This window comes from Triticum aestivum, chromosome 2B, assembly GCF_018294505.1.
Source record: "Triticum aestivum cultivar Chinese Spring chromosome 2B, IWGSC CS RefSeq v2.1, whole genome shotgun sequence".
NCBI classification, from domain to species: domain Eukaryota; kingdom Viridiplantae; phylum Streptophyta; class Magnoliopsida; order Poales; family Poaceae; genus Triticum; species Triticum aestivum.
In genome coordinates, this window is record NC_057798.1 from 807164593 (window position 1) to 807236681 (window position 72089).

General features: G+C 45.1%; 2 protein-coding genes and 1 long non-coding RNA gene across 3 annotated transcripts; all 3 read right to left on the reverse strand.

Moving 5' to 3' along the window:
- Positions 1 to 8497: 8497 nt before the first annotated feature.
- Positions 8498 to 10042, reverse strand: LOC123042960 (protein NRT1/ PTR FAMILY 5.13-like). The gene has a single exon (XM_044465297.1). The coding sequence runs from the start codon at positions 10038 to 10040 to the stop codon at positions 8775 to 8777; it is 1266 nt and encodes a 421-aa protein (XP_044321232.1). The 5' UTR covers positions 10041 to 10042; the 3' UTR covers positions 8498 to 8774.
- A 6938-nt stretch (positions 10043 to 16980) lies between these two features.
- Positions 16981 to 22029, reverse strand: LOC123047583 (protein NRT1/ PTR FAMILY 5.10). The gene is made up of 3 exons (XM_044471172.1): positions 21761 to 22029; positions 21439 to 21656; positions 16981 to 18450 (listed from the first exon to the last, which is right to left on the reverse strand). Exons 1-3 carry the CDS (start codon positions 22014 to 22016, stop codon positions 17176 to 17178), a joined length of 1749 nt encoding a protein of 582 aa, XP_044327107.1. The 5' UTR covers positions 22017 to 22029; the 3' UTR covers positions 16981 to 17175.
- A 3821-nt stretch (positions 22030 to 25850) lies between these two features.
- Positions 25851 to 28629, reverse strand: LOC123047584 (uncharacterized). The gene is made up of 2 exons (XR_006423029.1): positions 28325 to 28629; positions 25851 to 26300 (listed from the first exon to the last, which is right to left on the reverse strand). It is a non-coding gene; the product is annotated as an uncharacterized lncRNA (long non-coding RNA).
- Between the last annotated feature and the right edge of the window lie 43460 nt (positions 28630 to 72089).

The window sequence follows — 72089 nt, forward strand, 5'->3', positions numbered from 1 at the left end:
ATACATGGGTAAGGTCTTTGCTGAGCTCCTTGCTCTTACATGCCCGGTAAAAGTTGGCCACGAAATGCCTCATGCACCATCTGTGGTGAAGCTTTGGAAATCCTGGAATAACAATGTCCATTGCCTTGAGTATGCCATGATGTCGGTCCGATATGATGCATACCTCCCTAGCCCCAATCACGTTGTGCCTAACATGACCCATGAACCACTCCCAGTTGTCTTGGTGCTCGGAAGGCACCAAAGCAAATGCACACGGCAACACGTTGTCGTTTGATGAGTGCGCCATTGCTACCATTAGTGTGCCCTTATATCTACCGGTCAAGAACGTGCCATCTATAGACAAGACCGGACGACAATGCTGAAACGCCTCCACACATTGTCCATAACTCCAGAAGGCACGGTGGAACACTCCCTCGTGATCCTCGACCACATGAAACATGCCCGGGTTCCTATGTGCAATGGCGGCCAACAACCTTGGGAGCTGGTTGTATGCTTCTTCATAACCACCGTACAACATCCTAATAGCATTTGCCTTTGCCTTCCATGCCTTCCCATACTTGACTTCATAACCAAATTGTTTTTTCACCGTCCGCATGAGAAACCTCACTTTCACAGTGGGATCAAAGGCTATGTCTTTCATCCATTTGTATCCAAGATACTCAGATGTGAGTTGACGGTGTGTCTTTCTAAGTCGTTTCGATGGCGGTTTGCATCTATGAGTGGTATCACAACTTGTTAACACCCATTCTTCGGTTTCTTTAAGCTTTCTTGCACGAACCTTCCATGTGCATTCCTTTTGCTCACACACCACGGTGTAACGCAACTTCATGTCGGAGTGCTCAACATAAATTGGCCTATGGTTTCGAATGGCATAGTCAGCCAACCAAAACTTCAGCATAGGCAAGCTCAGAAACTTCAATCCTTTCTTCAAATAAGCATTCTCGTCCTCATTCTCCACCCTTGGTTCTCCTGGATCCGGGCATGGTGTTGGCTCAATCGCCGTCATTCTCATTCCACCGTCAACAATAGCTTTATGGGCAAGGCTGAGATCTTTAAACAAGTGAGTTCTTTTTTGTAAACCCGTCAGCTCAAAGTGGATTTGGTTCTCCTCCTTTGTGAATCCATCCTCGTCCAACTGTTCAACTAGACCCTCGTCATCCGAGTCATACGCATATTGACGCCTAAAAGGCAAGTCACGATCCATGTCCTTTTGCGCTATGTACACATCCAAGTCACCAACATCATTGCCATGAAACCCTTCCTCTTGCTCTTCGTTGTCATCATAAGCATCTTCATCCTCTTGAATTACTCCGTCACTAGCAATCACCTCAACTTCATTTGCTTGGCTAGTTGGTGGTTGGCTAGAAGCATTGGGGACATACAACTCAACCTCATTTGCTTGGCTAGTTGGTGGTTGGCTAGAAGCATTGGGGGCATACAACTCAACCTCATTTGCTTTGATAGTTGGTACACGGGGACGTGGTGGGGGATAAACATTGGGGGCATCAACCACAACCCTATGCTCAACAAGTGGCACCATTGTCCTCTCGCTCATGTCATCCATTGGGAAAGAGACATGCCGGTTCAAATCAAAGGTAAACCGAGGAGATTCAACCTTGGTGGCAAACAATTCAAGTGACTTGTCTTCCGATTGGGATACTTTTTCCTTGTATACATCCCAATGCAAATCCGAGGTGATAGGCATACTTTTCAAGCGAGATTTGGCTCCAACTCCAACATCATACCTTCCTATTAACTTAACATCAACATTGGTGTCCATCCACTTCAAGACTTGTCTCACTTTTGCAACAACATCCTCATAGCTAGGGCTTCTATCAAAAACCAATGGTTCCTCACCTGTGTCGGCATTGTTACTCAAGAATGCCTCCTTGTCAATGTAATGAACATTAACAAGTCTCTCCATCTAAAAATAACATGAATGCATTTAAGACTTCAATGAGAATTGGTGTTTATCCAAATACATCTTATTATATCCAAATCATATCAACACTAAATTATTGGTGATGTCCACAAAAGTATCACTAATCACTAATTAACACACTAAGCAAAGTTAACCCTAATCACTAACTAACCCTAACCCCCAATCTTTCTACTCAACAAACATATATTCCTACTACACACCATGCATAGCACTATATTATCAAAGTTAACCAAGCCATTCACACTAACATAAGGGGGAGAAAACATGAACTAGGGTTCCACCAACATGTATAAAATGCAACCAAAATAACAAGACTTAACAAAAAATAATTGGATGATTTGAGGGAGATTACCACAAGCAACAAAGTGATGGAAAGATCCACCTAAGGGAAGCACCTTTTGGAGAGGATTTGAGGGGGGAGCTTGAGGAGTGGGAGAGAGTGGGGGGGGGGGCAGAAGCTCTTCTTCAAGCTCGGGCTGGATTGGGGAAAGTGTGTGGGGTGGGACCCACACACTCTCCCGGCCAGGGGCCAGACGCCAGGGATCCTGGCGTCTGCTTCGTAACCCAGACGCCAGGGACCTTGGCGTCACCGAAAAGGTCAGAAACGAAATTTTTTTCGAACCGAGGTCAAATCGGGATTAACTTTGGCTTAAGGGTCAGAACAGTAATTTTGTCCTTGCGGGATTGCGGCGCCTCGTAGCTCCTACTTGGAATAGGGTGAGATTTTTTGTGGTGCTGTCACTGTGATCCGGTCAGACGTGCCCATCCAAGAACAGACAGGATGCGATTTGAAGATGCGGATTGATAAGGCCAACTCCCGCGTAGAACCCCAAACAGACGTCCGGTTTAATCTGTTTTCGTCTGTTTGGAACGACGATGAGTTCATCCATGTCCGCTTGGGGTCGTTGGATTGTCGGTGCGCCCAATGCGCGGCCGCACCCCAAATCATGTTCGGGGTGGATGTGATTAAAAAAACCGAAAACTATAAAATGAAATGCTGAAAAAAATAAAATAAACGCAAACATAAACATAATTAAACATCACGGCCAAAACGGCCCAGTTCCACGGGCCACATAGACATAATTAACATTAAAAAAACGCCGCCCGCGCGCTCGTGTCGTGCCCATTGATGCCGTCGCCGTCGCCGTCTTCTCAGTGGCCACCATTGCCTTCGTCGTCGCTGACGAGGTCGACGTAGTCCGACAGCGTCCAGAGGTGGGACGGCGGTGCCTGGTACACGGTGTCGGGCTGGAAGGCGGGAGGTGCCTGCACCACCTCCTCCCGTGGCGACGCCTCCTGCTCCGGTGACCGTGGCGGCATGGGGCACCAGTTCACGCCCCCACGGCGTCAGCCATCTCCGGAGCCGTGCACGACCAGCTCCACCCCTGGCCCACCAGCCCCGGGTGGAAGGCGGCGATGGGCTGCTCCTCATTGACCTCCTCCTCACCGTCCACCATCTCCATCTCGGGGATGGCGACGTCGCCGGCCGCAGAGAGGGCCATCATCTCCTCGAGGCCCATCGTGTGTCTTCATGGAGTCCATGACACGTTGCATGAGCCGGGCCTCCTCCTCCTCTGTCATGCAAGGAGGTGGTGGTGGCGACGGAGATGGTGAAGGCGACGGCGTGGGCGTGAGGCCGCGCACCCGGGGAGCAGCCGCTCCTCACCCTGGACGTGGCCGTCGCGGCCCCGACGAGGTGCCGACGAAGAAGGAGGCGCGCTGCACGTCGTGCTCGTCCCTTAACCACGTGTCCCAGAGCCCGGAGTCGGAGGCGTACCTGGGGTCGTAGAAGAGGTCGTCGGGAAGGAGGTGGCGGCGGCGCTCAATCTCCTGGCGCCAGGCACGGCCGCTCGTCGGGACCGGCGGGGTCGGCACCCGGTCGGCGGAGAGATGCCAGTTATTGAGGAGGTGTGCGCCGCTCCAGGGGAGCGGCGTCCTCGTTTCCCAATAACGCCGTCATACATCCGCGTTGATGTAGTGCCGGTCGCGCTCGCCGGCGGTCGTGGGTGCGATGGAGAATGCGAGCGGCACATTATTAGAATCTTTTATATCAATATCATATTTTGTTTGCATTATTTGCTTATTGAATATTCTAATCATTATTCAACTAAAGGCAATTGTTAAACAAAAATTGTAAGTTCTGAACAACTGTTTTTTCTACAACAGTACTGAACGATTCCATTAGATGCAAATCACGTGCACGTGATAGAGCCATGAAAAATTGACGCCCACCACTTCCCGTCCTCCCTAATTCTTCGCATCCCCGGGAAAACCGGACTTTCAACTTCCCCGCATGCACGTATTGCTTGTCACTTTAGCTAGTTGCAAGTTGCTTGAATTTTGAATCTGGGTCAGTCAATTTTTTGGCCTTTGATTTTTGCTTGGAGATTTGTGTTGTGTTTTTTTTTCTGGACTGTGTTATATGTTGTGTTGGGCTTGTATTTTTTGACTGACCCCATAGTTGTTAGGTCAGTCGACTTGCTACTGGCCCCAAGCCCATTAACTGCGACGAAGCCATCCTCTCTCTCTCTCTGTTTGTTTCTTTAATGTTTATTTTATTTTCTGTTTTTATGCGTTTTTGTTTTTCTTTGTTAGTTGGTTTTTATTTTTATTTTCTGGGTATTTTTAGGATGTTGTGTTAGTGTAAGCGTATTCACATATATATTATGCAATATGTGTGAAAACACTATTAATGATTATTGTTTGCATACTACAAAAAGTGCAAGTGCAGAATGAAGTTGTGTGCAAGTTTTTTTTAACTTTTTCATTATCTTTCTTCTTTAAAGGGAAATACTATTACTACTAGTTCATTATTCCTTATTTTTATTTTTTTATTTCATTTTTTCTTCAAGCGTAAAATCAACGCCACTAATTCGTTCCTTTCAGGAATTATTTTTGTGAAAATTTCACAACTATATGTTTATTCTTACATATTTTGACAAGCATATTTTTTGTGAATATTGTGTGCAAATTTTGCCGCTGTTTTTTATTTTTCTTTCTTCTTAAGGGTAATACCAATTCCATTAATTTATTCTTCCTTAGAAAACTTATTTACTTTATTTTTAATTTTTATTACATTTTATTTCTTCTTTAAGGCATACCAACGCCATTAATTCATTCCTTCTTAGGAATCCTTTTATTTGAATGAAGTTTCACTATTATATGATTATTCTTGCATATCATAAAATACGCAATTTATGTGCAAATCCTGTGCAAATTTTACCATTTTTTGCTTTTTTTTCTTCTTCTTAAAGCCCCCTTAGTAGTTTTATTTTCAATTTTTATCTTGAAGGGTGATTGCAATGATACTGATTATTCCTTCCTAGGAAAATTCTTTTTCCAAAAATTCCACAATTATATGCTTATTCTTTCATACTATAAAAACCACAATTTTTTCATATTTGTGCATTAATATTTTTCATTACTTATTTACTTTAAAGGATAATTCCATTACTAGAAATTCATTATTTCTTAGAAACTTCATTATTTTGATTTGGATAAGTAGAGATTCCATGGATCAAATGCCAATGCTACTAATGCATTATTTCTTCACAAAACTTTGTTTTTTATAAAAAAAAACATACTATATATTTATTTTTGCATGTTATAACAAAGCGCAATTCCTATGTAAATTGTGAGCAATTTTTGGCGTTTTTTTACTTTTAATTTCAAATTCTATCTATTGTAAGAGTAATATCGATGCCACTAATTCAAACTTCTTTTAAAACATTAACTATTTAAAAAATTATATTTTTTTCACTATGTTTCTTATGGAAAGGTAACATAATTGACACTAATTTATTCTTCTTAGAAAACTTCATTGCCATGATTTAGTTTTTGTTTTTAAATTTTCTTTCTTTTAGAAGGGTAATATCAATGCCACAAATTCATTTTTGCTTGGAAAATTTAATTATTTTCATTTTATTTTAGTTTAGGTTTCATTTTCTTTCTTCTGAAAAGGGTAATACGAATTCCACTAATTCATTATATCTTAGAAAAATCCATTATTTAGATTTTATTTTAATTTTTATTTTATTTCTTTCTTAAGGGTAATATCAATGCCCGCAACTCATTATTTCTTTGAAGTGTTTTTTTGTGAAAACTCCATCATTATATGCTTATTCTTGCATATTATAAACTGTTTAGCCAATTTACTAATTACTTTTTTGCATTGGGGTCCTAACAATGTAGATGATGTGTACCTATTCAATGGAACAGAATGCATCACCTTGATTAAGCATTTGGTTTTGGAAACCGTAAATATTTGCTAAATGATTAAATAAGTGTAAATTGATGAAGAACTAGTCGTCATTTTGTAAACTTTTATGTTTCTCTCTTTAAACCATATGATGAGTCTACTGTTGATAATTACCTATCGTACATGAGAGTGTATTGTGTTGTGTTATCTAATGACACAAAATTTTCTATTGCACTTAATAGTTTTGATTTGTTGATATTACAACTGAATATTTAAATCAAGTAATATTTTTATACAATATTAGCAGTAGTCATCGAAGATGCATTTCAAATAATTTCACATCATTTGCAACAGAAGTTACATTAATTATTCTATATGATGCCTTGTTTCCTCGGTATCCTTTTATTCATTCAAATATATTGAGATCCAAGAGAGAGAAAAATGAAATATCATGTACATCAACATATTAATTTGTGGTACCAAAAAAATTCATTGAGTATATACTGCATTTTGGTATTCTTAAAGACCTTGGCAGAGAGATCTTAGCATATTTTCTAATAAATGAATTAGCAGTGGTTTACAGAGCGTATGTTTGTCTATCTTAAATTGTAATGGTAAGTAGAAATTTCTAGAGCATTTGCTTGTCTTTCCTATCGGCAAGAAAAATACAGTATTTTAGAATCTAAGAGTTGTCACCAAAGATTTTGTTTCTTATTAATATAACACTACTTGTTTATTGGTTATTTTTTGTTTAAATATGCCTTTCATATTCCGAGGTTTTTACAACCAACTGATAATGCATGTGTGCTTTGTACTTGCTAAGAAAGTGGAATCAGTTGTGATAGGAACACATGAGAACTTATAACAAAAAACTCAAACGTCAACTAAACTTTAGGGCTCTGGGAACGCTTCTTCGACCTCTGTTGTTCCGTGGTTTGACAACACTTCATCTTCAAATGGTGTACAATAATTTTGTAGGATTTTTGTAGTAGTCCATCTATTAAATAGATGACATCATATGTACCAAAGGTGGAGGGTCATACAGCCACCTCCACCATGCTCATGAAGATGCGAGTTATGGTGATGAGGAGTGTTTGTTGTCTTTCCCCGCGTATTTAGGCCCTAGGACATTACAAAGGTTGTGTTTCTCGTCCTACTCTACAGCTTAGCGATATGATTTATGCGTTGGCATGTCTTTTAATATGCATTGGCTTGCCATCAAACACACAGGTGGACGATCACATTGACATCAACCTCAGCTTGTCATGCCACCCTGCGACAATGGTTATCACAAGGATGACGGTGAGGATTTCTATTTCTGATCTTCCACCGTGAGGTGATACATTCATCTATGTGTTGCCTTTGCCATTTGGCCATCCATGACGACGGCATGGAGGTTTGTTAGTTTTTTTGGATGCCATGGTTGTACCAACCAAAACTCTAGCCTTTTATTCGATGCTGGCAGAAAATGTTGAGCATAAAGAAGGGTCACAACTACGCTTTTCTCTTTTGAAAAAAAGCTGAAGCTTGTAATTCTGATAAAAAAATTGAAAAAGGAGAGGCGGGTGTCCCGATCAGTACAACACACAATTAACATATAGCTAACCACTATGAGGAAAATAATTCCTTGCACCTTCCATCAAACCATTCCATTTTCATTGTGTAGAACTGTGTGCGTGTGCAATTTTTGGACGATGTGTCCTCGAAGAAACAACTGCATTTCAGCTCTTTATTACCCCCTCTGTTTCTTTTCACTCTATGTTTTAGATTTGTCTGAAATCATACTCTCTAAAGTTGACCAACTTTATTATACAAAAGATATTAACATTCACAATAGAACATCAATATCATTAGATCTATGATGGAATATATTTTCATATCATCTTTATTTGGTGTTATAAATGTTGATATTTTACAATATAAATTTGGTCAAACCTTATAAAGCTTGACTTTGGGCAAATATAATACGAGTAGTAAAAATAAAAGGAGGAAGTATTATCAATATAGAAGCAGAGTCAGAACAATGGCCCCTATATTACATGCATTGTCGTAATAGCTGGTCTTATTTTCCCTTTGTTTCAGAGGAAAACAGTAATGCTGATTTGCTTGTCTTTGGATGTCCCTGTTGAACTACTTCGTTGAAACAGAACACAAACAGAGTGCAGTATACTCAATCATGAGGTCGTTGGACACCACAGGAGTTGTGACAACATTGTTTTACCAAACCCGCGAAAACAAACATTATTTTACCAAGTTGAGCAATCTCGATAAAGAACACATGATTGATTTGTCGTATCACTACAGTACACACCAATTCAGAGGAGCCCTTGATAATAAAGAATTATAATACCGTCACAGCACCTGTCGACCAGAGTACATCAATTTCCAATCGGCTCGCCCTTCATTTTAACATTCGCAATTACAAATGCCATCCGCTTAATACTACTAGCAGATTTCTTGTTTCCTACTCCCTCTGTTCGGAATTACTTGTCATAGAAATGGATGTATCTAGACATTTTTTTAGTTCTAGATACATCAATTTCTGCGGCAAGTAATTCGGAACGGAGGGAGTACCTCCTACTGAACAATGTGGACCATTTTTTTTACACAACCGGGAATTGTCCCAGTGATCACTCAGTGCTGAATCCTCTTGTGGCTCTTGTTATAGGCGTAGGAGCTGGCGAGCCAAAGGAAGAGCACGAGCTCAGCGGCCGAGAGTCCGGCGAGCAGCCAGTAGAAGTAGTCGAGGTGGGCGCGGTTGAGGTTGTCGGCAAACCAACCATCACCGCTGCCACTTCTAGTAACACGGTCGATGAAGGAGATGAGGGCGCTGCTGATGAAGCCACCGATGCCCATGACGCTAAAGTAGAGAGCCAGTCCGAGGCTGCGCAGCTCGCGGGGCATCTGGTCGTAGAAGAACTCCTGCATGCCCACCACCGCCAGCACGTATGCCACACCCATCATCACGTATTGCGGCACCAGCCATGCCCAGCTCATCGGCACCGTCGCCCTGGCGTCGTCCACCAGCCCGTGCTCCCGTGCTGTATCTAGTCGTTGGCCCTCCACCAGCGTCGCTGCGATGATCGCTCCCATTGACACCGCCATGCCCGTGCCCATGCGCTGCAGCAGCGTCAGCCCCGATGGCTTGCCAGTAAGACGCCCCAGTGCCGGCACCAGCAAACGATCATAGATGGGGACGAACAACAGGATGCTCGCTGGCCCCAGTGTCTGAAGAGCGGCCGGCGGTAGCTCAAGGCCTCCGAAGACGCGACGGTCCAGGGTGCCACCCTGCTTGTTGAATAGCGTCATGATTTGCGCGTACGCAACCCCATACGCCAGGCATGCCGCCCAGATCGGCAACACACGGAGCATGCTGCGCGCCTCCTCAGATTTGGCCACAACATCATCGTCTTGGTGTCCATTTGTACTGAAGGGGAAGCTTGAGCTCTTGATGAGTGTGCCAAGGCTACGACCGAGGCGGGCGAAAGGACTCTCAACATCGGTGGTGGGAACGCAGAAGCGATAGGTGGGGGTGCCAGAGAGGAATACGATGAAGGTACAAACCATGATGGCGCAAAGCATGCCGAAGCCGATTCCCCAACCGACGTTCTCCTGGATGTAGCTGACGACGGCGACGGAGATGGAGATGCCGACAGCCATCGAGAAGAACCACCAGTTAAAGAGGGAGCTACGGGATGCACGCTCTTTGGGGTGCTCGGGATCAAATTGCTCGGCTGCGAAAGCCAAGGCGCACGGCTTGTCGGCGCCCTGCGCCAGGGCGATTAGGTAGAGCGAGGCATAGAAGAAGGCCACCTGTAGCGACGAAGGGCCGGAAGAGGTATGGATGTCGCGAGCCGGCAAGGAGCTTTGCTCCAGTAGAGTGGACGCTAGAGTGACCATGATGTATCTCTGCATGGATGCACACAATTTTAACTTGCTTAGTATTGGCTTAATTTTTAATAATCACGAAAAGGAGAAATTTTCTAGGCCCTAGAAATTGTTGACAACCATCTGTTTTTTTTTGGGGGCTCTCTTAATGCCGAGAGACAAGCTAAAAGAAAATCCTATGCAATTGAACTTGATTCACATCACGATCAATAACATGTTGAATAACCTGAAGTTAGGTTCAACATGGGATTTGTAACAAATAGAGGGTTTCCATCGCGATTTACTCTAATATGAAAGCAAATCAAAATAGTGAGTTTTATATTTGCAGAAAAGACCAAAGGTCATATACATATTATATACAAACAGTCTTGACAAGAACTTCCATACAATAAAAAAAATTATAGGTGAGTCCTTCAAAGAAAAACATGAGTTACGATGGTATGGATCGCAGTGTTTTCGCGAGAGAATTACTATGCCTTCAATCCATATTGATTGTCGCAGATTTAGTAAGAATTAAATCCATTTTCCTCGACACGTCGCCCAGTATATCACTTGTCGGTCACTAGTTGCGGGATTGCGGCGCCTCGTAGCTCCTGCTTGGAATAGAGTGAGATATTTTTTGGTGCTGTCACTGTGATCCAAGAACAAACATGATGCGATTTGATAAGGCCACTCCAGCGTAGGACCCCAAACGAACGTCCGATTTGACATGTTTTCGTCTGTTTGGGACGGTAATGGATTCGCCCATGTCTGCTTGGGACCATTGGGTTGTTGGTGCGCCCAATGCGCGGCTGCAACCCAATCATGTCCGGGGTGGACGTGATTAAAAAAACGAAAATTATAAAATGAAATGCTGAAAAAAAAACGCAAACATAAAACATAATTAAACATCACGGCCACAAAACGGTCAAATTCCACGGTCCACATAGATATAATTAACATAAAAAAACAAAAAAAATCCACCGCCTGTGCGCTCTTGCCGTACCCGTCGATGCGGTGGCCGTCGCCGTCTTCTCAGTGGCCACCGTTGTCTTCATCATCGCTGACGAGGTCGACATAGTCCGGCAGCGTCCAGAGGTAGGACGGCGGTGCCTAGTACACGGGGCCGGGCTAGAAGGCGAGAGGTGCCTGCACCACCTCCTCCCGCGGCGACGCCTCGTCGCCATCGTCCACGGCGGGCTGCAGGAAGGGCGTCTCGTCGTCCACCATCGCTCCTCTGCTCTCGGCTGATTTTTTTCCTCTAGGCCGGCTCAGTCTGTCAACGCGTAAAAGAAGCCGGCATATGTGCACTCGTGTGGGCCGGCGACAGGTCGGCTTTAGATTTCTGCCTCCATTTCCTCCACACGTCTCCCACCGTCACCTGTCAGTCACTAGTTGCGGGATTGCGGCGCCTCGTTGCTCCGTGCTTGAAATAGAGTGAGATATTTTCTCGTGCTGTCATTATGATCCGGTCAGACGTGTTCATCAAAAGAAAAGAAAAAAAGACGGATGCGATTCGAAGATGCGGATTGATAACAACGGGTGGTGCGGCAAATTCACGTTTGATATGCGTTTTTTTCAGACAACGTCGCGAAGCTTTATTAATTCGTCACAATGTTTACAGAGACAGATGGTAGATTCTCGGGGTGTCCTAACCAAACATGGCGGCCACCACCGAGAGATAGAGCATGCTTCGCTAAGTTGTGAGCTTCATAATTAGAGCTCCTAAACTCATGACTAAAATTGCAAAACCCAAAATCAGAAGTGTGTTCTATAATTTCATGTATAATTGCACCGTAACTAGCCGAGTTATCCTTCTGTATATCTTGTATCACCACTTTGCAGTCCGACACAGCTTGAATTCGTCTCAGATATAGATTGCCAAAGCAAGAGCTTCTCTAATGGCTAGAGCTTCGAGGGTTGGAGGGTCCACGATGTTCATGAAGCAAAGAGACGAGGCTCCCATGAAAGTACCATCTTGATCCCTGCAGATCACACCAACTGACCCATACTCTTGCCTGGAAATAGCAGCATCAACGTTCATCTTGGCATTGCCTGTCAACAGGGCCACCCGTCTCGATGATCAGCGTACAGTTGTAGCCGCCTCCACTGGTGTTCTGGTGTTAATAACCTACAGCTCACTCAAATAGCTGGATATGAAAGTGTTAACCGAGTATGGAGATTGAAAGATATTCTCGTGAATGGCCTTTCGCCGGCTTTTACGCATCGTTTAAAAAAAATCAGATCCATTATAAAAATTCACAGGAGGTACAAAGCATCTTAAACATAATGGAACATCCCAATTTTTCCAATTTGAATGTTATTAGAATCTTCCATATCAATATCATATTTTGTTTGCATTATTTGCTTATTGAATATTCTAATCATTATACAACTAAAGGCAATTGTTAAACAAAAATTGTAATTTCTAAATAACTGTTTTTTCTACAATAGTACTGAACGATTCCATAGCCATTATATGCAAATCACATGCACGTGATAGAGCACATGAAAAACTGACGCCCACCACTTCCCGTCCTCCCCAATTCTTCGCATCCCCCGGGAAAAACGGACTTTCAACTTCCCCGCATGCACGTATTGCTCGTCACTTTAGCTACTTGCAAGTTGCTTGAATTTTGAATCTGGGTCAGTCAATTTTTTGGCCTTTGATTTTTGCTTGGAGATTCGTGTTGTGTTTTTTTATGGACTGTGCTATATGTTGTGTTGGGCTTGTATTTTTTGACTAACCCCACAGTTAGGTCAGTCGACTTACTACTGGGCCAAAGCCCATTAACTGAGATGCAGCCATCCTCTCTCTCAGTTGGTTTCTTTAATGTTTATTTTTTTCTTTTTTTATGTGTTTTTGTTTTTCTTTGTTAGTTGGTTTTTATTTTTATTTTCTGGGTATTTTTAGGATGTTGTGTTAGTGTAAGCGTATTCACATATATACTACTCCCTCCGTTCCTAAATATTTGTCTTTCTAGATATTTCAACAAGTGACTACATATGGAGCAAAAAGAGTGAATCTACACTCTAAAATATGTCTATATACATCCGTATGTGGTAGTCCATTTAAAATCTCTAAAAATACAAATATTTAGGAACAGAGGGAGTATGCAATATGTGTGAAAACACTATTAATGATTATTGTTTGCATACTACAAAAAGTGCAAGTCCAGAATAAAGTTGTGTGCAAGTTTTTTTAAAACTTTTTCATTATCTTTCTTCTTTAAAAAGAAATACTATTACTACTAGTTCATTGTTCCTTATTTTTATTTTTTTATTTCATTTTTTTCTTCAAGGGTAAAATCAATACCACTAATTCGTTCCTTTTAGGAATTATTTTGTGAAATTTCACAACTATATGTTTATTCTTACATATTTTGAGAAGCACATTTTTTTGTGTGAATATTGTGTGCAAATTTTGCTGTTTTTTATTTTTATTTCTTCTTAAGGGTAATACCAATTCCATTAATTTATTCTTCCTTAGAAAACTTATTTACTTTATTTTTAGTTTTTGTTACATTTTATTTCTTCTTTAAGGCATACCAACGCCATTAATTCATTCCTTCTTAGGAATCCTTTTAGTTGAATGAAGTTTCACTATTATATGATTATTCTTGCATATCATAAAAAAACGCAATTTATGTCCCTATGCAAAATTTTCCATTTTTTGTTTTCTTCTTCTTAAAGCTCCCTTAGTAGTTTTATTTTCAATTTTTATCTTGAAGGGTAATTGCAATGATATTGATTCATTCCTTCCTAGGAAAACTCTTTTTCCAAAAATTCCACAATATATGCTTACTCTTTCATACTATAAAAACAACATTTTTGCATATTTGTCCATTAATATATTTCATTACTTATTTATTTTTTAAAGGATAATTCCATGGCTAGAAATTCTTTATTTCTAAGAAACTTCATTATTTTCATTTGGATAAGTAGAGATTCCATGGATCAAATGTCAATGCCACTAATTCATTCTTTCTTCACAAAACTTTGTTTTTTTTACAAAAAAACATACTATATATTTATTCCGGAATATTATAACAAAGTGCAATTCCTTTGTAAATTGTGTGCAATTTGGCATTTTCTTTATTTTTAATTTCAGATTATATCTATTGTAAGAGTAATACCGATGCCACTAATTCAATTTTTTTTAAACATTAACTATTTAAAAAAATTATGTTTTTTTCATTTTGTTTCTTATAGGAGGTTAATATAATTGACACTAATTTATTCTTCTTAGAAAACTTCATTGCCATGATTTAGTTTTAGTTTTTAAATTTTCTTTCTTCTAGAAGGGTAATATCAATGCCACTAATTCATTTTTGCTTGGAAAATTTAATTATTTTCATTTTATTTTAGTTTAGGTTTCATTTTCTTTCTTTTGAAAAGGGTAATAGGAATTCCACTAATTAATTATTTCTTAGAAAAATACATTATTTGGATTTTAGTTTATTTTTCCTTATATTTGTTTAAGGGTAATATCAATGCCCACAATTTGTTATTTTTCTTAGAAGTGTTTTTTGTGAAAATTCCATCATTATATGCTTATTCTTGCATATTATAAACCGTTTAGCCAATTAGTTAATTACTTTTTTGCATCGTGATCCTAACAATGTAGATGCTGTGTACCTATTCAATTGAACAGAATGCATCACCTTGATTAAGCATTTGGCCTTGGAAAGCGTAAATATTCGCTAAACGATTAAATAAGTATACATTGATGAAGAACTAGTCGTCATTTTGTAAACTTTTATGTTTCTCTCTTTAAACCATATGATAATTCTAGTGTTGCGAGTGTATTGTGTTGTGTTATGTAATGACATAAAGTTGTCTATTGCACTTAATAATTTTGATATGTTCATATTATAACTGAATATTTAAGTCAAATAATATTTTTATACAATATTAGAAGTAGTCATCGAAGATGCATTTCAAATAATTTCACATCATTTGCAACAGAAGTTACATTAATTATTCTATTTGATGCCTTGTTTCCTCGGTATCCTTTTATTAATTCAAATATATTGAGATCCAAGAGAGAGAGAGAGAGAGAGAGAGAGAACTGAAATATCACGTACATCAACATATTAATTTGTGGTAACAAAAAAAATTCATTGAGTACATACTGCATATTGGTATTCTTAAATACCTTGGTAGAGAGCTCTAAGCATATTTTCTAATAAATGACTTAGCAGTGGTTTACAGAGCATATGTTTGTCTATCTTACATTGTAATGGTAAGTAGAAAGTTCTAGAGCATTTGCTTGTCTTTCCTATGGGCAAGAAAAATACAGTATTTTAGAATCTAAGAGTTGTCAAGAAAGATTTTGTTTCTTATTAATATAACACTGCTTGTTTATTGGTTATTTTTTGTTTAAATATGCCTTTCATATTCCGTGGTTTTTACAACCAACTGATAATGCCTGTGTGCTTTGTAATTGGTATGAAAGTGGAATCGGTTGTGATAGGAACACATGAGAACTTATAACAAAAAACTCAAACGTCAACTGATCTTTAGGGTTGTGGGAATGCTTCTTCGACCTCTTTTGTTCCGTGGTTTGAAAACACTTCATCTTCAAATGGTGTACAACAATTTTTGTAGGATTTTTGTAGTAGTCCATCTATTAAATAGAGGACATCATATGTACCAAAGGTGGAGGGTCATATAGCCACCTCCACCATGCTCATGAAGATGCGAGTTATGGTGATGAGGAGTGTTTGTTGTCTTTCTCCGCGTATTTAGGCCTTAGGACATTACAAAGGTTGTGTTTCTCGTCCTACTCTACAGCTTAGCGATATGATTTACACTTTGGCATGTCTTTTAATATGCATTGGCTTGCCATCAAACACACAGGTGGACGATCACATTGACATCAACCTCAGCTTGTCATGCCACCCTTCGACAATGGTTATCACAAGGATGACGGTGAGGATTTATATTTCTAATCTTTCACCGTGATGATACATTCATTTATGTGTTGCCTTTGCCATTTGGCCATCCATGACAATGGCATGGAGGTTTGTTAGTTTTTTTGGATGTCATGGCTGTACCAACCAAAACTCTAGCCTTTTATTCGATGCTGGCAGAAAATGTTGAGCATAAAGAAGGGTCACAACTACACTTTTCTCTTTTGAAAAAAAAGGAGGGGCAGTGTCCCGGTCAGTACAACACACAACTAACATATAGCTAACCACTATGAGGAAAATAATTCCTTGCACCTTCCATCAAACCATTCCTTTTTCATTGTGCAGAATTGTGTACGTGTGCAATTTTTGGACGATGTGTCCTCGAAGAAATAACTGTATTTCGGCTCTTTATTAGCCCCTCTGTTTCTTTTCACTCTATGTATTAGATTTGTCTGAAATCATACTCTCTAAAGTCTGGCCAGCTTTATTATACAAAAAATATTAACATTCACAATACAACATCAATATCATTAGATCTATGATGGAATATATTTTCATATCATCTTTATTTGGTGTTATAAATGTTGATATTTTACAATATGAATTTGGTCAAACCTTATAAAGCTTGACTTTGGGCAAATATACTACGAGGAGTAAAAATAAAAGGAGGGAATATTAGCAATATAGAAGCAGAGTCAGAACAATGGCCCCTATGTTACATGCATTGTCGTAATAGCTGGTCTTATTTTCCCTTTGTTTCAGAGGAAAACAGTAATCTTGATTTGCTTGCCTTGGGATGTCCCTGTTGAACTACTTCGTTGAAACAGAACACAAACAGAGTGCAGTATACTCAATCATGAGGTCGTTGGACACCACAGGAGTTGTGACAACATTGTTTTACCAAACCCGCGAAAACAAACATTATTTTACCAAGTTGAGCAATCTCGATAAAGAACGCAGGATTGATTTGTCGTATCACTACAGAACACACCAATTCAGAGGAGCCCTTGATAATAAAGAATTGTAGTACCGTCACAGCACCTGTCTACGATTGCAAGTTGCAACACCTCAGATCAGATGAGATGCATTGAACTGAACACTCAGATTTCCAATGGGCTCGCCCTTCACTTTAACATTTGCAATTACAAATGCCATCCGCTTAATACTAGCAGATTTCTTGTTTCCTACCTACTATTGAACAATGTGGACCATTTTTTTTACACAACCGGGAATTGTCCCGTGACGGTGATCACTCATTTCTGAAGCCTCTTGTGGTTGTTGTTGTTGTAGGTGTAGGAGCTGGCGAGCCACACGAAGAGCACGAGCTCAGCTGCCGAGAGCGCTGCGAGCAACCAGTAAAAGTAGTCGAGGTGGGCGCGGTTCAGGTTGTCAGCAAACCAGCCGTCCCCGCCGCCGCTCCTGGTGACACGGTCGATGAAGGAGATGAGGGCACTGCTGATGAACCCGCCGATGCCCATGACGCTGAAGTAGAGCGCCAGGCCGAGGCTGCGCAGCTCGCGGGGCATCTGGTCGTAGAAGAACTCTTGCAGGCCCACCACCGTCAGCACGTCCGCCACGCCCATCATCGCGTACTGCGGCACCAGCCACGCCCAGCTCATCGGCACCGTCGCGCCGGCGTCGTCCACCAGCCCGTGCTCACGCGCCGTCTCCAGCCGCCGGCCCTCCACCAGTGCTGCCACGATCACCGCGCCCATCGACACCACCATGCCCACGCCCACGCGCTGCAGAAGAGTCAGCCCCGACGGCTTGCCCGTCGCGCGCCCCAGTGCCGGCACCAGCAGGCGGTCGTAGATGGGGACGAACAACAGGATGCTTGCTGGCCCTAGCGTCTGAAGCGCCGCCGGGGGTAGCTCCAGGCCGCCGAAGACGCGCCGGTCTAGGGTGCGGCCCTGCTTGTTGAAGAGCGTCATGATCTGCGCGTATGCCACACCGTATGCCAGGCACGCCGCCCAGATAGGTAGCAGTCGCAGCACGCCGCGCGCCTCCTCTGACTTGGCCGCGACTTCTTCGTCTTGGCATCCTTTTGTACGAAATAAGCTCGAGCTCTTCATGAGCGCCACGAGGCTGCGACCGAGGCGGGCGAAGGGGCTCTCGGCGCCCGGGGTGGGTGCATAGAGGCGGTAGGTGGGTGTGCCGGAGAGGAAGACAGCGAAGGCGCATAACATGATGGCACATAGCATGCCGAAGCCGATCCCCCAGCCGACGTTCTCCTGGATGTAGCTGACGACAGCGACGGCGACAGAGATGCCGATGGCCATCGAGAAGTACCACCAGTTGAACAGGGAGCTGCGGGACGCACGCTCTTTGGGGTGGTCGGCATCGAACTGGTCAGCGGCGAAGGCTAGGCCGCATGGCTTGTCGGATCCCTGTGCGAGAGGAATGAGGTAGAGCGAGGCGTAGAAGAGGGCCACCTGCATCGACGAAGGGCCGGAAGAGGAATGAGTGTCGCCGGCCGGCGATGACCGCTGCGTCTGGAGCGTGGTGACTAGAGTCATCATGCCATATCCCTGCACGCATACACACATATTTTGAAACTTGGTTAGTGTCTACTTAACGTTTATTGTTCAATGTAAAGGACAAAGCGAAACTATAGGAAGTTTTTAATTTTCTTGCCCAATATTTTTAAAACCATATTTTGAACTTCTTAATGTTGAGGGACAAACTAAACGAAAATCCTAGACTAATTTAACTCAATTCACATCAAGAATTCAGATATAAAATTATGATCTCGTGCAACATGGTGAAAAGAAAAACTAATGTCAGGTTTAACATGAAGTAATTTAACTCTATGTTGCAATTTACTCAAATTACGAGCAATTGAGTTGTCTCTGAAACTTGACCCTGTTTCAGGGAAGTAAAAAAATTTGATTTTGGAGTTTCGTATTAGTGGACCGTTTAAGTAGATGTGAGGCTTTCAGGAATGGCGAAAAACTCACCTTTCACCTCGTAGCACTAATATACAACCCATTTCCAGCACCCTAGGAGTCGATATGCTAAAATAATGATAACATTTGCAAAGTCGTAGTCAAAATAACTATGAGCTGCAAGGAAAATGATAATCTTAGCTAAGACACGACTTCAAGCGACGAACACAATGAATCCATAATTAAACTAAATTGTTTTTTTTTTGAGAGACGGGGAAGAGGGCAAAAGTGGAATGTGAAATTGTCAAATTGGAAATAAGAGATAACCCACAAGCGAAAGAGATATTACATCAAACGAAACTATTCTTCCGCCAAGTAGACAAGTTGACCCTGGTAACTTGTGCATTTTGTTGACCAAATGACTCGGGGTTAAGACAACAACCTTTTTTTTTCTTCAAAAAAATATACTCCAGTACCAATTACACCAGTTGCTCTCAGAAATGTTTATGGCGATGGATACCAGCACGGTGTTCAAATACAACTTTGACAAGTACTTTCTCTGTCTCAAAATAATTATCTCTGACTTAGTACAAAGTTCAAAGGGTGTAATTTCTACACAATATATATTATACATATATATACAGAGAACCAGAAGAAATCAAGTATCAAACATGTGCTGGTCCGCGAGAGCCTTAACTATGGGGGAACTACAACCCGTAGTAGACAAAACACCGGCGAGAGTGGAGCCTTGGCAAGGAAAGTTTTTAGCATCTGGTGGGCGTCTGGTCCTTATAAACGATTGCCTAACGAACATCCCAATGTTTGTTATGGGTTTTTATCTCCTTCAAGACGTAATTCATGCGAAATTAAATAAAGTGCGATCTCGGTTTTTCTGGGCGAAAGAAAACGGGAAGCAGAGGTACCACAGGGTTAGTTGGGAGAATATTTGTGAACCCAAGGTGAGAGGTGGGCTTGGGGTGATCAATACCAAAGTAATGAACTGGTGTCTCATGACTAAGTGGACATGAAAAATTCTAACCGGCCAGGGTGGCTTATGGTTAGATATTTTCAAACAAAAGTATTTGAATGACGGAGGGGTGGAATTAAGAAGGAACACTAAATTGTCGCAATTTGCGAGGGACGTCAAGAAAGTACAGCCTCTTCTCCGGCTAGGGACAAGGTTTATTGTGCATAATGGTGAGGCCATGTGCTTTTGGTTGGTGATGTGGTGTGAGGATGGGAGACTCCGGGACGGCTTCCCGGCAATTTTTGCGATCGCCGAGAACCAGAATGCCAAAGTGGTCGATTGCTGGTGACAGGGGCGATGGACACCACGATTCCGGCGACCCTTAGGGGATGCAGAAAACACCGAGTGGGAAGATTTGCACACTAAATTGAGAGGGTACAACCTTAGTCCTGAGAAGGATGAGGTCGTTTGGCGATTAGACCCGTCCGGCCAATTCTCCACATGATCCTTGTATAAGGAGATTTTCAAGTCCTCGACTCCATGCGACTTGTCTGGGCTGTGGGGAGCACGACTGCCGTCCAAAATCAAGATCTTCTTATGGCAAGTCGCCCGCAATAGAATCACAAGTGGGGACCAGGTGCAAAAATGGCATGGCCCGGGCGATGGCAAATGTGTTTGGTGTGGGGAGAGTGAAGACCGGGATCATATTCTTTTTCGGTGCATTATGGCTCGATTTATGTGGAGTGACGTATGATCGGCAACTGGTTCTGCGTGGAACCCAAGTGGGTTCTCAGAATTTTACTGGCCGGCAGCATCCACTTATGAGAGGGAGAAGAGGATTACATGGCTTGGGTTTGGGGCCCTTGCGTGGTCTCTTTGGACTACCTGAAACAAAGCATTGATAGAAGGAGTATTTATCAGGCATCCAGCTGATATGCTATATAAAATGGTGTCTTTCTTGCAGCTATAGAAGCTTCTGGCAAAGCAACGGGACAAAGGGCTCGTGGAGGAGCTCGTCATAAGGGTGCGGGCAAGGTGCACTAAGCTACGACGATCGACATAGGGACACCGCCGACATAACTATGCATGTCGCCCTCAGCTACCTCGAGAGCACACGATGTTTTACTCGCCTTTGCTAGCGTTGCGCCGCTATGTATCCGCCCCGGGCGTGTTTCAGCCGTTTTCTTATACCTTTTTGCTATGTTTTTCTGTACTTTGGACCTGGTCGTTTGGCGGGCCTGTTGGATCGGTAAGGGTCTCAGTTTAAGGCCGGGCATGCGCCTTTTTCCTAAAAAAAACATGTGCTAGAAAAGTCACTACTGTGTCAAATATAAATAGTTGTGGAGATTTTCAAAATTAAAAATCAGCTCCAGTACTGCATTGTCCAAAGTCAACATCACCGACGATTCTTTGAGGTGGACTCAGTACTCGGTTGGTTGATCCCACACGACTCGAGCACATCTTCAATTCGAGGCTAGCATTACCACGGCGACGACGACGACTAGATCTCATCTTATTTTACAACCGCGTGTTTCATGTGTGATAGCATCTACCATGATGGTGATTGGTGATGGTGCAGCGAACGGAACAGAGAGGGTAAAAATTGAACGGGAAGCAAAAGGAGGAAAATTGAACGGGAAGCAAAAGGAGGACTTTTAGCGTACCAGGACGTAGAGGGTGCAGGCGACGATGATTGAACGGTAGCGGCCGAGCCACGAGTCGGCGACGAAGGCGCCCAGCAGCGGCATGAGGCAGGCCGTCCCCGACCAGGCGTTCACGGCGGCTGCCGCGGCGGCGTTGGAGTGGCCCAGCGGCCCCGTCAGGTACGTGATCAGGTTGGCCGACACGCCGAAGTAGGCGAAGCTGCCCGCGATCTCCACCACTGCAATCAATCCCATGCCGGATCGATTAAGAAGACTGTTACTTGACGGACGAGCAAGCAGGGGAAGAGAGCTTGCGCGCGTAGGTACGACCGAGAGTACGTACCGCAGACGAAGAGGGCGGAGCGCCAGCCGCCGGACCCGGCGCGGCGCACGGGGCGGCCGCGGAAGTCGGAGACGCCGGCGAGCGGCGCCGCCTCGTCGTCTTCAGCGTGCAGCAGGAAGGGAGCCTCCGCGTCCGCCATGGCCGACATCTCTCTGCCCCTCTCCTCTGCTCTCGGATGATTTTTTTTCCTCTCTCGGCTCGCTGGCTGGCAGGCTGTCAACGCGCGCACGGAGAGACAGCCGGCATATGGGCGCATGTGTGTGGGCCGGCGACCGCTTTAGCCTTTTGTTGCTGCCTCGCTCCGTTCTCCTCCACACGTCTCTTTCCCACAGTCACTAGTTGCCTCCCTGCTTCGAATAGAGTGAGATATTTCTTGGTGATCCAGTCAGACGTGTGGATCCGAAACTGCCGATTTTGATAACCGAACGGTCGATCGGCTTCGTCTCGAGTAGTCTCTTTTGGATGGTTCCTGTGGGGGCCTCGTCAATTGAGTCTTTTTTCTTTTGAAGTACCCGGCCTATACATCATAAGATGCACACAATGATTTTATTAAGCGTGGCACATGTTTCAGTCACCGAGTATCACACAAAATTGACAAAAAGAAGATAACAGGACCATAGTCCATCAAACCCAAGATTACATAGGTAATCCACATAATCTTGGCTTGTCAACCAAACTGATTGAACAAACCTTACTTTTATCATTTCGATAATGGCCCGCATATCTACATGTTGTAGTGATAACCACATACACATTCATGCAGTAGCTCCATGGATAACCCGCAAGAAATTAGGACAATAGATGATCTAGTAAAAATGCAATCATTTTGACAATTACATATTGCCGAGAGGATGACACAAACTTCCACATGGATTTGGCCCTTCAACTTATGATAATACCACCCAACTAGTTTCCAAACAAATTTGGAATACTTATTGGCTGTGATGGTTGTATACAAAATTAGTGGCGTGCCAAATCAAGGCAGTAAATGGATATGACAAAAACAAATAATGTATTGTCTCCTCGTGATCACAAAACCACTATTTTCTGTTACATGTCAATTACGCTTAGCAAGGTTTTCTTTTGTAAGAACTACTACCTCCCTTTGCAAAAACCACATAAAACTTTGATTTTGGAAGGAGCCTTTCATTTCCAAATGTGTTTTCTGCGAAAAATAAATTCAAAGTTCATATGCTCCGCATACATAGACGTCAATGCTCTCGGCCGGCTGTTTGTCAATGCGCGCATGCAGGAGCAGCCGGCGCCATGTGGGCACACATGTGTGAGTGGGACGGCGACCACTTTAGCCATGCTTATGTTACTGCCTGGCCCGAGGAATGGCCAAGTATAACCACCAGAGACACCATACTTCTTGTGATTATCAACTCAGTTTTCATCCTTTTGTTCTTTCTTTCCGTTTTATTTTCCCTTTTCTTTTCTCTTTTATTTTCATTTTTCTGTTTCTTTTTTCCTTTTCTTAAATTCGTGAACTTCTTCAATCGTTGAGCTGTTTTTCAAAATCAATGAACTTTTTGACTATTTTTTACCATTTCAGAATGGATGAACAAATTTTTAAATATTTGAACTATTTTTCTAAGTTGATGAATTTTTTTTCATTTTTGTGAACTTTTTTTCGAATTTGATTTTTTTCAAATGATATTTGTTTTTTCAAAATTGATGATCTTTTATCAGTTTTTGATTTTATTCTTAAAATTGATGATCTTTTCTTCAAAATCGATGGTAGGTTTTTTGTCGAAATGGATGAACTTTTTTCTTTACAAATTTTATTTTTTGATTTCACATTTTTTCGCAAGTATTAAAAATCGCCGGTTTTTTCTACCAGGCCAACAGAAAAAAACCAAAAAACAAAGTTGCCCGCGGCCGAGCGAGCAAAAGAAGTGGGCATGCAGGTGGAGCGATCGAGAGGTGGGAGCGAAGCTCATTTCTGGGCCGTGGCCCGCTCTGGCGTTCATGAGCGCTAGTTGGTTCCGGCGCAGAAGGCGCCGCCGTATAGGAGGTCCTGCGGAGTAATCCCTATTTGAGACATATCACATCAAGATGCCGAGGCACAAGGCGTCACTCCATGGTCCTGTCCGATGTATTGATCAGTTCCATCGATTTCCTTTGTTCTGTTCATTTGTATTCCCCCTTTTGTTTCATTTCTTTTAGTTCAATGCTATTGTGTTTTTGGTTTGATCCTATTCTAGGTTGTGTTGGTTCGACATAATTTTCAGAATTAGTACACGTTTTAAAACTCAAGATTTTTAATTTAATGAGAACCTGTTGGAATACACAAACATTTCTATAAATTAGAGAACAATTGTTGAAATTACACAAATATTTGGAAGCATAAAAATTAATTCAAGGATATTCATTTAAGCACAAACAATATTTAGAAGTGTTCGCTCACTTGAGGCGCCCCCTTAAATTGACTTAGCCATTGTGCGATCTTTGTGTCTCAAAAGCACATAAATATTATTTTTATTAATTTTACATACATTTTTAAGTGGAAAAAATGATACTGAAATAAAAAACACCCATTCTGTGAACATAAAATTATTAGTATTGTGAGAATAATAACATTCGAGCAACTCTTACAAATTGTTGATAACATTTAAAAAATATTCATGGCATTTCAAACTGTTCCCGATTTCAATAAAATGTACGTAAAATTTTAAAAAATGGTTATACAACATGAACAAAAGTTGCTGTAATTCAAAAAACAATGCTTCATAACCTTTAACAAATGTGTTTGTGACATTTAAAAATGTTTATACAAGGTAAAACAATTGTTCATGTAGTTGAAAATAATGTTTCATATCATTAAATAAAAAGATCAAAGTGTTTTTGACAAAAAATGTTTAACACATATTTTATTTTATTTTCAAAAACATATATTTGAAATGAAGATAATCACGTGTTTGAAAATTTTAAAATTATATTTAAATAATGTTGCTGATGTATATAAATAATGTAGAATGTGCGATGTATATAAATAAGGAAAAAAGTATACATCAAAAATTTATTTTAGAAAATGATAACATGTATACAAAAGTTTCCTGATACATACGAAAATTTGAGAAAGGGTATATAAAATTTGCGATGTGTATAGAAAAATAGACATGTGTCAAAACATTTAGAGAAAAAATAACACACAAAATAAACCTATATAGAAACACAGACAACTGAAACCCCAAAAAAACAGTTGAAAACCAAACATAAAACTACAGATAGTGAGTAGTAAAAAACTAAAATAAAAAAGAATATGAAACATAGAAGAAACCCTGAAAAACTGATAAAGGAAAACACAAAAAACAGAAAAGAAATTGTCGGAAGGTTTGCAAATCGCAAATCGGCCCAAACCGGTCAGTAGAACCTTGCTGAAAACCATTTTAACAAGTTCGCCTCCTCAAAAGGAACCAGCTCTGCGTCAGAGGCGAGGCTACTGTAGCTCCCTGAGTAGGCAAGAAATAGCCCTGACGATTTTTTCTGGTCTACCAGAGATCGGTCAATAGTTTAAGTACTTACGTACTTTCTGAAAAAAAAGAAGATGTGAAGAGAAGAACGTTCTTGTTCCTTCGTCCTTCATCTTCAGTGACTAAAACGTCTTATACTTTCTTTACACAGGAAGTAAATGACACTGAGTGTAATGCTTACAAATAGTGCATCGAGTAGGTATATGGGGCCGTAGTGTAATGCTTACAAATAGTGCATGTATGTAGGTCCATAGGCACTGAGTGGATCGGCGGTAGTGAAGCAGCTGCTTGCGTCAACCCGCCCACTGATGTTCGAATCGTCAGGTACCGCGACTCTGCTGGGGGTGCTCTCCGCAGTTATTTCGCGGAGAGGTCCCACACTCCCACTTCCACATAACAACGGACAGTTAAGTGAGGGATCCTTCCCCCTTCAGCCCCCTTTTTAAAACATTACCAAGAGTGATCGGAAATTTACATATGTACCTACCTGGTGTTTCTCGCAGCATATAGCGCAGCCAAAATTACATCAAGTAACTCAGCTAAGTTATCCTGACACCTAGTGCGATGATGCCCTTGTGATGCAGGACAGGTGCTACAACCTCCAACGAAATGAGTGAAACAACATTTCATCACAAAGTTACAGTAGAACTGAGAAAATTACAATGCATCTCGAATAAATTGTGTTTTCAACAAGTTAAATCTTGAAACAAGGAATGTTCAGTTCAATACAGAGTAAGCACACCAAGATAAATGAACAAGATAATTCGGAGGCTGGAGAAGCTGGGAGGAAGGGGCAAGCAACCATCTATCACACTGCAAACTCCTGCCCAGCACCAACCCTTATTATAATAGCACATCAAAAACAAGGTGAGATAATGAATTGAATGTTCACCAAGGGTAGATGGAATCAGGTGGCACAAGAAGCGAAGATGCGTCCAGCTAACAATTCATCTCCATCTGTTGTGACTTGTATATATTGGTAGACATCTGCTTGCAGCACTCCATTGTTGTCCTCACAAAGCTAGCCCAATTAATCAATAGGAACTGACATCCACCATCATTCCCTACAAACCAATATCAGGGAGTTCATCAGAACCACTCGTGCTGGTTCATTTCTCACGTTAATCTAACAATAAAAGCAGCCTCAAGAAATTAAAGAATAGCACAAAGATCACAGAACCATGAGGAAAGCTATCTCAAGAATCGAAAGCAAAAGCCATACATCATCACACCATGCATGGAAGAGAAGACCTTAGCAGGGTAGCACATCATACAGTACAAATAAATATAGTAGTAATATTAATTAGCAACAATGAAATCATACTAAAAAATGATGAGGAACACCTATATCCAACTAAAAAATGATGTGGAATACCTACAGCATAATCACTATTGTTCCCAGTGAGAAAGAAAATACCTTTCTTCAAACTGTTTACACACATTTTGTGTTCAAAATTCGACTAGGAATGTGAATCAAATGAAAGCAAACGAAAAAATGACGTGGAATACCTCATTCGAATTCAAAAAACTAACAACTCATTATTGTTCCCCGTGAGCAGGAAAATAATCTCTCTTTGAACTTTTTTTTTTGAGAATCATCTCTCTTCGAACTTTTACACACGTAACATCTTATTTTTCAAAATTCGACCAGGAATGTGAACTTTGTTGGAACTAATCACGATTAGGCATGAGAGTCTGGTCCGGACTAGTAGCCCTGGCCGAGTCGGCTTGTACTAGATAGTTTAGGTACTACTATATAGTATATCTGTACTAGCTCCCCTATAAAACCAACCCAAAACAGATCAAAGAAATAAAGTATTAGGTGCGACACGCACCTATTGCTATCCACCAGCGCTTCGTATTGTTTCGTGTGTGTGCGTGAGTTCCCGGCGTGATCAATCGATCAAGCACGTCTAGCTAGCTTCCATAGATTCGATCCATCTGCCTGAGTGCCTACTTGGTTGCTGCGTAAGTACGTGCACGGCGGAAAGTACTCGTCCGGAGCGACGTCCGACGCAGGCCTGTGGCCAACAAACTTGAGCATACACCTATATTTAGTTTGGTGGAAATCAGGCTACTGCTAAAAGTATTCACTAATGAGTAGTAATAACACAATTAAGGACAGTATAACCGCAGCTAAAGCGAGCCCTCACAGCGATTTGCGGTTTCTGGCCGTTCGTTTTGATGATCTGGATGTTTTTGGCCGTCCGATCTGGTGTCTACAACCATCAGTTCCGCATCTTTCTATTACTGGCCCATCTGTCCTATGGGCTGCTGCTCCAGAGGCTGAAATGAAGCGCTGTGGTAAACTGGGCCGGTTTGCTGGCCGCCAGCCCATTTATCTATCGAACAAGGGTGTTGCGCTCGGAAAAAAGTTGGGGATCCAGCGACACGCACATAGGAGCGGCCGGTCTGTGCCAATCCAGCCCCGATGCGAGGCGAGATTGAGCCAAGGCGAGGCTCGCGCTGAGATTGAATGGAGGCGCGGGATCCGGGTCCAGTCGATATGGTCGCGGGCTCGATGGGATCGAGCGGAGGTGCGGTTTTCGGGTCCCGCCGACGCACCTGAGTGTAGGATGGGGTCGCGCAGAATCACCGGATACGGGTCGCCCGTGGGGATCAAGCCGAGGCGACGTGCACGGGGGATAATGCGGGCAATAATGCGGGATCAGCGGAGGTGCATCATGCGGGCAATAATGGTCGGCGCCTCGTGTGCTAGAAACTGCTCCGCTCACTTTGAAGCAGACAATCATGCATATTCATGACTGATAATGTGGCTATGCCAACTGACACTATACATTGGTTCTCCTTCGCGTGGTTTCCTAATCCTCCGTAGATGTGGAGGTCCAACTAGGTGCAGGTTCTTTGCGTGGTTTCTGAATTCTTTCCTGCGTTGAGTGGTACTATTCATGGCTGAACCCTGACAATCCATCTCTCTTATCTTCTATTTTCTTATCTGCAACAGCGAAGATGATCTGTGACGATGTCAGGTTTCTGGTTGAATCGAGCAGAAAACTGGATGGAACGGAGAGGAGATCATCAACCTGGGGAACAGAGCGTGCGAGAGAGAGAGAGAGAGAATACGAACCGCAGACGAAGAGGGCGGAGCGCCACCCGCCGGACCCGGCGCGGAGCACCGGGCGGCCGCGGAAGTCGGAGACGCCGGCGAGAGGCGCCGCCTCGTCGTCGTCGGCGGGCAGCAGGAAGGGGGCCTCGGCGTCCGCCATGGACATCTCTCTGCCTCTCTCCTCTGCTCCCGGACGATTTTTTCCTCTTCTCTCGGCGGGCTGGCTGGCTGGCAGCCTGTCAACGCGTACGCGCGCACGGAGAGGCAGCCGGCATGTGGGCGCATGTGTGTGTGGGCCGGCGACCGCTTAGCCTTATGCTGCTTCATTATTCTACTCCACACGTCTCCCTCCCACAAATCACAGCGGCGCCTCGTTGCTCCCTTGCCTCGGATAGAGCTAAGATATTTCGTCGTGCTGTCACTGTGATCCAGTCATACGTGTCGATCCGAAACTGCTGATTTTGATAACCGATCGATCGGTTTCACCTCGAGTGGTCTCTTTTGGATGATTGCTGTGGGGCGTTGAGTATATGTGTTATGTGCATGTTGCTATTGGGCTTGTTTTTTAGTTTTTCTATAGTTAAGGTCCGTGGTTCATCTTTATACATCATATATACGCGCCTATGCACGAAGAGCAATATGTCGTGCAATCATACATGATATCAGTTTGTAGGTTCTAAACCCTAGCCTTCCGTTGCCGTCGGCTCCACCGCGCCTCCTCACGCGCCGCTGCCGCCGCCGCCCGTGCGCGCCTCCCGCGCCGGCTGCCGTCGGCCCTCCCTGCGCGCACGCACCTCCTGCCGCCGCCAGCCCTGATCGCCCGCTGTGCTACTCCAGCCAGCTTGCACCCTTCCCTGCGCGCGCGCACCTCCAGCCAGCTTGCACCCTTCCCTGCGCGCGCGCACCTCCAGCCAGCTCGCATCCCTTCCTGCGCGCGCGCACCTCCAGCCAGCTCGCATCGCCGCACGCGCCGCCAGCCCGCTCACCCGCTAGCCAGCCGCTCGCGCCAGCCCCGCCCGATCCCTTCGCACTCGCCTCGCCCACTAGTCCACCGCATCGCCTTGCTAGCCAGCCGCATCGATTGCTTCGCTCGCCCGCTGCTGCCTCGCCCGCTAGCCTCGCCCGACGCCGCTTCGTCATGTCGTCTGTCACTTCCTCCGCATCCACCAACTCCAACCCGTTTGCCGTCGCCAACCCTCCCGACGTGAATGACATCCGCAACCTCAACATCTTCGAGCGGGTGCCGGTTCATCTCTCGCAGGCGGACTCCTCCTAATACAAGTGGAAGACATATTTTTCCCTCGTGTTCCGGGAGTATCATCTCATCGACCACGTGGACGGCACCGTCGACTCCTGCATCGTCCCCGAGTTCCATGACTGGTCCACCATGGACACCACGATCATCCGCTGGTTCTTCCTCACCATCTCGCCGGACATCTTTCAGACGGTCGTGCAGGACGGTGACGATGCCTGTGCATGTGGACCAAGCTGAATGTGCTCTTCACCGACAACCAGCTCCAGCGTCGCATTTTTTTGCAACAAGAGTTCTTTCGGTGTCACCAGGACAACACCTCCGTCGATGACTATTGTCGCCGCCTGAAGACTCTTGCTGACGACCTTCACGATATTGGCGCGAAGATTGATGATGACCTCCTCCTCAGCATGCTCACCGCTGGGCTCAACGAGGACTTCGACAAAATCGCGGCGAACCTCAGCCTCATCCCCAACCCGTCCTTCGCCAAGTTCGTTGCTTACCTCTGCTTGGAGGAGCGGCGGATGGAGCAGGTGAAGGCGCGGGCCATCCACACCACCCTCGCCGCCGACACCACCCGCGGCGGCTCCTCGGTGCCTCCAGTCGCCCCGGCCGCGCCCCCAACGCAGCGCCGTTCCCGGCGCCACCGTCGTACCTGGCCACCCAGCAGTCGGGGCTGCTCCCGCTGCCCTATGGGCCGCCGCCCCTCCCATCGAACGGCGTCGCAGGGCCGGCGCGATGGGGGACGCCGCAGCGGTCATCAGCAGCAGCCTCAGGGCATCGCCCCCCCCCCCCCCGTCAGCAGCAGCTGCTGCAGCAGCACAGTTCCAGATGCCCCTTCCCTGGGCCTCCGACTACAACTCGTGGACCGGTGTTGTGCATGCCTACACCATGACGGTTCCACGGGCTCCTGCACCGACCCTTCCCCGCTGCGCCCGCCGGCGCAACAGGCGTGTTACGCGGCTCCACAGCCATACGAAGGATACCCACCGCCGCAGCTGAGCAGCGCCTACGGTCTCCCTGCGGCCCTGCCGCCGCCCTCGCCGGCCCTGCCGCCGGCGCCTTAGGATCCAGCGCTCCTCGCCGCGCTGCACACCGCGCCTACGCCGAACAACTACACTGGAGGCGGTGATTGATACATGGACACTGGGGCTACGGCTCACATGTTTGCTCATCCTGATAATCTTGCCTCCTTTACTCCTGTCACCACCGACTGCCGCATCATTGTCGGCGACGGTTCCACACTCCCTATCACACATGTCGGGCACACTTCTTTTCCTTCTAATTCCATGCCTATTACTTTGTCTAACATACTTGTGTCACCTCATCTTATTAAGAACCTTGTTTCTGTTCGTTGTTTAACTCGTGAAAATCCTGTTACTGTTGAATTTGACGAGCTTGGTTTTTGTGTCAAGGAGCTCGAACCAGGATGGTACTTCACCGATGTGACAGCTTCGATGAGCTCTATCCGGTGCTTTCTCGTTCTCCTCCACCACCGCACCGTTTGCTTTCTCCGTCGGCGTCGATCTCTGGCATGCTCGTTTGGGTCATCCCAACCCCGTCACACTTCATCATATTCTTAGGAGTTTCAGTTTCAGTTGTAATAAGATAGAGGATCACACCTGTCATGCCTGTCGTGTCGGCAAACATGTTCTCCTCCCGTTTAATAACTCCACCACCATAGCTTCTTTTCCTTTTAAGTTGATTCATAGCGATGTGTGGACCTCTCCGGTTCCTAGTAACTCAGGCTACTTACATTATCTGGTTATTCTTGATGATTATTCTCACTATGCGTGGACGTTCCTTTTACGACGAGAGTCGGATGCACTCTTCACTTTGACGGCTTTTTAATCCTATGTCAGCACGCAGTTTGGGCGTCCCAACCTTGCTCTTCAGACTGATAATGGAAAAGAGTTCGACAACATTGCTTTCCGCACTTTCCTGTCATACCATGACACAGTTTTTCGTCTCACATGCCCATATACTTCACAGCAGAACGGTCGAGCCGAACGCGTCCTTCGCACTCTGAACGACTGCGTTCACACGCTCGTGTTCCATGCTAATGTGCCGCCTAGTTCCTGGCTGGACGCACTCGCTACTGCTTCACTTCTCCTTAACCTTCGCCCCTGTCGTCCACGGTGGAACTGTGCACCTCATCATCTTCTCTTCGGTATGCCCCCATCTTATGATGGCTTGCGTATTTTCGGGTGCCTTTGCTATCCTAGCACTGCCGACTCCGCTCCTCACAAACTCGCACCTCGTTCCGTCGCTTGCATATTCATTGGCTACCCCTCCTTCTAGACCATCGGTGTCGTTGAGAAACATCAACGAGCAGACGGCATCACTTCCTTCTGCGATTATGTCCCTCAACAACACTTCTTGTGCTTCATCTCGGGGGGTGTCCATAGTTTCTACAAATATTTACAACATGGCAATTATTATTCAAACATGAAAGATATGGATATATTAGTGGCAAACGTAGAACTAGCTAGCTAATCACAATAAGGAATCATATTAACTAGTGGCCTCGATGCTGCTTCTCTAGGGTTTTTGGTGGCCTCGACAATGCTTCAAGGGTTAGGGGTGGCCTCGAGAACGCTTCAAGGAGGGGGTAATATCGACCCCCCCCCCCCACGTGTTGAAGCTATCGGGAGGGGGTATATCGACAATGATGACATACGTATATGGGAAAATAATATGCTTGTTTTTTCCTTCTTAAAAATACATGAAGTAGTATTGCTTGTTTTTTTAAATAATGTTCAAATAGAAATTTTAGAAAAAAAGAATGAGACGTCAGCGTCGGTGTTGAACACTAAATCTATGTCCCACAAGTGACGTGGGCATCGACGCCCGCGTCACTTGTGGGACGTGGATGTAGTGTCCGACACCGACGGCCACATGTATCTCACACCGATGATACTTGCTATTTAATTAGGGTTTCCTCTACCGCTCGGCGACCCTCGATGACCCTCGTTCCCGATAAAAAAAAGAGAAAGAAGAAGAAAAAAAAGAGGAGAAGAAAGCTTCTTTTTTTATCCTCTTCTTCCTCTCATGTTCGACGACCCTCGACCCCGATAACATTTTTTTCCCCGATAACATTTTTTTCTCCGAGAGAGTTAGTGTTCCCGAGTTAACCGGAGGGGGACATTGGTCATATCGGATTCGTCATATTTTGTACGAATGTTCTATATACATACATCCATCGATATCATTCCATACATACATAGACATCTACATTATATATGAACAAACATTTGCATGAAGTAGTATTGGTTTCCTCTTCTTCCTCTTCTTATTTCCTTTTTCCTCTCATTCTTTTTCTTCTTCTTCCTTCTTAAAAATACATGAAGTAGTATTGTTTGTTTTTTAAAATAATGTTCAAATAGAAATTTTAGAAAAAAAGTAAAGGTTTTTGCCTAATTCATTGTTCATATGAATATACAAACATTTGCATATTTACAATAATCAATATCACCAAAACAAATCTATGAACAGAAAAAAATACTATTTTTTCTAAAAATCTATCTTTTGCATGTATACATCAACATATATATACACAGAGAACATATATACATTTTTATAAAAATGCAAAAAAAACAAAAAATCTAAAAAAAAGACATATAAACAGATATACACACATACATATACATACAATCAGGAAAAAACAACTATATATTTGCAAAAAAAAACAGGGGGAAGAGGGGGGCGGTGCCGGCCCTGACCAAAGCAAGGCAGAGGCAATGGCGGCGCGAGGCAGCTGGGGCGCGGCGAGGCAGAGGCGACGGCGAGGCAGAGGCGGGGCGGCGATGGCGTCGGGGCGCGACGCGGGGCGGCGACGGCGTCGGGGCGGCGCGGGGAGGTGACCGTGACGGCGAGGGGTGGCGCGCGGAGACAGCGTCGGGGCGGCGCGGGGTGGTGACGGCGCGGGGCGTGGGCGGCGACGGCGTCGGCGGGGTGTGAATCGGGCAGCCTGGCGGCGTCGTCGGCGCGGGCAACTGCAGAGATGAAACGAAAAAGGCTAAGTCTTTGCTTATATAGAAAAGCCATTGGTCTCGGTTCGTGGCACAAACCGGGACCAATGCACCCTTTAGTCCCGGTTGGTGCCACCAACCGGGACCAAAGGCCTCTTTTCAGCAGCCCAAAGGGCGGGAAGCGGCGGCCTTTGGTCCCGGTTGGTGGCACCAACCGGGACTAAAGGCCTTGCGCTGGCGCGGCGGTGGGATTTTTAGTCCCACCTCGCTAGCTGAAGAGCTCCCGCACCTGTTTATAAGCCCTGCTCTGTGTTCCCATTCGAACTCCTCTGAACTGCTCGCTTACGGGCCTAATCAGACACTGCAATGCCTGTGGGCCTACTGGGCCTGCTGCGGGCCTGAATCCTGGCCCATGGTTGGGTTTCTAGTCGTATTCAGGCCCACGGCCCAGTAGGTGGCATTTTTTTCTTTTTTGCTATTTATTTTTTCATTTCTACTTAGAACTAAATACTTATAGTTTTTTAATGATTTCTTTTTTCTTTTAGGTCTCAAAAATTATAAACTTTTTGTTAGTGCCATTAGTTTTCAAATTTGAAAATATTTTCTAGTTTTTTTGTTTTCTTTGTTGCTTTATTTATTTTATTTTGTTTCTACTTACAACAAAATACTTATTGTTGCTATTTTATTTTTTCCCATTTTTTTATTTTTTTTGTATTATTTATTTTCTTCTGTTTTTTACTTTATTTTTTAATTCTTTTTTGCTTTTAGGTCAAATTTATAAACTTTTAATTGTTTTCCAGTTTTTAATTCTTTTGTTTTATTTCTACTTACAACAAAATTATAAACTTTCTGTTACTGCCATTAGTTTTCAAAAAAATGAACATAGATGCACCTATAGAGAAAATTTGACCTAAATTCATAGTTTTAAAATGAACTCTGAAAAAGTTGGCATAACATGTGCATGTATAAAACGGACAATGGTATCATACTCGTCTGTTACAAAGTTGGCATGGTATCATCATAGTAGTTGCGGGAGAAAGTCTTCACTTTTTTGTCGCTCGTGTCATTTGCTTATTGCGCCGTAACCATGGATAATCTTCATCATTTATCAGGATGCTTGGGTCAGCCTTGACTTTGAAGGGAGGAATTTCATGAAACTTTTCATACTCTTCAGACATGTCTGTCTTGCCCTCCACTCCCAGGATGTCCCTTTTTCCTGAAAGAACTATGTGGCGCTTTGGCTCATCGTATGATGTATTCGCTTCCTTATCATTTCTTTTTCTCGGTCTGGTAGACATGTCCTTCACATAGATAACCTGTGCCACATCATTGGCTAGGACGAACGGTTCGTTAGTGTACCCAAGATTTTTCAGATCCACTGTTGTCATTCCGTACTGTGGGTCTACCTGTACCCCGCCTCCTGACAGATTGACCCATTTGCACTTAAACAAAGGGACCTTAAAATCATGTCCGTAGTCAAGTTCCCATATGTCCACTATGTAACCATAATATGTGTCCTTTCCCCTCTCGGTTGCTGCATCAAAGCGGACACCGATGTTTTGGTTGGTGTTTTTTTGATCTTGGTCAATCGTGTAAAATGTATTCCCATTTATCTCGTATCCTTTCCAAATCATTACAGTCGAAGATGGTCCCCTGGACAACAAGTACAGCTCATCACAAACAGTGTTGTCACCTCTGAGACGTGTTTCCAACCAACTGCTGAAAGTCCTGATGTATTCACATGTAATCCAGTCGTCGCACTGCTCCGGGTGTTTGGAGCGCAGACTGTTCTTGTGTTCATCGACATACGGGGTCACCAAGGTAGAGTTCTGTAGAACTGTGTAGTGTGCTTGAGACCAAGAATATCCGTCCCTGCATATTATTGAGTCCCTTCCAAGCGTGCCTTTTCCAGTCAATCTCCCCTCATACCGCGATTTAGGGAGACCTATCTTCTTAAGGCCAGGAATGAAGTCAACACAAAACCCGATGACATCCTCTGTTTGATGGCCCATGGAGATGCTTCCTTCTGGCCTAGCGCGGTTACGGACATATTTCTTTAGGACTCCCATGAACCTCTCAAAGGGGAAAATATTGTGTAGAAATACGGGCCCCAGAATGACAATCTCGTCGACTAGATGAACTAGACGTGTGTCATGATATTGAAGAAGGATGGTGGGAACACCAGCTCGAAACTGACAAGACATTGCGCCACATCACTCCTTAGCGTTGGTACGATTTCCGGATCGATCACCTTCTGAGATATTGCATTGAGGAATGCACATAGCTTCACAATGGCTAATCGAACGTTTTTCGGTAGAAGCCCCCTCAATGCAACCGGAAGCAGTTGCGTCATAATCACGTGGCAGTCATGAGACTTTAGGTTCTGGAACTTTTTCTCTGGCATATTTATTATTCCCTTTATATACGACAAGAAGCCAGTTGGGACCTTCATACTGAGCAGGCATTCAAAGAAGATGTCTTTCTCTTCTTTCGTAAGAGCGTAGCTAGCAAGACCTTCATACTACTTCGGAGGCATGCCCTCTTTTTCGTACAAGCATTGGAGGTCCTCCCGTGCCTCAGGTGTATCTTTTGTCTTCCCATACACGCCCAAGAAGCCTAGCAGGTTCACGCAAAGGTTCTTCGTCACGTGCATCACATCGATCGAAGAGAGGACCTCTAGGTCTTTCCAGTAGGGTAGGTCCCAAAATTTAGATTTCTTCTTCCACATGGGTGCGTGTTTCTCAGCATCATTCGGAACAGCTAGTCCGTCGGGACCCTTTCCAAAGATTACGTGTAAATCATTGACCATAGCAAGTACGTGATCACCAGTACGCATGGCGGGCTTCTTCCGGTGATCTGCCTCACCTTTGAAATGCTTGCCTTTCTTTCGACATTGATGGTTGGTCGGAAGAAATTGACGATGGCCCAGGTACACATTCTTCCTGCAGCTTCCCAGGTATATACTATCGGTGTCAAGTAAATAGTGCGTGCATGCATGGTATCCCTTGTTTGTCTATCCTGAAAGGTTACTAAGAGCAGGCCAATCATTGATGGCCATGAATAGCAACGCCTTTAGGTCAAATTCCTCCTGTTTGTGCTCATCCCACGTACGTACACCGTTTCCATTCCACAACTGTAAAAGTTCTTCAACTAATGGCCTTAGGTACACATCAATGTCGTTGCCGGGTTGCTTGGGGCCTTGGATGAGAACTGGCATCATAATGAACTTCCGCTTCATGCACATCCAAGGAGGAAGGTTATACATACATAGAGTCACGGGCCAGATGCTGTGATTGCTGCTCTGCTCCCCGAAAGGATTAATGCCATCCGCGCTTAAAGCAAACCATACGTTCCTTGGGTCCTTTGCAAACTCATCCCAGTACTTTCTCTCGATTTTTCTCCACTACGAACCGTCAGCGGGTGCTCTCAACTTCCCGTCTTTCTTACGGTCCTCATTGTGCCATCGCATCAACTTGGCATGCTCTCCGTTTCTGAACAGACGTTTCAACCGTGGTATTATAGGAGCATACTACATCACCTTCGCAGGAACCCTCTTCCTGGGAGGCTCGCCGTCAACATCACCAGGGTCATCTCGTCTGATCTTATACCGCAATGCACCGCATACCGGGCATGTGTTCAGATCCTTGTATGCACCGCGGTAGAGGATGCAGTCATTAGGGCATGCATGTATATTCTGCACCTCCAATCCTAGAGGGCATACGACCTTCTTTGCTGCGTATGTACTATCGGGCAATTCGTTATCCTTTGGAAGCTTCTTCTTCAATATTTTCAGTAGCTTCTCAAATCCTTTATCAGGCACAGCATTCTCTGCCTTCCACTGCAGCAATTTCAGTACGGTACCGAGCTTTGTGTTGCCATCTTCGCAACTGGGGTACAACCTTTTTTTGTGATCCTCTAACATGCGATCGAACTTCAGCTTCTCCTTTTAACTTTCGCATTGCATCCTTGCATCGACAATGACCCGGCGGAGATCATCATCATCGGGCACATCGTCTGGTTCCTCTTGATCTTCAGCAGCTTCGCCCGTTGCAGCATCATCGTGCACATCGTCTGGTTCCTCTTGATGTTCAGTAGCATCACCGTATTCAGGGGGCACATAGTTGTCATCGTACTCTTCTTCTTCGCCGTCTTCCATCATAACCCCTATTTCTCCGTGCCTCGTCCAAACATTATAGTGTGGCATGAAACCCTTATAAAGTAGGTGGGTGTGAAGGATTTTCTGGTCAGAGTAAGACTTCGTATTCCCACATATAGGGCATGGACAACACATAAAACCATTCTGCTTGTTTGCCTCAGCCACTTCGAGAAAATCATGCACGCCCTTAATGTACTCGGAGGTGTGTCTGTCACCGTACATCCATTGCCGGTTCATCTACGTGCATTATATATAATTAAGTGTGTCAAAAATCATTACAGAACATCATGAATAGATAATTAAGTGACCAAATTAATAGAAGTTCATCATCAAATAAAAACCAAAGTACATACATAGTTCTCATCTAACAACATAAAGCTCTGCAGAGCATCTAAACTAATTAAACCATACATTGAAACTATGTAAAACATTTCAATGCGAAAACAAATGCGATCATAATCGCAACCAAGGTAACAACTGATCCAACGGCATAATGATACCAAGCCTCGGTATGAATGGCATATTTTCTAATCTTTCTAATCTTCAAGCGCATTGCATCCATCTTGATCTTGTGATCATCGACGACATCCGCAACATGCAACTCCAATATCATCTTCTCCTCCTCAAGTTTTTTTATTTTTCCTTCAAGAAATTGTTTTCTTCTTCAACTAAACTTAACCTCTCGAAAATAGGGTCGGTTGGAATATCCGGTTCAACAAGCTCCTAGATAAATAAAATCTATGTCACGTTGGTCGACATTATTTTCATAAATAATAAATGAACCAATAGTTATGAAAAGATAATATATACCACATCCGAATCATAGACAGGACGAGGGTCGACGGGGGACCATCGCACTATATAAGATGCAATAATAAAAGTAAGAAAATAATACAAGTATCTATCTAAACATACAAGTAAGAATATTTTTCCTTTCAGAAAGAAGATAAGAACAAGAGGCTCACCACGGTGGTGCCGGCGATGAGATCGGCGCGGGTGATCGACGGCGGTGAAGACGGGGATGGGGCGTGACGGACCGCTAAACCTAGACAAATATTAAGGAAAATGGAGCTTGGAGGTCGAGCTTGGAGAGGAGAAAGCTTAAGTAGTGTGGCTCGGGCATTCCATCGAACACCTTGTGTGCATAGGAGGTGAGCTAGAGCACCACCAAGCCCTCTTCCCCTCGGCGGCCAGAAAAAACAGAGCAGTGTGCTCTGCTCTTACGCGAGGGGGTATATATAGGCACCTCATTGGTCCCGGTTGGTGGCATGAACCGGGACTAAAGGGGAGCCTTTGGTCCCGGTTCAAGCCACCAACCGGGACCAATGGTGGTGGGCCAGGAGCAAGGCCCATTGGTCCCGGTTCGTCCCACCAACCGGGACCAAAAGGGCCAGACGAACCGGGACCAATGCCCACGAGGCCCCGGCCGCCCCCCTGGGATCACGAACCGGGACAAATACCTCCATTGGTCCCGGTTCGTGGCAGAACCGGGACTAATGGGCTGACCCGGCCTAGGTCATTGCCCCCTTTTCTACTATTGTCCTATTCATTGTGGTGGCAGAGAGCGGCTATCAAGGGCTCGAATCCGTCGAAGATCAAGTCTCCGCGGATATCGGCAATGTAATTCAAGCTTCCAAACCTGACCTGATGGCCAGGGACGTAGCTGTCGATCTGCTCTAGATGGCCAAGCGAGTTGGCCCGTAGTGCGAAGCCGCCGAATATGAAGATCTGTCCGGGGAGGAAAACCTCACCCTGGACTGTGTTGTTGTAGATGATTGAGGGAGCCATCAAAATTTTTGGCGACGACGCAGCGGAACTCTCAATGAAAGCACCAATGTCAGTGTCAAAACCGGCGGATCTCGGATAGGGGGTCCCGAACTGTGCGTCTAAGGTTGATGGTAACAGGAGGCGGGGGACACGATGTTTACCCAGGTTCGAGCCCTCTCTATGGAGGTAATAACCTACTTCCTGCTTGATTGATCTTGATGAATATGAGTATTACAAGAGTTGATCTACCACGAGATCGTAATGGCTAAACCCTAGAAGTCTAGCCTATATGATTATGATTGCCTCTACGGACTAAGCCCTCCGGTTTATATAGACACCGGAGGGGACTAGGGTAGTACAAAGTCGGTTACAGAGAAAGGAATCTACATATCCGAACGCTAAGCTTGCCATCCATGCAAAGGAGAGTCCCATCCGGACACAGGAAGAAGTCTTCTGTCTTATATATTCATAGCCCAACAGTCCGGCCCATGTTAATAGTTCGGCCGTCCGAGGACCCCTTAATCCAGGACTACCTCACCTAGGGCCACCGAAGCCGATAAATGCTATGCTACTATGTGTCATGCATGGAAATAAATATAATCATCCATGATACTAGTATATGATACGATGCATTAAGGAGCTAGTATAATAGACTAGTTTCATATGCATGATACTAACTTATGATACTACCATTACAAGTAGCCTAAGGAACGTGGTAACAAGCTTAGCAGCCCCCTCTCTCTCCCGATCGCGACCGCGTCGCCCCCGTGGGCGGCCGGCTGTGACCAACCTCCTCATCCGCGCGCCTCCCCTCCCCCTTCCTCCCTGTCGCCTTCGCCGGCGCGCGCCACGGGCCTGGCCCAGACGACGCTGGTGGCGGCGGCCCCCTAGTCTTTCCCCTCTCGGGTGTCCTCCGACGCGGGATGGGGCGATTCCGGGCAGTGTCTCTGGGCGGCGGCGGTCCTGCGCGGCGGCGGGGGTTCCAGGCGCGAGCGAGGGTGGGCTACTGGGCGGCGGCGGCACCATTGGTGGTGGGGCGACGCGGCGGCCCGGTCTGGCGGCGGGGTGGGTCTGCTTCGTGGCTTCTGGGAGGCGGGGGAGAGGCGTTGAGCGGCCGGGTGCTGGCGGCGCCATCACCGGCTTGCTGCAGCATGGCCGGCGGGGCTTAGCGGGCCCATTTCAGGCCTGGCCAGGCCAGGGGTGGCCTGGAATGCCCTGCTGCCGCGTTCGGGCGTCTACCATGACGGTGCTGGAGGCTCTGGTGCCCGCACGAGGGCGATGGAGGTGGTTCCCTCCCGTTCGGCTATGGTGTTGCTTCTCCCTCCGCGGGGCGCTTCTCTCCGGTCCTCTTGGCCTCGTGTTGCTGTTCGCGGTGAGGCGGCGTGGGTGGTGGCGCAACTGCGATGGCGCATGGTGGTGGGCGGCGGTCTAGCTGGTCGGCTCCGGTCCGGTTGGGCGGTGTGGTTGGAGTGCGGGAAATCCTTGCCGGTTCTTCGGCTCCGATGCAATGACACCTGCTGGTGCCACCATTCCTTCCTGGAGGGTGTCAGTGATATCCATCCCCCACCTCCCTCCGCGTGCCGGGAAAAACCCTAGGACATGTCCGGGTAGCAGCGTCGTCGGCGTCGCATTCCTTCTTGGAGGTGCTGCTTGGTACGCGGCGGTTTGGAGCTTCGGGCTGTGGTGGTTTGTTTCTGAAGGGTGTAGCGATCGCGGGTCATCCGCGTTTTGTCGAGCCGCCATTGTTGGCATTTTTTTTTTCTTTTTCTTTTAAGCTTGATGTGTTGCTCGCCCCAGCAATCTTTGTATCGGTGTTGGTTGATTTGAAATACAAAGTGGGGGCAAACCCTTTTTCTGTAAGCAGCCTAAGAAACCGACCGCGCGTGGATTGATTCCAACAAGATGGATAAACTTGCACCGATGCCATAAGAGGACAAAAGCGCATCCCTCGAATCGATGAATGTCAAATCTTTCTGACATTCGATCGATTATTATTAAATCACAGCCTGCCCAACGTCCGCAACAAATTGAAAAGAAGCCATTTCACAGGTTAGCTAGCTACGTACGCTAGCTAACCATCCAATTGCGCTGATGACAGTTTTAATGACCTAAAATATGACAGATCGAGCGTGACCTTGATTTTTGCCAACTCGCTGTTTGCCCGGAGATGGGATTATAAAAGCGTTAGATCTGCTGTAATACAGCCAATTTGAACATTGTTAACTGATGGTGACGAGTCTTCCTGCCGTTCCACAAAGAAACTGATTAATCTTCTCGGCCGCCGGCCAACCTCCCACGCTGATCTAACATTCATCACTGGTTTCCACGGACCAACGAATCTTTGTAAGCAAGCATGCCTTCTCACATGGAGCTAATTTGAGCGATTAGTACACCACCAACCATGCCGACGTCCTAAACAAATTGAGAAAAGAGTGCAATGCACAAGTATTCACAAGTTAGCTACCGGTACTCTAGTACCATTCCATCCATTTACTTGTGATGCGACCTCGCGTGCCCTCCAGATTATTGCCTTGAGATGGGATTATGTAAGGGGTAGATCAGCTCTTATACTGCAATTTTGGCAGCTTCAAGGTCATTTACAAAAACAATTTAACTGTCGATTTCAGTAGCTTAGCTTACGCTTCTTAGTTGACCGGTTGTGGCCAGGATCAGTGGCGGAGATATTGAAAGGTAATTAAACTAATTAGTGTATGTCAATTACACCCAGCCTTATGGCAATAAAGAAAATATATTAATATCGTGAAGATGTCAATTACACCCAGCCTTCCCATCACCGGTTGTAGCAAGGATCACTGGCGGAGACAAGGGGGGCGAGCAGGGGCCTGACCCCCTTGTTGGAGATAAACCCGTGTCCGTCACGTTTATGTATGCGTGTCCGTGTAGTATACGTGTGCATGTTATAGTCGGTTTGGGTTAGGTGCTCCGGCCTAGTATAAATATACGTGTGATATCCCTTGTACAATTGTACCGATCAGAAGCAATAAAGAAATATACGAGGAACGACACGTTCCTCTGGCCATCAATCAGCGATCTCTGTGCATACGTACGTTTGAGTTCCGGCTGCTGTGTACGTGTGTTTGCTAATCGATCAGGATAGATTGAGCTGGCTTTGGAGGAGCATCGCATCAAGGATTGAAGGCTAGCTTTATACTGCGGTGTGTCTCGGCGTAAAAGTAATTCGTCGAGTTCGTCAGCGAGCTTCGTCTATCATCGTCGTTCGTCGTCGGTCATTGTCGTCGCCGGAAAGTACTCGGTGTCGGGTCAGGGCCAACAATTGGTATCAGAGCAAGGTTGATCTTCTAGTAACGGGAGATCATGTTGGACGACGAGAAGGACAAGACCAAGCAGCTGGTGGAGTACTCCGGTGCAGCTAAAGTAATTGCTGCTCCGGCGAGTTCGTCGTATCCACGGTTTGATCGCGAGAACTTCGGGGTTTGGAAGGCCCTCATGGAGTGTGGTCTCCGCGCCAACGAGCTATGGGACGCGGTGGATCCCGGAGGCGACACATTCAAGAAGGAGGGAGCCGAGCACCGGAAGGATCGGCAGGCGGCGTCAGCGATTTACTCGGTGATGCCGATGGATGTCCTCCAGCACCTAATCGCCAAAGCAACGGCGAAGGAGGTGTGGGATACGCTGAAGCTCATGTTCGAGGGACACAACCGTGTCAAGCAAGCCAATCTCCAAACTCTCCTAAGGAACTACGAGACTTTGGTCATGGGCGATGATGAGTCCGTGGATGCGTTCGCTTCTCGGGTGGCTACTCTCGTCAATCGGATTCGCGCGCTTGGTGAAAACCTCACGGAGACCTCGGTTGTCCGGCGGTTCTTGCGCGCAGCCCCTCCCCGGTACCTACAAATTGTCACGGCGATCGAGCAGTGCGTCGATCTCGCGACTCTCTCCATCGACGATCTTGTCGGACGGTACAAGGCCCATGATGAGCGTATGCGGTACAGTCTTGGGGACGGGAGGAACGACGAGCTTGTGATGCTCACGAAGGCGCAGTGGATCGCCCTAGAAAAGAGAGGCGGATCCATAAGCAGTAGCAAAAAGAAGGGGAAGCAGTGTTCGACGAGAAAGAACTTCGCTGACTCGGACGACGACTCAGACGATGAGGCTGCACCTGCACCACCGAGGAGGAAGTTTGACATCAGGAAAGTGAGGTGTTATAACTGTGGCCTCCTTGGTCACTTCAAGGCTGACTGCGAGGAAGCACCGAAGCAGAAGGCGCTCATGGCCCAGCAAGGTGACGACGGTGACATGATGTTGATGTGTGAACTCGTGGACAAGGAGGATCCAGTTCTTCAAGTGTCGGCTAAAGAAATTGTCGCGCTCCGTGAAGAAAAAGTTTGCTCTCAAGATCATGGTTCGGAAACTCGTGTCGATGCCACAGACGCGGGGGGTGATTCCGAAAGTTATGTCGATGTTACGGGCATAAGTGCTAACTTTGCTGGAGTGGACGCAGCAATTGCCGTGTGTGCTCGGCCGTGGAGAAGCAGCCTTGTTACAGACCCGAGGGGTATTTCCAAAACTCGCGTCGATGCTACGGACGTGGGGAGTAATTCTGAAAATTATGTCGAAGATACAGACATAACGACATACGTGGTGTCAGAAGTCCACGAAAAGAATTGCACCAGTGTCCTGTCGCGGCGCAGGCAAAGTGCGCTGGATAGCTGTGTACCCCGCGCGGGTGCAGGCGATGCGTGCGATTGGCCAGGATGGTCGATGCTACGTAGTCCAGGCTTAGTAAGCAGCAGCGACGACACGCAGGAAAGTGTTCTGGGCAAACGGCCAGGTAGGCCATGTACCACCACATGGAGCAAAGTACGAGCAGGAGACGTGCCAGGAGGGCTGGGGCTAGTACGTGTTGGCTTAGGCCCATCACATGGATCAGTTCCAGAAGTCCAACGCACAGGGGCTGGAGTTGGAGGCAGTAATAGCAGCTCAACTGGCAGCCCAGTTCGGCTAGAACAAAGCCGAAGCCCATGTGGTTGTCCCCAAAGTGCGACTTTAACAGATTCTGCTACTGGAACTGAAGCTTCGCCAAATGCAGTGAGCGAAGCAAACGGAAACGCGTCGCTCCTGAAGGTACAAGGAGCCACGCAAGCAACATCGCCTTCGACAGTACCGGAGGAAAGGACATTATCATCTACATCCGTCTTGCTTCAACCGGTGTTGCACCTCTATTCGGAGAAAACTCTTCGGATGCTTGACCCGGTAAAGGTGAAAAGGAGTGGGTGGCAGTGTCTAACAAGCGCCGAGGAACCGGCGGATTTTGAGGATGCGAACATGAAGGAGTGTTGGCGTCACGCTATGGAAGAGGAGTTGAGGTCGATCCACGACAATAATGCATGGGAGCTTGTGGATCTTCCCAACAATGAAAAAGTCATGGATCTTAAGTGGGAATTTATGATCAACAAAGATGTCGATGGGTCCGTGAAGCACAAAGCGAGGCTAGTAGCCAAAGAGTACGTGCAAGAGGAAGGTGTGGACTTCGAAGAAGTGTTCATTCCCATTGAAAGGATGGAATCGGTGAGACTACTCATCGCTCTCGCGGTTCAGGAATCATGGAAGATACATCACATGGATGTAAAACCCGCGTTTTTGAATGGGGAGTTAGAAGGAGATGTGTATGTGAATCAGTCACCGGGATTCATCAAAGAGGGAGAGGAACACAAGGTACTGAAGCTACACAAAGTCTTGTACGGGCTACGGCAAGGCTCTCGGGCGTGGAACATCAAACTTGATCATACATTGATTTCTCTTGGATTTGAGAAAGCCCCACTAAAGCATGCGATGTACAAGAGAGGTGAAGGAAGGGATCGTCTACTAGTTGGCATCTATGTCGACGACCTATTGATAACTGGAGCAGATGAAGAGGTGATTGCAAAGTTCAAGCTACAGATGAAGGAGCTTTTCAAGATGGATGATCTAGGCTTTTTGAGTTGCAACCTCGGGACAGAGGTACATCAAAAGCCTGAGGGGATCACACTATGCCAGGAGGCATATGCAAGGAAGGTACTGGAAAGCCGTGGCATGAAAGATTGCAATCACATTGTCGCTTCAATGGAACCTCGTCTTGAGCTGAGCAAGAAGGAGATGGTGAAACTACTTGGGTATAGTGGTAGTCACAAGGAAGGGATTGTCGATGACCATAAGAGTACCTCGGACGTGGCATTTTTTCTTGGTGGAAGCATAGTATGCTGGCTATCACAAAGACAAAAAGTGGTGACATCGACTTCAAGTGAAGCGGTGTATCAAGGTGTGTAGCTAGGAAGGCTATACGGTGATCTCATGGATCGAGATCCGGAACCGGTGGTGCTGAACGTTGACAATGAGTTTATAACTTTTCTACGCGAGGATCCAGTGCGGCATGATAGGAGCAAGCACATTGATACGATGTATCGCTATATAAAGGACTGCGTGGAAGAAGGTAAGACGGAGGTCAACAACATTCACACCGATGATCAACTGGCGGAGATGCTAACCAAGGCATTGGATCGAGAGAAGTTCTTGAGGGTGCGAAGAAGGATCGGCGTCGGAGCTGTGACGTGACGATGTCGTGTTTAGGGGGTGATTGTTGGAGATAAACCCGTGTCCGTCACGTTTATGTATGCGTGTCCGTGTAGTATACGTGTGCATGTCATAGTCGGTTTGGGTTAGGTGCTCCGGCCTAGTATAAATATACGTGTGATATCCCTTGTACAATTGTACCGATCAGAAGCAATAAAGAAATATACGAGGAACGACACGTTCCTCTGGCCATCAATCAGCGATCTCTGTGCATACATACGTTTGAGTTCCGGCTGCTGTGTACGTGTGTTTGCTAATCGATCAGGATAGATTGAGCTGGCTTTGGAGGAGCATCGCATCAAGGATTGAAGGCTAGCTTTATACTGCGGTGTGTCTCGGCGTAAAAGTAATTCGTCGAGTTCGTCAGCGAGCTTCGTCTATCATCGTCGTTCGTCATCGGTCATTGTCGTCGCCGGAAAGTACTCGGTGTCGGGTCAGGGCCAACACCCCTAACAATTGACCCCCCCCCCCCCCCTATCTCTCTAACTTCAAGCAGAAAAAAAGGAAAGGCCCGTGAGGAAGCCCACTTATGACCACGTATTTCCGTCTGTTGCTAGTTTTGCGTCAAATGCGGCAGCTCTTCCAATCACCAGTGACAGTTAACGGTTTTCTCACAAGGCTGATTTCGGAACTACAAGCGGTACATACACCGAAGATACAGATGACTACCGCAAGGACTTCCAGGCCCTCTCAGTGGCAGCCGCCAGTGACCAACTGCGCAAAAGTAAATGTAGACGCGGCGGTTTCTCGTCATGGAGGATATGGCGCAGTGGCAGCCATCAGCCGCGATGCAACGGGCAGTTTTTTGGGAGCATCAGTGCTAGCCTTTAGACACCTAGCTGATCCGCAAGTGCTTGAAACATTGGCGGTGCGTGAGGCACTTGCCCTTTCTGATGATCTTTACTTAAGGCGGATTCACGTGGCCTCGGATTGCAAAGGTGTCATCGAAGATATCCAGAAGAAGAATACTCCCAGCTATGGAGCAATCATACGTGAAATACTAGTTCATTCAGCATCTTTTGATATTTGTAATTTCAGTCACGAGTTTAGGAGCTCAAACTTTGAAGCTCACAATCTTGCAAAGCATGCACTCTCTCTTGGTGGTGGCCGCCATGTCTGGTTAGGGCACCCCGGAGATCTTCCATCCGTCCCTGTAAACATTGTGACGATTTAATAAAGCTTTGCAAGGTTGCCTCAAAAAAAAATCGGTGATTGCGGTAGCCCTAAAAAAAATATGCGATTTGTTACACCGCAGCTGCCTCCATCCCACCCTTTCTACCTCCAGCCCACCTGCTAGCAATCAAAAAATATAATCATACACCCGCGCCGCAACAACGATCTGCCAATGCCCTATAGCTGCGCTCGATCTTGCTCTACAGCCACTAATTAGGCAACTAGCCGAGGTTAGCCCTATCTATATACTGTCTACTACTACTAAACATGTCTCAATCTAATCTTGCGTGTCAAAAATACTACTACTAACTTCTCTTAACTTTTATCTTGCGTCTCAAAATATTAAGCTCAAATTTTAATACTCTTGGTTTCTGACATGTGATGCTAATCTGGAGACTTGTAGTTTAGCAGCTTTGAACAGAAAAGAGTCGCCAAACAGCGTAAAGATGAATTTGATTTTAAAGCATGTTACTTTGAGTTATAACTAGCAAGGTGACCCTCGCAAATGTGAGCCTATTTACCCCATATTTTGTTGTTTTTCGCAATGATGTAGGTGAAGATAATGTTGTGAGGAAAATATCGGCTTGCAATAGAAAAGTTTCTTCATAGTTTATATGCTAAGTGTAAAAACCATGTGCCATATCCAGTATGCAATTGCTGTAAATTTGTACTTGTAATAATAAAAACCTGATAACTACAAATTTGTCGGAAGCTTAGAAGCTGGTCCTAATCGTACCTGAGCTCTGAAATTGGAGAAGGCTATGGCTGAACTTGAGTTTGATGTTCAAACCTGATAAGATGGAAAACAGCAGAAGGTGCCTTTGCAGAAATATAATTATTGTTGCAATACAAACTTTGTACCTGCAAGATGACAACATCTGATCAGTGATCTAAATTATGACCAATAATTATCAAAATATATGGACAACAGCTGCGAGAACGTGAATGTTGTGATGAACTTCAAGGCATCAAGTAAAGATATCTGGGACCTCTCATGCATCATACGGCATATTTGTAATCGACATTTTTGTTGCATCTTTGATTCTTCACTTTTGATGCTCCCGAATCCCAGTATCCAGCAGAATAATGATGCCCATGTGAAGTTTGCCACCTTGTTCTTCATCAACTAAAAGTGCAAAGTCTCCAAAAAGATTAACCGTCTTGTGCACGAGAAATTTCTAAGATTAATATATACTCTTCTTGATGTTAAAAAATGTACATGGATATGCCTATGTGGTTAGTCGTCCTACCCATAATATTCTACTTCCAGGCTTCCAGCACTAAAAGTTCAAATTACATTGATGCGACATTGAAGATAAGTGGTCTGCATTGCTGAATATAGGAGATCTAAGGGCCTATATATGTTTTGTCTGTGGACAAAAGTGGTCCACAGATCATGTGTGCAAGTTCACTGTGCAGCTGCATTTTGTTCAAGAGATGATCGAACAGCTACAGGCTAGTTCTCCTGAGGATTCTGAAACTTCTGACAATGAGCATCCGTCATCAACTACATCTTCAGTGCATTCGATCAGACTCTTTGCTGCTGCTATGGGCAGAGAACCTGAGGCCCCTGTTCTGGAATTACAAGTTGTTATCCAGGGAAATGACTTGAACTTCCTAGTGGATTCTGGTAGTACACACTCATTCCTGGACAGCAAGTTTGTGTCACTGTCAGGGGTTACCCCCATTGCCCCAGTCAGTGTTACACTTGCAGGTGGGACTGTTATTACTTGTCAGCACAACATTAGTGATTGCGGTTGGACCAGTAACGGGGTACAATTTACATCCAACCTCAAACTTCACCTCTCAATACTTATGATGGTATCCTCGGTTTAGATTGGTTGGCCCAACACATCCCCATGAAAATTGACTGGGTAGAACAATGGATGTCTTTTAGTCATGATGGAAGAGTGGTTACCTTGCAAGGAATTCATGCAGCTGAATATACCTATGTCTGCGTCTCTATATCAACTATTCAGAATTCAGAGGATGCTCCAGTTCCTGTAGAAATGCAACAACTTATCGATGAGTTTGCAGATGTGTTTGCAACTCCCACAGAATTACCACCCAGGAGGCATAGTGATCATCACATTCCCCTAATTCCAGGAGCAAGGCCTGTCACTTTGAGACCATACAGAATTGTTCCTCAGTTTAAGGATGAACTTGAGAGGCAAATCAATGAGCTGCTTGCAGCTGGCTTGATCAGAGTCAGCAAGAGTCCATTTTCTTCACTAGTGTTGCTTGTTAAAAAAGAGAGGAGAATGGAGATTGGTAGTGGATTACAGAATGTTAAATGCAATCACTGTTACTGGGAAGTTCCTAGTCCTTGTGATCGATAAACTGCTAGATGAGTTGTCTGGTGCTGCATGGTTCACTAAACTTGATTTGAGAGCTGGCAACCATCAAATTAGACTAGCCCCTGGTGAAGAATACAAGACTGCATTCTCTACTCACATTGGTCACTATGAGTTCACTGTGTTGGCCTTTGGACTTAGTGGTGGATTTGGCACCTTTCAGGGTTCTGCAAACACCACCTTGAAACCTGTCAACAGAAAGAACACACTCTGTTTCTTCGATGATATTCTAATCTTCAGCAAAACTTACAAGGAGCACCTTGCTCATGTTAGAACAGTACTAGAATTGCATAGAGCTGATCAGTGGAAGGTTAAGTTTTCCAAGTATGCCTTTGCTCAGTAGCAAATTGGCTATTTGGGCCATACCATTAGTCCTGCAGGTGTATCAACTGATGCTTCAAAAATCTCAACTTTCCAAAACTAGCCTACTCCTACCAATGTCAAGGAAGTGAGAGGATTTCTGGGTCTCAGTGGCTATTACAGGAAATTTATTCAGCATTACGGCATAATCAGTAAGCCATTGTCTGAGCTACTTAAGAAGGGAGTGCCATTTGTATGGTCTCCAGTTACCGAAGAAGCATTTTCTATTCTGAAGAAGAAATTGATTGAGGGTCCTGTATTAGCCCTCCCTTAGTTTGATAATCCTTTTGTCATTGAAACTGATGCTTGTGACAAAGGGATTGGAGCAGTGTTGATGCAGGAAGGTCATCCCTTGGCTTATGTCAGTAAGGCTCTAGGACCCAAAAATAGAGGCTTGTCAGCCTATGAGAAAGAATATATGGCTATTTTGTTAGCAGTAGAGCAGTGGAGGCCTTATTGTTGGGGAACGTTGTAGAAAATTAAAAAAAATTCTATGGTTTCACCAAGATCCATCTATGAGTTCATCTAAGCAACGAGTGAAAGGAGAGATGCATCTACATACCACTTTGTAGATCGCGAGCGGAAGCGTTCAAAAGAACGGGGTTGAGGTAGTCGTTCTCGTCGTGATCCTATCACCGGAGATCCTAGCGCCGAACGGACGGCACCTCCGCGTTCAACACACGTATGGTCAGCGTGACGTCTCCTCCGTCTTGATCCAGCAAGGGGAAAGGAGAGGTTGATGATGATCCAGCAGCACGACGGCGTGGTGGTGGATGCAGCAAAACTCCGGCAGGGTTTCGCCAAGCAACTGTGGGAGGAGGAGGAGGTGTAGCAGGGGGAGGGGGGCGCCAGGACTTCAGGGTGCGGCTGCCCCCTCCCCCTTCCCTTTATATAGGCCCCAGGGGGGGCGCCGGCCCCCTAGAGATCTGATCTCCCAAGGGGGGCGGCGGCCAGGGGGGTGGAGTGCCCCCCAAGGCAAGTGGGGCGCCCCCCCCCCCCACCCTAGGGTTTCAACCCTAGGCGCAAGGGGTGGGCCAAGGGGGACGCACCAGCCCACTATGGGCTGGTTCCCCTCCCCACTTCAGCCCATGGGCCCCTCCGGGATGGGTGTCCCCACCCGATGGACCCCCGGGACCCTTCCGGTGGTCCCGGTACAATACCGGGTGACCCCGGAACTTTCCCGATGGCCGAAACAACACTTCCTATATATAATTCTTTACCTCCGGACCATTCCGGAACTCCTCGTGACGTCCGGGATCTCATCCGGGACTCCGAACAACTTTCGGTTTTCTGCATTCATATATTCATACAACCCTAGCGTCACCGAACCTTAAGTGTGTAGACCCTACGGGTTCGGGAGACACGTAGACATGACCGAGATGGCTCTCGGGCAATAACCAACAACGGGATCTGGATACCCATGTTGACTCCCACATGCTCCTCGATGATCTCATCGGATGAACCACGATGTCGAGGATTCAAACAACCCCGTATACAATTCCCTTTGTCAATCGGTACGTTACTTGCCCGAGACTCGATCGTTGGTATCCCAATACCTCGTTCAGTCTCGTTACCGGCAAGTCACTTTACTCGTACCATAATGCATGATCCCGTAACCAAACACTTGGTCACTTTGAGCTCATTATGATGATGCATTACCGAGTGGGCCCAGAGACACCTCTCCGTCATACGGAGTGACAAATCCCAGTCTCGATCCGTGTCAACCCAACAGACACTTTCGGAGATACCTGTAGTGCACCTTTACAGTCACCCAGTTACATTGTGACGTTTGGTACACCCAAAGCACTCTTACGGTATCCGGGAGTTACACGATCTCATGGTCTAAGGAAAAGATACTTGACATTGGAAAAGCTCTAGCAAACGAACTACACGATCTTTGTGCTATGCTTAGGATTGGGTCTTGTCCATCACATCATTCTCCTAATGATGTGATCCCGTTATCAATGACATCCAATGTCCATAGTCAGGCAACCATGACTATCTATTGATCAACGAGCTAGTCAACTAGAGGCTCACTAGGGACATGTTGTAGTCTATGTATTCACACGTGTATTACGATTTTCGGATAATACAATTATAGCATGAATAAAAGACAATTATCATGAACAAGGAAATATAATAATAATCCTTTTATTATTGCCTCTAGGGCATATTTCCAACAGTCTCCCACTTGCACTAGAGTCAATAATCTAGTTACATTGTGATGAATCGCACACCCATAGAGTTCTGGTGTTGATCATGTTTTGCTCGCGAGACAGGTTTAGTCAACGGATCTGCGACATTCAGATCCGTATGTACTTTGCAAATTTCTATGTCTCCATCTTGAACATTTTCACGAATGGAGTTGAAGCAACTCTTGATGTGCCTGGTCTTCTTGTGAAACCTGGGCTCCTTGGCAAGTGCAATAGCTCCAGTGTTGTCACAGAAGAGTTTGATCGGCCCCGACGCATTGGGTATGACTCCTAGGTCGGTGATGAACTCCTTCACCCAAATTGCTTCATGCGCTGCCTCTGAGGCTGCCATGTACTCCACTTCACATGTAGATCCCGCCACGACGCTCTGCTTGTAGCTGCACCAGCTCACTGCTCCACCATTCAACATAAACATGTATCCGGTTTGTGACTTAGAGTCATCCAGATCTGTGTCAAAGCTAGCGTCGACGTAACCCTTTACGACGAGCTCTTCGTCACCTCCATAAACGAGAAACATGTCCTTAGTCCTTTTCAGGTACTTCAGGATATTTTTGACCGCTGTCCAGTGTTCCTTGCCGGGATTACTTTGGTACCTTCCTACCAAACTTACGGCAAGGTTTACATCAGGTCTGGTACACAGCATGGCATACATAATAGATCCTATGGCTGAAGCATAGGGGATGACACTCATCTCTTCTTTATCTTTTGCCGTGGTCGGGCATTGAGCCGAGCTCAATCTCACACCTTGCAATACAGGCAAGAACCCCTTCTTGGACTGATCCATTTTGAACTTCTTCAAAATCTTATCAAGGTATGTGCTTTGTGAAAGACCTATGAGGCGTCTCGATCTATCCCTATAGATCTTGATGCCTAATATATAAGCAGCTTCTCCAAGGTCCTTCATTGAAAAACTCTTATTCAAGAAGGCCTTAATGCTGTCCAAAAGTTCTATATCATTTCCCATCAAAAGTATGTCATCTACATATAATATGAGAAATGCTACAGAGCTCCCACTCACTTTCTTGTAAACGCAGGCTTCTCCATAAGTCTGCATAAACCCAAACGCTTTGATCATCTCATCAAAGCGAATGTTCCAACTCCGAGATGCTTGCACCAGCCCATAAATGGATCGCTGGAGCTTGCATACCTTGTTAGCATTCTTAGGGTCGACAAAACCTTCCGGCTGCATCATATACAGTTATTCCTTAAGATGTCCGTTAAGGAATGCCGTTTTGACGTCCATCTGCCATATCTCATAATCATAGTATGCGGCAATTGCTAACATGATTCAGACGGACTTCAGCTTTGCTACGGGAGAGAACGTCTCATCGTAGTCAACCCCTTGAACTTGCCGATAACCCTTAGCGACAAGTCAAGCTTTATAGATGGTAACATTACCATCCGCGTCCGTCTTCTTCTTAAAGATCCATTTATTTTCTATTGCTCGCCGATCATCGGGCAAGTCTGTCAAAGTCCACACTTTGTTTTCATACATGGATCCTATCTCGGATTTCATGGCTTCAAGTCATTTGTTGGAATCTGGGCCCGCCATCGCTTCTTCATAGTTCGAAGGTTCACCGTTGTCTAACAACATGATTTCTAAGACAGGGTTGCCGTACCACTCTGGTGCGGAACATGTCCTTGTGGACCTTCGAAGTTCAGTAGGAGCTTGATCTGAAGTATCTTGATCATCATCATTAACCTCCTCTCTTGTCGGTGCAGGCACCACAGGAACATCTTCCTGAGTTGCGCTACTTACTGTTTCAAGAGGTAGTACTTCATCAAGCTCTACTTTCCTCCCACTTAATTCTTTCGAGAGAAACTCTTTCTCCATAAAGGACCCGTTCTTGGCAACAAAGATCTTGCCTTCGGAAATTAAGTAGAAAGTATACCCAATGGTTTCCTTAGGGTATCCTATGAAGATGCATTTTTCCGACTTGGGTTCGAGCTTCTCAGGTTGAAGTTTCTTGACATAAGCATCGCATCCCCAAACTTTTAGAAACGACATCTTAGGTTTCTTCCCAAACCATAATTCATACGGTGTCGTCTCAACGGATTTAGACGGAGCCCTATTTAAAGTGAATGTAGCCGTCTCTAGAGCGTATCCCCAAAATGATAGCGGTAAATCGGTAAGAGACATCATAGACCGCACCATATCCAATAGAGTGCGATTACGACGTTCGGACACACCGTTACGCTGAGGTGTTCCAGGCGGCGTGAGTTGTGAAACGATTCCACATTTCCTTAAGTGTGCACCAAATTCGTGACTTAAATATTCTCCTCCACGATCTGATCGTAAGAACTTTATTTTTCGGTCACGTTGATTCTCTACCTCATTCTGAAATTCCTTGAACTTTTCAAAGGTCTCAGACTTGTGTTTCATTAAGTAGACATACCCATATCTACTTATGTCATCAGTGAGAGTGAGAACATAACAATATCCTCCGCGAGCCTCAACGCTCATTGGACCGCACACATCGGTATGTATGATTTCCAATAAGTTGGTTGCTCGCTCCATTGTTCCGGAGAACGGAGTCTTGGTCATTTTGCCCATGAGGCATGGTTCGCATGTGTCAAATGATTCATAATCGAGAGACTCTAAAAGTCCATCAGCATGGAGCTTCTTCATGCGCTTGACAGCAATGTGACCAAGGCGGCAGTGCCATAAGTATGTGGGACTATCGTTATCAACTTTACATCTTTTGGTATTCACACTATGAATATGTGTAACATTACGTTCGAGATTCATCAAGAATAAACCATTGACCATCGGGGCATGACCATAAAATTTATCTCTCAAATAAATAGAACAACCATTATTCTCGGATTTAAATTAGTAGCCATCTCGTATCAAACGAGATCCAGATACAATGTTCATGCTCAAACTTGGCACTAAATAACAATTATTGAGGTTTAAAACTAATCCCGTAGGTAAATGTAGAGGTAGTGTGCCGACGGCGATCACATCGACCTTGGAACCATTCCCGACGCGCATCATCACCTCGTCCTTCGCCAGTCTCCGCTTATTCCGCAGCTCCTGCTGTGAGTTACAAATATGAGCAACGGCACCGGTATCAAATACCCAGGAGTTACTACGAGTACTGGTAAGGTACACATCAATTACATGTATATCAAATATACCTTTAGTGTTGCCGGCCTTCTTGTCCGCTAAGTATTTGGGGATGTTCCGCTTCCAGTGACCCTTCCCTTTGCAATAAAAGCACTTAGTCTCAGGCTTGGGTCCATTCTTTGACTTCTTCACGGTAACTGGCTTACCGGGCGCGGCAACATCCTTGCCGTCTTTCTTGAAGTTCTTCTTGCCCTTGCCCTTCTTGAACTTAGTGGTTTTATTGACCATCAACACTTGATGTTCCTTCTTGATTTCTACCTCTGCTGACTTCAGCATTGAAAATACTTCAGGAATGGTTTTCACCATCCCTTGCATATTGTAGTTCATCACAAAGCTCTTGTAGCTTGGTGGGAGCGACTGAAGGATTCTGTCAATGACCGCCTCGTCCGGGAGGTTAATGTCCAGCTAGGACAGGAGGTTGTGCAACCCAGACATTTTGAGTATGTGCTCACTGACAGAACTATTTTCCACCATCTTACAACTATAGAACTTGTCGGAGACTTCATATCTCTCGACCCGAGCATGAGCTTGGAAAACTAGTTTCAGCTCCTCGAACATCTCATATGCTCCGTGTTGCTCAAAACGCTTTTGGAGCCCCGGTTCTAAGCTGTAAAGCATGCCGCACTGAACGAGGGAGTAATCATCAGCACGAGACTGCCAAGCATTCATAATGTCTTGGTTCTCTGGAACAGGTGCATCACCTAGCGGTCCTTCTAGGACATATTGTTTCCTGGCAGCTATGAGGATGATCCTCAGGTTCCGGACCCAGTCCGTATAGTTGTTGCCATCATCTTTCAGCTTGGTTTTCTCTAGGAACGCGTTGAAGTTCATGTTGACTTGAGGGTTGGCCATTTGATCTACAAGACATTTTGCAAAGATTTTAGACTAATGTTCATGATAATTAAGTTCATCTAATCAAACTATTTAATGAACTCCCACTCAGATTTGACATCCCTCTAGTCATCTAAGTGTCACATGATCCGAGTCGACTAGGCCGTGTCCGATCATCACGTGAGACGGACTAGTCATCGTCGGTGAACATCTCCATGTTGATCGTATCTTCCATACGACTCATGTTCGACCTTTTGGTCTCTGTGTTCCGAGGCCATGTCTGTACATGCTAGGCTCGTCAAGTTAACTCTAAGTGTTTTTGCATGTGTAAAACTGTCTTACACCCGTTGTATGTGAACGTAAGAATCTATCACACTCGATCATCACGTGGTGCTTCGAGACGAACTTTAGCAACGGCGCACAGTTAGGGGAGAACACTTTCTTGAAATTTTAGTAAGGGATCATCTTATTTACTACCGTCGTTCTAAGTAAACAAGATGCAAAATCATAATAAACATCACATGCAATTATATAGTAGTGACATGATATGGCCAATATCATGTAGCTCCTTTGACCTCCATCTTCGGGGCTCCATGATCATCTTTGTCACCGGCATGACACCATGATCTCCATCATCGTGTCTTCATGAAGTTGTCATGCCAACAACTACTTCTACTTCTATGGCTAACGCGTTTAGCAATAAAGTAAAGTAATTTACATGGCGTTCTTCAATGACACGCAGGTCATACAAAAATAAAGACAACTCCTATGGCTCCTCCCGGTTGTCATACTCATCGACATGCAAGTCGTAATTCCTATTACAAGAACATGATCTCATACATCACATATATATCATTCATCATTCATCACAACTTTTGCCATATCACATCACAAGACACTTGCTGCAAAAACAAGTTAGACGTCCTCTAATCGTTGTTGCAAGTTTTACGTGGCTTCTATAGGTGATCTAGCAAGAACGTTTTCTTACCTACGTTAAAGCCACAACGTGATTTGTCAACTTCTATTTACCCTTCATAAGGACCCTTTTCATCGAATCCGCTCCAACTAAAGTGGGAGAGACAGACACCCGCCAGCCACCTTATGCAACTAGTGCATGTCAGTCGGTGGAACCGGTCTCACGTAAGCGTACGTGTAAGGTTGGTCCGGGCCGCTTCATCCCACAATACCGCTGAAGCAAGATAAGACTAGTAGCGGCAAGCAAGTTGACAAGATCTACGCCCACAACAAAATTGTGTTCTACTCGTGCAATAGAGAACTACGCATAGACCTAGCTCATGATGCCACTATTGGGGAACGTTGCAGAAAATTAAAAAAAATTCTACGGTTTCACCAAGATCCATCTATGAGTTCATCTAAGCAACGAGTGAAAGGAGAGATGCATCTACATACCACTTTGTAGATCACGAGCGGAAGCGTTCAAAAGAACGGGGTTGAGGTAGTCGTTCTCGTCGTGATCCTATCACCGGAGATCCTAGCGCCGAAGGGACGGCACCTCCGCGTTCAACACACGTACGATTAGTGTGAAGTCTCCTCCGTCTTGATCCAGCAAGGGGAAAGGAGAGGTTGATGATGATCCAGCAGCACGACGGCGTGGTGGTGGATGCAGCAGAACTCCGGCAGGGCTTCGCCAAGCAACTGTGGGAGGAGGAGGAGGTGTAGCAGGGGGAGGGAGGCGCCAGGACTTCAGGGTGCGGCTGCCCCCTCCCCCCTTCCCTTTATATAGGCCCCAGGGGGGCGCCGGCCCCTGGAGATATGATCTCCCAGGGGGGGTGGCGGCCAGGGGGTGGAGTGCCCCCCAAGGCAAGTGGGGCGCCCCCCCCCCCCACCCTAGGGTTTCAACCCTAGGCTCAGGGGGTGGGCCAAGGAGGGCGCACCAGCCCACTATGGGCTGTTTCCCCTCCCCACTTCAGCCCATGGGGCCCTCCGGGATGGGTGGCCCCCCCGATGGACCCCCGGGACCCTTTCGGTGGTCCCGGTACAATACCAGGTGACCCCGAAACTTTCCCGATGGCCGAAACAACACTTCCTATATATAATTCTTTACCTCCGGACCATTTCGGAACTCCTCGTGACATCCAGGATCTCATCCGGGACTCCGAACAACTTTTGGTTTGCTGCATTCATATATTCATACAACCCTAGCGTCACCGAACCTTAAGTGTGTAGACCCTACGGGTTCGGCAGACACGTAGACATGACCGAGACGGCTCTCGGGCAATAACCAACAGCGGGATCTGGATACCCATGTTGGCTCCCACATGCTCCTCGATGATCTCATCGGATGAACCACGATGTCGAGGATTCAAACAACCCCGTATACAATTCCCTTTGTCAATCGGTACGTTACTTGCCCGAGACTCGATCGTCGGTATCCCAATACCTCGTTCAGTCTCGTTACCGGCAAGTCACTTTACTCGTACCGTAATGCATGATCCCGTAACCAAACACTTGGTCACTTTGAGCTCATTATGATGATTCATTACCGAGTGGGCCCAGAGACACCTCTCTGTCATACGGAGTGACAAATCCCAGTCTCGATCCGTGTCAACCCAACAGACACTTTCGGAGATACCTGTAGTGCACCTTTATAGTCACCCAGTTACGTTGTGACGTTTGGTACACCCAAAGCACTCTTACGGTATCCGGGAGTTACACGATCTCATGGTCTAAGGAAAAGATACTTGACATTGGAAAAGCTCTAGCAAACAAACTACACGATCTTTGTGCTATGCTTAGGATTGGGTCTTGTCCATCACATCATTCTCCTAATGATGTGATCCCGTTATCAATGACATCCAATGTCCATAGTCAGGAAACCATGACTATCTATTGATCAACGAGCTAGTCAACTAGAGGCTCACTAGGGACATGTTGTAGTCTATGTATTCACACGTGTATTACGATTTCCGGATAATACAATTATAGCATGAATAAAAGACAATTATCATGAACAAGGAAATATAATAATAATCCTTTTATTATTGCCTCTAGGGCATATTTCCAACACTTATTTGCAGATGCATCACTTTGTGATCAGGACTGATCAGAAGAGTCTGATCCATTTACAGAGTCGAAATTTACATACTATTTAGCAACAGAATCACTTACCAAGTTGATGGGGTTAGATTATCAAGTTGTTTATAAAAAGGGGGTTGAGAATTCTGCAGCAAATGCTCTCTCCAGAAGACCACCAGATCAACAACTGTTCTCCATTTCTAAAGTGCAACCTGTCTGGTTGACTGAAGTTATTGACAGCTGCAGTGTTGATAAGACTGCTACTGAACTTCTTCAACAGTTAGCTCTTGATCCTATTCCCAAGCCCAATCATCAGTTACTTCAAGGAATAATCAGATACAAAGGGGCTATATGGATAGGTAATAAGCAAGAATTACATGACAAAAATCTGTGCTGCCTTCCATGACAGTCCAATGGGTGGCCATTCAGGATTTCCGGTCACCTACCACATGATACATTCCCTTAGGTGGTCAGGAATGAAAAATTTCATCAAGGAAAAAGTGCAATGCTGTCTCATTTATCAACAAGCTAAGCCAGAGAGAGTTAGCTACCCAGGATTGCTATCCCCTCTACCAGTTCCTAAGAAGGCTTGGGAGTATGTTACTTTGGATTTCATATCTGGTCTCACTACTGGAATTCACTTCTTTGCCGTCCGCCATGGCGGACGGCAAAGGCACGGATCACGGATGGCAAACTCCTTTGCCGTCCACCAGCAGATGGCAAACCGTCCGTCTGAACACGTCCTAGCAAAGGCCTTCTTTGCCGTCCGCTACCTGGAAATGGACGGCAAAGGATTGTGCCGTCCGCCGTTGGTGGCCAGCAGACGGCAACGATTGTGGACGACAGTGAGGTGGGGTGAGAGCCGTTAGGGGTTAACGGCGTACTTTGCCGTCAGCCAGCAGACGGCAAAGAGGCTAAGGTCTTTGTCGTCCGCTAGCAGATGGCAAAGTGATCAAACATGCCAGTCCCAGAAGTCACATGTATCTGCCATGTGGCATGTTTGCCGTCCGCTAGCTGACGACAATGTTTTTTGCCGTTAGCTAGCGGACGGCAAAGAGCCTGTACAACCCTGTTTTTAATTATATTCATTCAATTCGACAGCAATTCACAGATATACACAGATATACATATATACACAACAAGCATATCCAACACACAAGTTTCATCATATATACATACATAACCAACACATATATAGGTCCATGCATCCTTACATATTACAAAAGTTTCACATTGTTCATCCAACACTGTTATCCATCAATCCATATATAACAAGTTCCAAACATGCAAGTTCATTGATACAAAATAAAAGCACAAATGAAAAAGAAGCACTCCACCATGCAAGCTTTCGTGAATTAAATCAAATCTGCAAAATGATAAACAAGATGTTAGAAGAAGAAGAAGACTATAGGAAGTAAGCATACTTAAGTAAAATGGAGCTAACCTAGAAGAAAATGAAGAAGAAGAAGAAGAAGACTAGAAGAAGAAGAAGAAGAAGAAGAAGACTATAGGAAGTAAGCATACTTAAGTAAGCATTTTAGTCTTCTTCTTCTTCTTCTTCTTCTCTCTCTCTCTCTCTCTCTCTCTCTCTCTCTCTCTCTCTCTCATCTTGGAGCTCGCGGCCTCCAGCCACCTCTGTGTCGCCCTCGTGCTCCTCCGTCTCGACCTGCCTGCCCCACCGCTGGGTCCACGTCGGTGCAGCCGGTTCCGCCGCCCAGACCACCAAGCGTCACCTCCTGCCTGGCATGCCGTCAGGAGGAGCTCTGTCAACTCTCTCCTCCTCCAGGCCATAGACGATGAATGGTGTTCGAGCTGGGCACCTATCCCATCCTTTTTTGATTGTTGTCTTGGTTTTTTGATTCTTGCAAGTGAATGTATATCATTTGATAGGATTTCATTTAAAGGAACAAGGTGAGACTAGTAATTACATGCATAAGGAGGGACGTGAAATTTTGGGACATGCGGCCACGCGATGCCGAAATCTGAGATGTCCGGTTGTGCATCAGGATTTCTACTTATTATAGCATTTATGCTATACGATCATTTCTATTCGCAATAGCATGTGAATACGTGAGCTATATTGAGCAGGGTGTGGGGTTATCTTCTTCAGCAAAGCTTGATTGTCTTTGAGAAATTGAAAGGTAAACGATGTAGACAGTTGAGTGCGATATGAGGTGACCCCATCTGGCGCTGAAGAACTATATGTAGTTATTCTCCCACTTCCAGAACCTGCACCCCTCTTCCTGCAACGGGTTTTTCAGCGTTCGTGGGTGCACGTAATGGATTGAAAGATCGAATATGAACTCACAACATGGCGATCACACTTGTAGAGATTCCCCCCGGGGTTGATAACAGTGCTAGAAACGAACCAGAGCATGTTCCTAGTGTGGCACTCGAGGCAACGATGAAGGGAGAGGTGTGATCTGATTGGACATGACGTGAGATGAACGTGGTGGAGAGCTAGCCCGTGACATGGATGAACGCATGGTTATGGAAGGGGTCAATTCCATGCTAGAAAGTGTGTTTGTGTAGAGTAGAAGAAAGTTGGGCAGTGAAAGAAGAAGAAGGCCAGAGTGAGGAGAAAACGTGGAGCAAGTGAGAGGAGCCCTCTCTAATGGGTAAGTAATTATTTGCCTCTCGGGCTGTCCCATGCAACTGACGTGTGGGACTTGTAGATGTCCCCTCTGATTTAATACAAAGACTATACGATGCTTATATGTGCCAGAGATATTTTTATACAAGTTGTTTGTATAATAAGTGCACGAATCACGTGGGAGTGGACATAGTTGATTTCCTCCTCGCGTGGCTGCATGTCCACTCATAATTTATCGGCATAAGGAGCAACTTTTTACCAGCCCATAACCGAAATTTGAATTTTGGCCCATGTGATGTAGGAAACTAGACGCCAGCGAAACTGGACAGAAAACGGACGAAATTAGGTATATAATCTAGAACTATAGGACTGCAGGTTGATTGTCTAAAACCGTAGGGCGGTTTCTGCAAATTTAGTGTTGACGGGAGAAGCACCATGATTTTATTATTATAGCAAAAGGGCCGTGTGTTGTAACAGGTAAAAAAAATCTCCAATTCCCATGAGCACATTTTGCTGCATCACCGAGATAAAATATCACTCTTAATTTTGTGAAATCATGAACATTTTTTAAACCTGTGAACACTTTTCAAATCATGAATATTTGTTAAATTCGTGAATACTTTTATAAATTTCCGAACATTTTCTAAATCAAGAACATTTTTTGAATTCATGAACATTTTTATAATATTTGCAAACCTTTTCTAAACAATTTCTAGAATCAGCGAACGATTGTTTTTTTTTTGGAAATTGGTGGAACAATTTTTGAAATTCACGAATATTTTTTTGAAATGCATGATCATTTTTAGAACCGGCGAACATTTTATGAATGAACAAACTATTCTGTAAGTGACGATTTTTTTTTGAAATTTTAGGATATTTTTCCATTCATGAACATTTTTTGAATTAGTGAAATATTGTTCTATTACAACATTTTTAACACATTAACTTTTCTAAAAAAACCGAACAATTGTTAATTCCCCGAACATTTATTTTCAAAATTTCCAACATTTTTTGAATAAGGAAACTTTTTTTGCAAAATCGTGAACATTTTTTTAATCCACAAACATTTAATAATTCGTTAAACATTTTATTTCAAAATTCTCATTTTTTTAATTTGTGAAACTTTTTTGATGTTCCAAATTATTGAAAGTGGGAAAAGGAAAAGGAAAAATAAAAAACAAAGTTTTAAAAACCAGCCGCCGAGACATTGGCCGGCCGAAACAGACACGTCGTATCTTTTCCCAATGCATAGAGCGCAATATAGGCGGTTCGTACTACATGGGGTCCAGTAAGGGGATTCCGCTTTGTAATAAGTTTTTTGTTACTTATAGATGACATTGGTGGGTAATATTTTGTAACTTGGGGCCAATTCCCGTGACATACCGCCAGAAGCAACAACTTCTTTATTATTAGGTATAGATATATTTTTTTGGACAAGTGTGCACAAAAATTAAAACCACCACGGATAAAATAATCAAAACTAACGTGGGTGAACGGATTATTAATTTCTATAGCGGTAGAGAGCAGTACTGTACCACTGCAATTGATATATTTTTATACTAAAGCATGAAGGCGCGCGCTTTGCCATGCCCGCCCTCAACAACAAATAATTGAACTATTTAGAAAAAAAAAACTCAAAGAATACAATCATCTGAGAAAAATTGAACAATGAGTCCATGCATATATATGGGAGACAAGTTTCCAAGATAGCAATTCTGAGTTTTAACTTTTCCAAATGATAAGTGCCGCCCGTGTGGCGAGGAGAAGTTCGGCCGACACGTTTCTGCTTCTCTTTCACACATGCACTCATACAATGACGAAACTGATGATGCCAGCAGGAATCTTTTTATATTTTCAATCTTTAAAATAACTTATCTTTTAAATGAAAACATGATTAAAATTTCGTGTTCACCATTAAACTCGTCATGATGCGATCTTTAAAACTAACTAGATCCCATATTGAAATGTTTCGATGATTTTTTTTGTTCAAAAGTTACCATGTCTATAGTACATAAATTACCATGGTGTTTAAGCTGAAGTTACCATGATATGTTTCAACTACTTTCTTCTTTTATGTTTAAATCTACCGTTGTATTTCCCCGACCATTGTATTTCAACTACTTTTCACTCATCGGGCGAGGGTCCTGGTGAGCTTCGACGGCGGCCCATGGACCCCGAGCAGATATCCGCGCGCGCATCAGGTGGGGAGGGGGGGGGGGGGGGGGGGGGGGGCTGAGGGTGATGTGCGGCATGATGGGCTCCTAAGACACGGATGCATCGAGTTGTGCTATGCCTACGCGGCTCTTTTTTTCCTGTCCATGGCAAATATACTATATAGACCACGACACATTTTTTCTATCTACCCATGGGAAACTATTTTCCTTTTCTATGTCCATGAAAAATCTATTTTTCCCCATATCAATTTAAGATGTGTTCTTGCCATGTCAATTAAACATGTGTAGTTCATGGATCACGAAAATTCTTTAGTAATTCACCATGGTAAATTTTAGTAATTCTCTATGATAATTTTAGTATCCTGACCATGGCAATTTTAGTTTTTTGGCCATGGAAATTATTTTTGTTGTATAATACATGGCAAATTTGAGTAATTGACCATGCAAATATTAGTAGTTTGACCATGACAATTTTTGTCCATTGGCCATGACAGTTTTTTTTGTATGAACCATGACAAATTTAGTGCATGGATCATGGAAAAATTGTGTAATTCACCATGGCAATTTTTGTTTATGGTTCACGCCAGCTTTTAGTTATTGCCATGGATTTTTTTAGTAATTAATGATGTATTTTTTTAAAAGAAGACAAGGGGGTTTTCTTTTTGTGGATTTTTTCTCACAAGTACAAAGGAAGGTCAAGTTTATTTCACAAGTGTTTCCAGAATTCCTTGACTTTTTATTTAATTACTATTATTTTCCATATAAGGTGCATATACACATAGGAACCAAACATCTACGTCCCTCCTAGGTCAAGGTAATGTTTTCGGTGTCATACAGCAGTGAACCATTGCAAGGGCCTGCAGTAAATTGGTGATAAGATATTTGAAATATTTTCTTTGACGTTGGAAGAGAACAAACAACAAGAGAGGATTTGTGGCACGCATGTGCGGGGGCACCGAGTCCCTTGCCCATGTTTTTTCTTTTGGCTTTCAAATTTCAAATTTTCATATTTTTGAATAAATATTTTAAATTAAGTTCTGTTTTCATATATGTGTTTCTCATGTCGAGGGCTTTCAAATAAGATCCATTTTGAAAATAATTTGATGAATTTTTGAGAAAATGTTTCAAGTCTTGAAAGTTAGTACGAGTGACCGATAAAATCACGATTTTTTTACGACCGAAAAAATTTTCTTTAAAATTTTATCTATGGAACTTAGTAAAAGCGAGTGAGAACATCACAAGTTTCAGATAAAAGATTGTAAGTTTCAACGATTGAAACTTAAAACTTAATGTGCCCTCGTGCAAGATCCAACTACTTCATGAATCGTGAGGATCGAGCGGCCGGGCAGAGCTTGCCAGGTGCGTGCCCCGATGAATTTCCGAATAAACAACCTGATTATACACGATCACAATAGTTCAAACAAAAACAACAAGTTCACATGACCTACAGATTGTCAATGGGAGGGGGAGGCTGACTCGAGACAACTATGGATTTGGCTTTATCCTATTGTGAGAAAAAAAAAGTCTGAAGCCCAAAATCTAAATTTCCTAGGCTCAACTAAGTGCACCATAAACTCATGATAAACACGATATGAAATTAAACGAAACTATCAAGCAATTAAAACTACACAAGGCATACCAACAATAACAAGTATGAAGTGCATGATAGGAACAAGACGTAATTAATGTATTTCCTGGAGTTTGAATATCCACTGATATTCTACTCTCCATTGTGCACATGTGTACTCTCTCTCTCTCTCTCTCTCTCTCTTGATTGTCCCTTGTATTTGTTTTTTGTTTTTGGGCTTGGCCCAAGCAAAAGTACTTGATCAACACACACAGAGACAACACGTACTCTCTCTCTCTCTCTCTCTCTCTCTCTCTCTCTCTCTCTCTCTCTCTCTCTCTCTCTCTCTCTCTCTCTCTCTCTCTCTCTCTCTCTCTCGTCAGCCACTACTGCATCCAATTCAGCACTGACCCCTCATCAGGGACCATCCTAGATCTAGGTGTAACTTATGACTGCGATCACTGATCGACCTCCCGGAACATACCTAGTACAACGTAATTTTTTTAACGTAATTTTTCTCCTCCATTCAAAACAAATGTTCATGAAAAATTAAAAATGATAACCTGTGCCAAGAATAATTTCATGTAATTTTTTAAAGCTATACAGTGTAAAATATATTTCATACAATTTTTTTTTGTCCCACTCAACACAACGTTCAATGCCTATTTAAAGTTCATTATTTATTATAAAAATTTCAAAGATGTATTTGAAAAACAATGGTCAACATGTATTGGAAAACATTACGTGTGTATACAAAAAAAATACAATGTGTATTGAAATAATGGGAAAAAACAAAAAAATAAAAGGGAAAGATAGAAAAAACAAAGAAATACAAATAAAACTGATAAAATAAACGCATAAAAAACCTCATGGGAGGTTCTAAAACCGGTTTATAGAACACTCTCAAAATTTCTTAGATGGGCCGTCGACTAGGAAGAGGGAGCCTCCCAGCTCCACAGGCGAGGCTACTATAAGTCCTGCTTCAGGCGAGAAATAACCATGGCGCAAGAAGAAGTATGGCAGCCTCGCTAGACGGCTGAGAGTTGTGAGCCGGCCTATTTAGTAAGTTGCGAAACCATCTATTCTGGTTTTGCACTGTTTGGGGAAGGTTCCATGTTAATGTCTTTATTCTCAGTGGTTCTTCTAGCCGATTTTCTGCATTTTTTGTTCTCCTTTTTTGGTCGCTCATTTCTTTGTTTCTTTTCAAAAAAAAAATCCTGTTGGTTTCTTCTCTTTTTCGTATTTATGTTTTCTATTTTTTCCTCTCTACAGTTCTTTGATGGGTTTCTGTTTTTCTTTTCAATATTCTATTCGGTTTTTCCTATTTTTCATTTTGGATTTTTAGTATACAAACATGTTTTTTTGCATGTAATGAACATTTACTTGAATTTATGCGATCCATTTTTTTATTTCATGAATATGTTTTAAATGTATGAACAATTGAAATACGTGTGAATTTATTTTTCAGATACACCTTGAACATTTTTTGAATAGTATTTTGAGATTTCTACATTTTTATGAAATCTTTTTAAACATGTGTACAATTTTGAAGCGTGACGAATAATTTTGGAAATGACACAGAAACTTTTTTGTATGCGAAGAATATATTTGAGATGTTATTAAAATTTGTTCGAATGGTCCAAATATTTTTTGAAAATTTACACGAACAATTTTTTACATTGTATGAATATTTTTTTGTAAGTGTAATTATTTTTAAAATGTCATGAACCTTTTTTTAATGGTGCGTACATATTGTAAAAATATTACGAAAGATTTTTTTACATTGGACAAATATTTTTATAACATGTGGGGAGCATTTCCCAAACTAAGTGGAAACTAGTACGTAGTATTATTTCTTAGTGCAGGTGATGGGCCAGAAGAATCGGCCGGCCCTTCCATAGTGAACGGTGGTGGGTGAACGGGTGAGTAACGGGTCAGGTTTCCCCGCTGAAAAAAAGTTAGTTTTTTTTTTTGAGGGTACTAGGTCTCAGTCACTCAATAAAGAAAAGCCAGGTAGCTTCGGGTACACAAGGAAGTCAGAGAAAGGGAAGCGGGTACGCACACAAGTCTGAATCAGCTAGACATCGCTTAGTGGAGTTAGACAGCGCCGTGCTGTGCCGCTAACGTTCGCCAGCAATAATGTAATGTGAATGGTACTAGCTCACTGACCGTCGACATGATTGACATCCATGGCCCCGGCTCTCTGACGCCGGCGAGAAGTTGGAGCTGAGTTTGCTTGTGAACAAAGACGAAACATCAATCAATCAGCCCGGTAAACCATAGTGCTCAGATTTTGTTTTGGGAGCAGCAGCCCGGAAACTGTAGCACAATGGCACATCCAACGACCAAAAATGCCCACATCGTGAGATCTAACGGCTAAAATAGCTAGGGGCGTGGGTTGATGCGCACTGACAGCCCAATGGGGTTACCTGGTCTCTTTCTAGCCCAGTAAACCATAGTGCTCCAATTTTGTTTTGGGAGTAGCAGCCCGGAAACTGTAGCACAAAGGCACATCCAACGACCAAAAACGCCCACATTGTGAGATCTAACGGCTAAAATAGCTAGGGGCGTGAGAGGGCTGGAAAACTGTGCGGTTTTAATATATCTAAATATTTGAAATCGAAAGGCTTAAATTACACCCCCGCAACAAAATGAAAATAAAAACAGCTTTACAACCTCAGAGTGAGATTCATGGCCTATCTTTTTTTTTTTGAGATTAGATTTTTATGACCTATCTTTTACCTGTCCTATTGACCACATCCGTGTTGCCTATTGTGCCATGATACAGCCTAATTGCACAATCAGTTTGTCGGAGCCGCCTATTCATTATTCATCATGTCACTTGAAACCCTCCGTGAGCGTTGGATCTCAATCCAACAGTCGTCCTACCTTCTTCCTCCTGTGCAAAATCAACCTACGCACGTGAAAAATTCAGGCACCCAACAAAAAGCAAATTCAGTAAATTTTACCAGAAATGAGTTGTTACTTTTGTGATTAACAAGTAATCGTTGTGTATAAGCCAAAGAAAATGATTATGTTAATCATGTCCAGGAAATAATCCTGTGCAAAGTGAATATGAAGAAGTTAGAGCATCTTCAGCCGTGCCCACGGCCTCCCCATGCGATTTTTTTGCGCCGGCACCGAAAAAACGACCCAGTCGCGCCCCAGGATCCCGTTTTTCGCCGGCTTGGGCCGAAATCAGGGCCGGCGGACTCAGGTCGAACCCGACGCGCCGGGGCGCCCGGGGGCACTGGGCGAGCGTTTTGGCACGAAACAGCCGTGAGCCCGCCGAGTCAGCGAGACGGCCACTTTGTCGACCTCATCGCCTCGGTTCCCGCGGGAATCAATGCGAAGGCTGCCGCGCTGCCGCGCCGGTCAGCCTCCATTGATGCCTCACGGGCGGCGCAGTGAAGACGCAGCCGACGCGCGTCCCGCCCGCTTCCGCCACGCGTCCGCCCGCATGCCGTCCCCTCGCCGCCCCGCTTTGGCTATAAAAGGCGCCCACCCCCCGCCGGTGAGCGCCACAGTCTCCCCCTCTCCCTCCCGCAAAAGACTTCTCCCCGCCGGCGAGCTCCCCCACCACTCCCCTCCCCCGCCGACGAGCGAAACCATGGCCGCGAGATACCCAGGCGACGGCGCAGCTGCGAACGGCTTCGGCCGCCGACACCTCCAGGAGTCGGCACTAGTAGAAAAAGGGTACAATGTGTAGTATCGTAAAATACCAGCAAACAAAGTAGAATTAAAATGGAAACACAAAATTAAATGAAAAAGAAATCATAAAACTAAAAATCCCCCAAACCTTATAGTACCGGTTGGTCTTACCAACCGGTACTAAAGGGCTCCAGGCCCCCGGAGCTGGCTCGTGCCACGTGGTTGCCCTTTAGCACCGGTTCGTGCTGAACCGGTACTAAAGGGGGGGGGGCTTTAGTGACCACAATTTAGTGCCGGTTATGGAACCGGCACTAAAGGGCCTTACGAACCGGTGCTATTGCCCGGTTCTGCACTAGTGCGGAGGTGCGCCTTCTGTACGAGGCCGAGTACCCGGCGCCCCCCGACATGCGCGTGCCGGGGGCGTGGAGACTGAGTGCCGGCGGCGTCCCGGTGTCGCCGGTACCCGAAGGGGCGGCACGGCGGGCGGAGATCGCCCGCATCCGCTCCTCGCTGACGGAGGAGCAGCGGAACGAGCCAAGGTACGCGCCCGACAGCGAAACGCTGCAGAGGATGTACTTCGAGCGCTGCCGCGAGGAGCAGATCGCCTGTGTCAACGGCATCATCCCCCGCGGCCGCCTCAACTCCGAAGGACGGCGCGAGTGGTGGGGCGTCCCCGGCCGCACACTCGACGCCGTCCTCGACCGCATCGAGACAGGCAATGTGCCACGGATGGAGTACCCGACGCGGCCCTCCTTCTTTCGCCGCCGCGGCCGTCCTTCTCTCGCCGCCGCGGCAGCTCCTAGATGCCGCGACGAATGGATCCGGGGTCGTCCTCGTCGTCGGGCTCCGGCTCGCCGGCCCTCCGCCCCGTCAAGCCCGAGCCAGAGGGGACACCGCTCGGGCATCGCACTCGCAGCGGCGCCCTCGTCATCGACGAGCCATTGCCTGCGACGGCACCGACGAGGCACTCCATCCGCCTGGTCCGGCTGAAGCCCGAGCCGGACATACTCCCCGTGAAGCCGGAGCACGCCGGCATTGTGGCCCCCCGACGACGAGTCCGCCCTCAAATGGGCCAAGGAGGACTACGTCCGCGAGCAAGTGCGCCGCCAGCGCCGGGCGTACCTGGAGACCCAGGCCCATCGCCGCGCCGAGGAGGGCGGGGTTATCGTCATCGACAGCGACGACGAGGGCGAGGCCGGGCCGTCAAGCGCTGTCGGCGACCCGGCGAGGGCTGCAGCAGGGATGCTGCAGGTGAGGCGCGCGGCGACGAGGACGACGGCGGCGGCGGCGGCGATTACACCCGCTTCTACAGACTTCTCGGCATGTAGACGACGGCGGCGACATCGGCTAGGCTTTTTAGTTCGTTTTTAAGTTATTTAGGCGTAGTTCTTGCATGTTTTTAAGTTTTTGTACAAATTTCGACGAAGTATGGCCGAGTTCCTGCAAAAGTCGCCGAGTTTGCAAAAATTTGAAACTGACTTTGCCGAATCCGCGGTGACCATGGGCGTGTGACTCGGAGTGAACCAAATTCCAGGGGCCAATCTAGACCGATTCGCCCCCAGGCCGCTCTTTTTCAGCGTCCTAGAGTGCCGAACGGCTGGAGATGCTCTTAGTTGCATGTTGGCCAAGCACTGGCATGGAATATCGTCAGGTTGGTCTTTACTATCATCGGCTAGTGTTTTTTTAACACAAAAGCATGTTCACCTGCTTAACGAGGAGTACCATAGAGGTGGGTAGTTTTGCAACAAAAATAAGAAAATCATCCGCGAAAGGCCGCTTTTGATTGCAGAAACTGTCAGTGCTAAGTCACGGGCGTCCACTTCTGAAAAAAGCCATTCATCATTTTCGACGAGCATAATGGCGTGCCTAGGAACCGACTCAAAAGACCTGACGCTGTGTCGGCAGGTGGGATGACAACCACATGGTTTGGCAGTTTTTAAGATGCCCCATCACTTCATCTAAGAAAAGATGCTCCTTCACCTTCAGAAATATCAGGTGCTCCAGCCCGTTAGGTGATCCCATGATTCGAGCTCCTGTGAGCCGTTGTATCGCAGATCCAAGGGTCATTTGAAGAGTTTCAACAAATTCTCAAAAATGGCCCTCAAGGGGCTGGAGCACCTGATATTTCTGAAGGTGAAGGAGCATCTTTTCTTAGATGATGTGATGGGGCACAGGCATAGCCGGTTGGGCCCTCTATAATTCAGGGTACTATCTCTTCACATCTGAAAAAGGCATTCAAATTTTTTGGCGCACACAATGGTGTGCCTGGGAGCTGGACTGAAAAGACCTGGCGCTGTGCTGGCAGATGGGAACACGACCACGGGGTTTGGCACTGGTTAAGATGCCCCAGCATCTCATTTAAGAAAAGATGCTCCCATCACCTCCAGAAATATCGGGGCTCCAGCCCCTCAGGTGATCTCTTGATACAGACTCCTGTGGATCCAACGGCCATCTGAGGAGTTTCGACAAATTCACAAATAAAAACTCAAGGAAACTGTCCGTGCTAAGGCACGGGTGTAGACGCGTGGGCCATCTATAGTTTGGAGTACTATATCAACATTCACTACTGAAAAAGGCATTCAAAGTTTTCGACGCACACAATGACGTGCTTGTGAACTGAACTGAAAAGAACTGACGTTGTGCTGGCATATGAGAAGACATCTACGGCGTTTGGAACCGTTGAAGATGCTCCATCACCTCATCTAAAAAAAATGCCCATCACCTCCGAAAATATCAGGTTCTCCATTCCCTTAGGTGATCCTGTTATACGAGCTCCTATGGGCCGTTTGATCTCAAATCCAAGGGTCATCTGAGGAGTTTCCACAAATTCACAAAAAAAAATCTCATGAAAACTGTCAGTGCTAAGGCACGGGCGTAGATGGCTAGGCCATCTATAATTCAGAGTGCTATCTCACCACTCAGTTTTGAAAAAGGCATTTACTGTTTTCAACAGAAACAATGGCGTGC

What these genes read in the sequence shown, in the direction of transcription:
- LOC123047583 (XM_044471172.1), bottom strand. Translation starts at nt 22,016, where the DNA reads ATGCGCCCATATGCCGGCTGTCTCTCCGTGCGCGCGTTGACAGCCTGC. An exon ending in CTCCGCCCTCTTCGTCTGCG is followed by an intron (nt 21,657 to 21,760) that starts GTACGTACTCTC and finishes GATTGATTGCAG; the next exon opens with TGGTGGAGATCGCGGGCAGC. An exon ending in CCTGCACCCTCTACGTCCTG is followed by an intron (nt 18,451 to 21,438) that starts GTACGCTAAAAG and finishes GTATGCGTGCAG; the next exon opens with GGATATGGCATGATGACTCT.
- LOC123042960 (XM_044465297.1), bottom strand. Translation starts at nt 10,040, where the DNA reads ATGGTCACTCTAGCGTCCACTCTACTGGAGCAAAGCTCCTTGCCGGCT.